Source organism: Sceloporus occidentalis, unplaced genomic scaffold, assembly GCF_023333645.1.
Source record: "Sceloporus occidentalis isolate IW3139 unplaced genomic scaffold, rSceOcc1.0.p SCAF_7, whole genome shotgun sequence".
In the NCBI taxonomy this organism is placed as follows: Eukaryota; Metazoa; Chordata; class Lepidosauria; order Squamata; family Phrynosomatidae; genus Sceloporus; species Sceloporus occidentalis.
Window position 1 is genome coordinate 9,544,069 of NW_028316987.1, and position 60,948 is coordinate 9,605,016.

At 41.3% G+C, this 60,948-nt stretch overlaps 2 protein-coding genes across 3 annotated transcripts in view; both read left to right on the top strand.

The window, feature by feature from the left end:
• LOC149309140 (keratin, type I cytoskeletal 19-like) overlaps positions 1-7,950 on the top strand; it is an 8,849-nt gene extending 899 nt beyond the window's left edge. The window contains exons 2-9 of the mRNA XM_089531176.1: positions 1,894-1,976; positions 2,369-2,525; positions 3,183-3,347; positions 5,129-5,254; positions 5,442-5,665; positions 5,735-5,739; positions 6,398-6,700; positions 7,876-7,950. Coding sequence (XP_089387302.1) covers positions 1,894-1,976; positions 2,369-2,525; positions 3,183-3,347; positions 5,129-5,254; positions 5,442-5,665; positions 5,735-5,739; positions 6,398-6,700; positions 7,876-7,901 — 1,089 coding nt within the window. The 3' untranslated portion in view covers positions 7,902-7,950. The remainder of the gene's footprint in view (positions 1-1,893; positions 1,977-2,368; positions 2,526-3,182; positions 3,348-5,128; positions 5,255-5,441; positions 5,666-5,734; positions 5,740-6,397; positions 6,701-7,875) is intronic.
• Positions 7,951-45,648: 37,698 nt separating this feature from the next.
• Positions 45,649-59,353, top strand: LOC149309141 (keratin, type I cytoskeletal 19-like). 2 transcript variants are annotated; one of them, XM_089531857.1, is made up of 8 exons: positions 45,654-46,252; positions 50,464-50,546; positions 51,306-51,462; positions 52,320-52,481; positions 53,028-53,153; positions 55,993-56,213; positions 57,289-57,317; positions 59,102-59,353. In XM_089531857.1, the coding sequence occupies exons 1-8, from the start codon at positions 45,743-45,745 to the stop codon at positions 59,128-59,130; spliced, it is 1,317 nt and encodes a 438-aa protein (XP_089387983.1). In that variant the 5' UTR covers positions 45,654-45,742; the 3' UTR covers positions 59,131-59,353. The 2 variants fall into 2 exon arrangements, with proteins under 2 accessions (XP_089387984.1, XP_089387983.1); XM_089531858.1 differs by lacking the exons at positions 57,289-57,317; positions 59,102-59,353 and having other exon boundaries at positions 45,649-46,252; positions 55,993-56,217.
• The last annotated feature ends 1,595 nt before the right edge of the window (positions 59,354-60,948 follow it).

Consider the following 60,948-nt stretch of genomic DNA (forward strand, 5'->3'; position numbering starts at 1 on the left):
ATGGAATAAATTTAAGGAGCAGGAAAAAAAGCTTATTTATTTATTTATTTATTTATTTATTTATTTATTTATTGAATGTATATTCTACATTTCCCCAAATAGGATTCAAAGTGGCTTATAGGCAATTTGTGGCCCAGTGGACTGCGACTCTCATTATCTTTCTTCAACATGCATGCTGGCAAGGAATGCTGGGAGCTGTACTCCAATAACCTCTGTAGGGTCACATCTGTCCTGACTTCTTAGAGAAGAATGATGTACTAAGAATATGTAAATCAACAGAATGTTTCAAAAATACATTTCAGGTGAAACTAGGAAGAAGAAGCATAAATTAATGTTCTGATTAAAAAAGTAGCAAAGAGACACCAGAGTGCCCAGAGCACAAAATAACCAGTAACTGCTCTGTGCAGAGTTTGAACAAGTTACCTTTTGGAGTACAACTTTCAGATTTCTGTGCTTATGTGGCCATGTTGGCTGAAGTGTTCTGGAAGTCGTAGTCTCTAAAAGTAACTTGTGCAAACTCTGGCCATGAGCATTTGATTTTGCAGTGCAGCTGGTTAAAATAAATAAATAAAGGAAACTATGGGTAGAGTTCTACCATTACTTAATAGAACCTGAGTGCCTTAATTTCATACAGTATCTCCTCCCTGATCTCCTTTCTTGTAAGTTGTAAATGTGAAGCAAAGAAGGCCTAGTTCTCTCAAAACAAGAACACTTTAGAAAACTAGCATATCATGGGGAAATGTGGAAAATCTTTCCCCCCGATGTCTAATTTTCTATGTGCAGAGACTAAGGAGCACTAGATCGTGTGAGCTTCTACCTAAAGTCCAAATGTATACTTTCAGATAGACCTCTTTGCTCTTTATGAAACCAACACCTATTTGTAAGAAACAGAGAACCTCTTGCTCTCCAGATCTTATTAGAATCCAGCACCTAGTGGTCTTAGCCAGTGTGGCCAGTGATCAAGGATGATGGGAGTTACAGCCCAACATTTTTGGAGAGCCATACATTTTCCCACCCATGCCATATGATTACAAGCAACTTCATCACAAAGATGCTATGATTCAATGCAGTAATAGCCTACCTTCTTTTCCAATAGAAAGATTCTGGCCACCGTCAGATAAGATAGGACTCTTGACTATTTTTGATATCTAAATGGACCTGCTTCACAATAAGGAAATATAACTCAACGGTTATTCAAAAGGATCTAGAAAATTGTTCTATTCTACTTCCAGTGATGAATGATAAAACCAAAATGTTGGGCTGGCTGATGGTATACAGTGATCATGGTGTCCTTCTTTCAGTGGTGTATGGCTCATGTCCATGTAGAAGTTGCAGGGGGAGGAGGAACCTATTGAAATCCAGGGAAATATCAGCTCAGCCAAGCCATGTATGCTTATAATTGAATCATGTTAAGTCAAGTTACTATTAATATTCACCCCAGTATTATTCCTTATAATAATAACTGTTGTACTCATCATCTCTATAGATCTGAGCCTCAGAAACCAATTTGAACATTGCTATTGCTATATTGTTACTATATTTTAAAGTGTGTGTGTCTGTCTATCTATGTATCCATCTATATCAAACAAGTACAGCAATAAAAAGACAAAGTGAAGTGAGATGAGTAGTGAAAGTGTGGTAGATCTGTGTTCATTCCTCAACTTTTTAATTCAGAGTGATGTCAAAACCAAAATACTTTCACTTAGACAAACCAATCTAAATATCTATAGAGGCCAATAACATGCTGTCTAGGGTTGATGGGAGACATAGCCTGGCACATTTGGAGGGTGACAGGTTTGGGAAAGGTGAACTAGTGTCTTGTTATGTTTTTATAACTTTTTCCAGGAACAAACATTTTGGCTAGACATAAATTCTTTTATTCATATATTCCAGCTTGTTAATGAAATTGATGATTACAACAAGTATCTTCTGAATATTGATAACACCAGGATGACTGCTGATGATTTTAAACTGAAGTAAGTTCAATTTGTTTTCATCCACTTTTTCTAAATCTAGCTCTTTGAGATTTTGCATGAGAAATATATACATGGCTTTTGAAAAGGCATTCAGCTTGGCTGACAATCATACAAACGATAGGAGAGAGAACAGTATATTCCAGTGCGGAGTGCTCCATAGCTGCAATCAACTGTCCATGCCCTCTTCCAAAAATATTTCATTCCATTCCTCTCCTTCAGTTTTCCATTGACTTATTCCCCCAACAGTCAGCTGGCCACCATTGTGTTGCCTCTGAACATGCTCAGTCTTGAATTGAGTTATTCAGAGGGTGTTGGCCTTTGCTCCCTAAAGCGTGCTTTACTTTTTGTACTCGTCAGTCATGGTTCTTTCTCTGCCATTTCCTTTGTATTAGGTTTCAAACTGAAGCTGGTCTCCGCCAGAATGTTGAGGCTGATATCAATGGGTTGCGCCCATTGTTAGATCAACTGACTCTCTCTAAGTCCGATCTGGAGGCTCAGTTTGAATCTCTGAAAGAGGAGTTGATCTGTCTCCAGAAGAACCACCAGGAGGTAAGTGCACTAGTCAACCATGAACAAAACAATAACAACCAAGCCTTCAGGTATAGCCACCAAGCTTTTCATTTAGGTTGAGTGTGAAATTCAAACTATGAATTAGATGATACCAGGTAAGGCCTCCACCTTCATTAAACATCAGTTCTACCAACCAAGCAACTTTCCTCTTTTTAAATAGGCTGCACCAGATCACTTGCCCCATGAAAAAGCATTAAGGGAATGAATAGCCTTCAAGCAGCATAGAGTCCCTGTTACTTCCAGTTAGACCCATAGCGTCAATGGGATTTGCATAAGAGTTGACTTGCCATTGAAAAATTCATTTTGTAGTTCTACTCTAATTGGGACTTCCAATCGGATTTTGGCCATCGAATTGTAATGTGTATCTACATTTCAGTTACAATACTTTTATTCCATTTTAACTGTTATGGCTCCATCCTGAAGAAGCCTGGATTGTTTGCTCTAGTTAGGTATTTAGAATTTCCTTTTATAGAGTTCTAGTGCTTTTTCTTTCAAGGTAATTGCCTTTTTTAACCCTGGAGAAGGATACTGTTTTCTATATCTCTTCCCTATCTGATATAATTAATAGAGAAACAAGCATTTAAATTTTTAAAAGAATCTTGTTTAGCATTTGTATTTCATTCTCCACCACTACAGACCCTGAGAGAACTGCGAAGTCAACGTGGTCCTGGTGATGTCAATGTTGAGGTGAATGCCGCTCCTGGCCAGGATCTGAAGCAACGTCTTGATCAGCTCAGGGCTGAATATGAAAACATCATTGATCAAAACTGCAGAGAAGTGCAAGCCTGGTATGAAAGTAAGGTAAGTGGTGTATATTTATATATCCCTTTCCCCTCAACAGCAATTAGAAATGCACCATAGGCGACTTCTTCCTTTGTCAACACTCTTGGGATATTTTGAGGGAGCCTTTTGCAAGGGCCTGAGCAACAGACTTATCCCAAGGAGAAAAGTAGGATAGAGTTGCATCTAGGTTGTCACCCAATGGCACTGATGTTTAGGCCTTGGAGAAGCAATCTTGGAAGACAGGGAAAATATGATGGAAGCCAGAGAGAAAGGACATGGGGTGATGGAATAATATGTAAGAAGAATAAGAGGACTATTTTAATATAAGAAGATAAGCCCAGTGAGAACAGTGAAGTGGTGCATCTGTTCCCAGCATTCAGTTGGCCAAATGCTCTAGGAAGCCCATAAACAGGAAATGAATGTTATATCTCTCTCCTGTCAATATCCATCACATCTAGTTTTGTCAGGCCAGGACTATCCTAGGCCCTGAGATTTCAATGCCAAAACCTGAGACCTAGGGAAGAGCCTTGGTAATGTCATTGAGCATGATCCATTAAGCATCAATCACAGTTGCAATTCAAATAAATAAGACCAATTGTAACAAGTGAGGAATATTTCTTTATTTATTACATTTGTTTGCTGCCTTTCTCCCAGAATGGACCCAAGCCAGCTCACAGATAGAAACATTTAAACAAGTGGGCAACCCTAAGAATCTATCATGAGATTTTCTGAATGTGACTCACCGAAAGTCACCCAGTGGATTTCTATGGTCAAGAGGAGAATCAAGCCCTGATCTCCAGAGCCATAGTCCAATGCTCAAACCACTACCCCATGCTGGCTCTCAATGAGAAATGCACACACACATTTTCAAGGTAGCACACTTTGCTGAGATTCCTTCTCCTCTTACCACAGACTAGAGGAGAATGACCTGAGATCTGGGAACCCTATGAGTTGCATCAGATCTTAGAAATGTTATGAGGGGTGGACTATAAACAGAATCCTGCAGGACAGAAAGTACTGTACATTAAGTTATCATAAACTGCTAAAGAAGAAGAAAAATATCACTGAAAAAAGAAAAAAAAGAAAGAAAGAAAATGAGACAAAGATAAAATTTGCATATGCTACTTGATATATATAGATGATAACAGAAAAATCATTTGTATAATTTATAGAGAAATATAGTACATCTCACCCTATTGGGTAAATTTGTGATCTGGTGAGCTACTCAAACCTGCTCACATGGCAACTCTGGATGGACAACTTTAAGACCCTTATTGCCCTTCCTTCTTAGATTTCTTGAGCCTTAAACATGAGTTAGATTGGACAGTCTTCAAACAGAGGTCAGGTTCAAAGAGTGGGTTGTCTTCTGTAGAGGACCACCCTAATGTATCCTAAACTATCATCTAGCAGCTTACAATTTTGTGAGAAAATTTAGTGAAAACACACAATTTGATGAGAGATTACAAAGGGCTATCCAGTCTGGTTCAAACTAACCTACTGAAAATGAATTTTCATTGGAAGGGTTTTTTGATTTGTTTTTGTTTTAAATCACAATTCATAAACAGGAAAAATAAACACATGAAGATCTGACTGCTCCCAGCCATCCATTGCTAAAGGCAATCGAAAACTTTTAAATAAGATTAGCTATATTCAGATGCAGAAAATTGGGATGCTACTATATGCATCTGGTTAGGACCATACTAAACTTGTAACTCTACTTTCTTTATGCTCACTAACTTGTCCTGTCCCCAAAAGGAAACTGCCCTGTAAATCACATATGCTTCATTCATGTCTTTTAGATGGAAGAGGTTCGTCAACAGGTCTGCTCAAGTGGTCTGGAGATAAGCTCAGGAAACCAGCAAGTTTCAGATTTGAGACGGGAATATCAGACGCTGGAGATTGAGCTGCAGTCTTCACTCAGCATGGTATGACATTGCACATTTTACAAAACAATAGGAAAGTCATCACTTCTAATAGTCCAGTTGGTTATGGCCAAATGTTTGCATTTCTCATCTTTCCCTAAAAATGACTTCTATTTTTGCCTTTCATCAAGGCATGTTAGCCCCTATTTCTAAAGTCCAACTCCCATGCGTATTTCTTTTCTGATCTCAGATCCAGTCTCTACAGACCAGTCTGGAAGACACAGAACGTCGATATAACATGCAGCTGCAACAGATTCAGAACATGATCGAGCCAGTAGAAGGAGAACTGGCCAGCCTCAGAATGGAGATTGAGGGCCAGAATCAAGAATATCAATTGCTCCTTGGTATCAAAACACGCCTGGAGCAAGAGATTGCCCAGTACCGCCGGCTGCTTGAGGAAGGACAGCAAGAAATGTATGTTGACTGTAGTAAAACTTAGACCCTTGAATCCACTATGGTGATATCTTCACTTCAAAGAACAAGTAGCAGTGTCTGTCCATGTTAGTTGGACATTTCTGGGAGCTATAGTGGGGAAAAAACTTTTCCCAAACTCTGCCCATTTACAGCAAATAAAGTAAGTGAGACTTGCTCTCTATCCATTGTGTTGCTGTAATATTGCCAGTAAAGGACCTCAATAAGCTTGCCTACATACATTTCTAGAATAAACTGGTTTGTTTCTGCTATGCATTTACTGACCATACTACAACTCTTATATTGAGGAGGAATATGGTCAATAGATGAGTGTGATGAGTGAAAATATGAGTGCCCTCATATTAAGTTCCTCCAGCCCAGGAGTGGGCAACTTGTGGCTCTTCAGATTTTGTAGGAATACAACTACCAGCATTGGTCATCACTGGCCATGCTAACTGATGGGAGTTGGAGCCCAACAACCTTTTGAAGGCCACAAGTTGCCCACTTCTACACTAGAAAAATACTGTAGAGTCCCCATATATTATATCTCTCCATAAACTTAGGCACATATCTATCTCATTCTAAATGGAAAGTATGGGTGTAGGTCAGCAGTTGATGTCTAACCTACAAGGCAGGTTCTATAATAATGTTCTTTTTCTAAGATGGAGTTTGCAAGGAGATTCATCATTTTGTGTTTCTTTTCCAGCTGTTCAGGAGGAGGAGGATATGGAGGAGGATACGGAGGTGGATATGGAGGTGGTCGAAGGGGTAGCATTGGAAGAATTGGTGGAGGAGGCATCAGTGGTGGAGGCATCAGCGGAGGCGGCATGAGTGGAGGAAGCATTGGAGGAGGTGGTGGTTCGTGCGGAATTGGCGGAGGAAGCATGAGCGGTGGTGGTATCAGTGGAGGAAGCATCGGAGGAGGTGGCGGTTCATGTGGGATCAGTGGAGGAAGCATCGGAGGAGGTGGAGGTTCATGTGGAATCAGTGGAGGAAGCATCGGTGGCAGTCATATTGGAGGAGGTGGAGGCTCTTCATGTAAGTCCTATTCCTTGTCAGTACAGTGCCAAAGAAAGAAATTCCAAGGGTACATACAAGGGCCATTTTGTCTGAGCTTTAACATGTCTCCTTAACATTTTCACAATACATTGGGGAAATTTAATATGTGATATTTCAAATGTTATGAAGTTTCTTTAATCTTAGGAGGAAAAAAATAATGAAAAAAAAACTTGCAGACATTGGCCAGGAACCAGTTGAGAGCTAATAGGTTCAACTAACCCCATGAGATTTCAAGGGAAAGAAACATCTAGATTGGTGGAGGGGGAGCAGAACTATGCTTGTGTGTCTTTCCTTATCCATGGATTCAAGCATACACAGCTTAAAAATATATTTTTTAAAAATATGTACATTCCAAACCTTGATTTTGCCATGTTATGTAAGGGACACTATTTTACTTCGCCATTGTATTTAAGGGAATTTGGTATCCATGGGGGAAGGGGGTTCTGGAACCAAACTCCAGTGGGTAACAATGACTCACTGTAATATATTAAGACCATTCAAAATACTTGCACAATTTTGTGGCACTTTTGATTTGCCCTAATAACAACCTGATGGGTTACAGTTTGAAGTATACTGATAGGCAGTAAAGTTTATTTTGGAGTTGTGAAATGTACCTTCAGCTCTAGCATGATCTTTTTCTTGGTGCCCTCTAAATGGGATGAATTCAAAACAAAAAACGATCTCATCAAGAAAACACTTGTAAGTGAGAGCAGGAATGATGGTGAAACCACATGTTGCATTATTGTTTTATAGACATTTCCCATTCTGTTATAATAAGAGGCAGACTTTAAACTTTGTGAACCTTCTCACTTCTAGGGTTCTAAGAATTAAATCCAGCAAATCAGTTGTAAAAGACAGCAATGCCTCATTGTTCTCACTCACACTCCTATGTCAGCGGGGCTATGAATCTGTTCCAGGATTTAGTCACAGCTTAGAGCAGATATCCTTACCCCCAAATAGACAGAGCACCTTGGATTTTATTTTTATTTAAAGCAAAATAGGTTTCAGTGCCTTAGATACCTTCTTTAAATTTTTGGTTGAAACCTGTTGTGGATTACCACTCCATTGACACAGAAGCCGCCAGGTGCTACTGTATTCCTGCTATCCCTAAAGTCTTATTAATTCCCTTCTTCTTTTCCCTTCTCTATCAACAGGTCTTGGAAGGAAATCCATTGAATAGCCAATTGCCTTACAATGACATTGCAATCTCAAACCCTCCAAGTCGTTTTGACAATAGAGGAAGAGCATGACTGCCAAAATTCTCTGCATGGACTCTCTAGACAGAGGGGATTGCTCCCTCTAGCTATTTGACTCTGCCTAGGCTGTCACTACATAAGTGTCCTTTGCAGCCAATTAACTTGTGAAGCCTACCATTTGTTTCTTCTTTATAGCTCCTTCTTGCAGGACTTGCTCTCACCTTTTTTTAAAAAATTAGGGGCTGGCTTTCAGCTTCTGATATTGCTGAGGATTGTCCAATAAAGTCTATTGCTGCTTGATGCAAACAGAAAATCCGAGTGTCCTGTGTTATTTTTGACAAGCAAGCATTCAAGGTGTGCACAAAGAGTTACAGCTGTGGAGAAGGGAAATACCGTATATTTGTTTTAATAAGAATTTGACAAAATTTATCAATCTTTCTATTTAGGATGGAATCAAGTTGAGAATTTTGAAAATTTAAATGGAGGGGAATCTAAAACTGATAGACTTGTCTGTTTAGGCCCAAGGCCTTGACTGCTTAATTCTTATAAGTCTGCATTTGAATCTTTGTATAATCAACCTTTTAAAAAGAGTTGCATGGCATAGAGGAACAACATGGCCTTCTCCATGCTGTGAATACCTGCACCTTTTGAAACTGGGTGATGCAAATGTGGGAAAATATTGCTTACCCATTCTATTCTGAAAAACAGTTGTAGTAACCTTAGGCCTGATTCATTCAGGATTCATCAAAAGATTCTCAAATAGATGATATGTAAAAGAAAAGTGCAGTCAAGAAGTCAGACGAAGACTAGGGTTGGGAAGGGCTGCTATGAAAGGACTGGATAAAATCATTAAACGTAAAGACATAACTCTGAACAGTAAAGTGAGGATCATCCAAGACAGTGTATTTCCCCTCACTATGTATGGCCTTGCAAGCTAGACAGGAAAAAAAAAAGCTGATAGTAAGAATATAAATTCATTTTAAATGTTCTGCTGGAGAAGAGTACTGAGAATACTAAGGAAAGCCAAGAAGACAAACAAATAGGTTCTAAAACATATCAAGCCTGAACTCTCCCTGGAAGCCAAGATGATTAAACATATGGTCCTGAAGGGGAGGCTCCCCTTTGATCGTTGGATCAGAGTCATGGCAAGCACACACTGTGGCCTGATCCAGCTATTTGCCGCCCCAAAAAGAAGTGGGAGAAAGCCATTCCTTTTTGAGCCAGCAAAAAACTGGCCTTTCCGTCATTGCCATAGTTTTGTGGCGCTCCTGAAGCATGCGGCATATAAACACCACCCTGCTGGAGCACTGCAAATTTGCCTGCAGTGGGGTTGGGGGGGGAGGCTTCACGGCAGCGTCCTGCCAACTTGGGGGCATGCATCTTCTAAATGACATTCACTCAAGCTGCCAGGAAGCTATCACAAAGGGGCCATCTGTTTCGCCCCTGGGGCTTTCATATTTTGGAAATAGCATTAGAAAAGACAATGAAGCTAGGAAGGGTGGAAGCAAGCATAAAATGCAGATTGAACCAATGATGTTACTGACTGAATTACAACTGGCTATCCATTCTTTCATGGGGATGGAATAATCAATTGTACTACAAAGAACAATCTGAAGGGAAAATGTGGGGATTTACTCTGGATTTGAACAGAAAATCCAGATATTCACTTGTGTGTCTGGGCAGTGCTCCATACTGATATTGGTGTTAGGCTGGGGGCAAGAGGAGTTTTTGGTAGGTGGGACTAGTTGAGTCTGGTGTGTGTCACCATGTTTTCTACAGTACATACTACAGTGTATGTCCAGCCATGAGCTCAGTGGTGAGGGGTTAGATTGGGGGAACCCTCCCTCTTCTCTCTCCCCCCCGCCAAATACCCAGGTGTTGTGTTTTTATTTATTGCTTTCCCTCCCTCCCCCTCCTCCTATGGTTCTTCCTTCTGCCCATCATTCACTAATTCACTTGTGTAGAGATCTGCAAAGTCTCTGTATGTGGGGTGGGGGGGAGCGATTTCTGCATGAGACAATGAGTGAATTATTGGGGAAGAGGATTGGAGGAGGAAGATGAGTAAAAGCAGTAAACATGAAAGCGACACTCGGTTGGGTAGGAAAAGGGAGAGGTGCCCCAATCTAACCTCTCACTGCTGATCTCATGGTTGGACATTTTCATACATAAAAGATGAATAAAATATCTGTATAAAATATACATCTGAAATTCCCCTACACATTCACTGGGGCAGCAAAGGGGAAAAGGAGATTGGGATGGGAAAGCATAGAATCAGAATGGATCCAATAGATTGATAGGGAAACCATGAGGGCTATTGGTTCATAGGTTGATGCATGCTGAGAAGAGAAAAAGAAGTGAGTTTGCCAGGGGAAACAATTGGCTAGTTGTGCCGGTGTCACTTCAAAATGTTTTGTGTGTGTGGATTTAAGGGAGTCTCTGCAGGGTGCCTACAGACCAGAAAAATGACAGATGAGGCTGATTTTTTCCTTCAGTGTAGATGTACCCTCAAACAGAGAGGATCACTCCTCAGCTTAATTGTATTGAAACAAAGGCCCTGTACAGGTTGGGGGTGGAGTCGTGGCGTAGAGTCCATATGACACACACCCCAGCTCCACCCACAGAGTGGTGTGATGCTGTGCACAGCACCGCACAGTGTGCGGTGTCACGGCACCCTTCTAGTGCTGCATCTACACAATGCAGTGCCAAAGGAGCGCAGTAAAGCTGTGCCGCCACAGCTATCACACTCTTTCCAGGGTGCAAAAAAGGAGTCGCCTTTTGCGGCTCCTTTTCATGTCCTGGAAAGGCCAGATCAGGGCTGTGGCATGTGGTTGCCAAGGCCCCAATCTGACTGTAAAAGGGGAAGTTGGAGGCCGCCCTTAGGCGCTGCCTGCACAGTCCCAAAGTATTGTTTTATAAAAGATGCATATGAGCAAGAGCTCATTGAACTGGAGTACTACCAAAAAGAAAACATGATTGCAGATGTCCTTATTAAACTATTGTCCAGTACCAAGTACCAAGTTCTATAAAAGAAAATGAATATTGTGGATTTGTGCACACATTGTTGAGAAGGGGTGTTCGAAATGTCTGATATTTTTAGGGATCACTCCACCTCTTCTGTCTTTCACTGCCTCAAAAGTAAAACTAACTTAGGCCTTTTCCTATTCTAGCTTTTCTTAGCCCACCACCCCTAAAGAGCTTTCCTGTCTCTAAAAGAAGCTCCTATAATAAACATTTAGTTTATTTCCTACAGCCATTGATGCCAATGCTCCTTAATCACAGTAGCTAGCATGCTCTCACTATTGCGTCTAACTATTTTTTAAATTTATTAAACTATTTCCTTATTTTGTTTCCTGTCAGATTTTACACTGTTTAAACAACAAGGAAACTGTAGACAAAATCAGTTCTCATGTATGGTCTCATCTCTCCATAAGGTATTTTTTTACTAATACAAACTGTACACTAACAGGGTTTAAAAATGTAAAAAGGGAAGGACTTTGGTCATTCCATTACAGGTAATGACTGGTGAAAAATAAGGAAGACGAGTCTTTTTAAAACCATATCTGCACATCCTGGAAGGACCTGTTACATAATCACATATAAATGGTGCCTAATCCCAATAAGGTTATTATGTATTTCAAATTCTTTCCTCAATGTTGGGGAGATTGCAGATTAACAAGAACCTATTTGCATACATAGTGGGATTGCCTAGTAGCTCCTGTCTTCTGAGAAGAAGTTTCTCATGGCAGAGGTGAAACTACAGATACAACTCGCACCAGACTTTGGCATTAGTTGGTATTTTTTTGTGAAATGGTCCATTGTTCCTTAAAGTTCTAATAATGTTTTTACTATTTGCTGCTAGACAAGTTAAGCTTGTTACTAGAAGAGATTTAAATAGATATAGAGTTACTAGAAGAGATTTAAATATACATAGACGCAGACTCTTTTGCAGAATTGGGGTCCCCCTTTATTTGTCGCATGATTCAAAACACAGACTCAAAATGACAGATTTGAGAGTTTATCACATGGCTTAAAAACCTGACTTATTCCTGCCACGTTGAAGTCTTTTTTGGGATAAAGTCAGGTATTATCACACACAAAATGCCACCAATGCCACCAACAGGCTGAATCCTGGCTAACTTCTACTAGAAGCCACACTCAGCCAGCCGCTTTTCAAAACTGGGAAGCTCCCTGCTTTGCAAATTGGCCAGCTGTGTGCAGCTTCTCACTGGAAGTTAGCTGAGATTCAGCCAGGTGGCAGCATCAGTGGCATTTTGCATGTGATAATACCTGACTTTATCCCAAAAGAGACCAGTGTGGCAGAGATAGGTTGGGTTTTTAAGCCATGCGATAAACTCCTCTGACTATTCATATGGGACAGTTCCTACATGTGGTGCTAGACAATGACTCCCCTGACTAGGGTTATCAGAGTGAAATCTGGAGAGGACCCCTGTAGCTTTAATAATTGCTTATTATCTGGTTGTGTGACAGGCAATAACTGCTTAAACTCCTTCTTCTACAAACCCATTAAATGTACAAGGGCTGTATCCAGTGTTCACTCTGGCAATACTACCACTTGCACTTATAATTCAGGCATTATTTATTTATCTTCTTCGTATGTTATATGAATTTTTAATTCACACTGTAAAATATATTAAAATCAATAAAATGAGGGCGATGGTGGTATATCTTTATCATCTCTCACCCTTCCAGGGCTTCTGATGCAATGCACAACAGATAAAACTAATAACAAATATATGGTATGTTTCCAAGGAGAGAATGTATTTCTATCCTTTCCAGCCTTTTTGCATAAGACTGAAAGCAGAACCTGAATGCAGAATTCTCAGCCAAGTCTTCTAGCACCTCCCCAAACTATAAATCCCAGGATTCTGTAGGATAATCCTGTGGAATCCTGGTGAAGTGGCCATTGATTCCCCTCATTGGATGCATAGACAATATTTGTGAGGAGGTGGTAGGGCATGGATGGCCAATTGGGGCAATGTAATGAAGATGGCATCTGCAGGATAAATTGTTGTGGCAGCATATATTATACCTTGCAATTAGAAGCAAATTTAGCTAGACTGAGAACTAGAACTGAGCTTCAGGACATTAGGATATCCAGAATTTTTCAGCTTGGATAGAAAACTGTGGAGAATAGTTCCCATTTTAAGGTTCGAAGCTTCAAAGGATGGTTTCTGGAAAACTGCTTCTGAAGAAGTAAATTAACACACCTCCAAGGAACCTCATTCTGCTCAGTGACCAGGTGAGATTGGGATTGTGTTCCCTCCCCATTAGCACTTTCCTCCAGATCTGTTCTTCAAAGCACTGCTAACTCCATGTAAAGCAATGGAGAAATCCATCTGTTGCTTTTCAGACCACATGCTTTGATGACCTTGAGGCAAAATGGCTGCACAGGAAATAGGGTTTTGCTCCCATCTTTTGATCTGGAACAACTCTTCAAAACTGGCCCATAGCTAAAGTAACTAACAAACAGCTTGGATGTTCAGCCTATGGAACTATTTTGAAGGGCTGCTCCAAGAAACTGAAAGATAGAGACTTTTGTATTGTTCTTCTAGTCTACCCACCCACTTCTCCAGAAGAAAGTTCGCTGAAGTCTTTCTACAGCAGCCTTCCATATTCAGGCATCCTCCTGATGCTTCTGGTTACACTTCCCATCACTCAAGAATGTGTGGCTAGCAGCTAGAAATAATGAGAAATATAGTCCAGAAAGCAGGATTCCAAATTTTGGAAAGATGGCCTATGGAGTCACTTAGAAGACCTTATTTGGGAATACTGGGATTCAACAATCTGTTTCCCAGTGATGACCCTTTGGGAGACTGATTTTGCTCACTGTTCCCCAATTTTACTGGCGGCATCTTTCAAAACTGCTTCCTAGGCAAGGCAAGAGAGAAGTTTCTTTCTTGGTTTGCCATAGGGCAGATGTGAGGGATTAGAACAGGACAAAAATCTATTTGTTGTGGGAGTTCTGCTCTTTAGTTCACACTATTAATTCCAAATCTAGTTAACAAATTATTTCAGAATCAATTATATGCAAGTCTGAGCAAGCTTGATTTTCTTGTTTTACAAGAGTTACATATAACCATTCCATATGTAACCCTAGGATTCTCACAGGGATGGATTTCTTTGAATGTGCCAATCCCTTCATCCCCAATACATTTGAAAAGTGTGCATGGAAAAATGTTCACATTTCAAATTCATACAAGACTCTGCTTAAACATACCAAAGTCAATAGGGGGAGCAATAGGTAGAATGTTTCTTCCTGACGTTTCGCCAGCATCCGTGCATCCTCTGAAGATGCCAGCCACAGATGCTGGTGAAACATCAGGAAGAAACTTTTCTGGAACATGACCACATAGCCCGAAAAACCCACAAAAAACTATGCATCTATTTCTCCTTTGGGGGCTTGACCACTGTCTTAGAGGTTTTTAAAATCTAGCTATGCATGGATATGAGAGCCAGTGTGGCGTAGTGGTTTGAACATTGAACTAAGACATTGGAAGACCCGAGTTTAAATCCCTACCCAGACATGGAAACTCACTGGAAGACCTTGGGTGAGTTACACTTTCTCAGCCTCAGAGAAAGGCAACGGCAAACCTCCCATGAAAAAATCTTGCCAAGTGATAACCTTGTGATATATTCATGTGATAAATTCACCTTAAGATCACCATATGTTGGAATCAGCGTGAAAGGCACACAGCAATAAATGGTTGAAGATATCTGGGGAGGAGGAAGAGATGTAGCGCTATGTAAACAGAACCTGTTGTTTTGCCTGCAGAAAGTCTCAGATTTAATCCTTGACAGCAACAAGTTAGGGTTGAGGTGAGATGCTCCCACCCACCTTGTTCCCAAACTTCAGTTGGCAAATGTTTTTGGCCTAGAGTTCCCATCATCTTTGGCTACCATAGTTTGGGAACTACCTATTGGCTGACTCATTACAAAGCAAATTTCCCATGTGTGTGCATATATGTGTGTTAAAACAACAACGCAAGAGTGACATCTACAGGAAATGACTGAGAAAGCCTTCTCCACAAGTGCAGTGGCATCTTACAAGGAAGGCAAGTACAAAACCTCTTTTCCTCGTGTGACAGCATTCCATGACAATTTATGGCTGCACATAAAAGGGTTCGCCAGCAGGTGCTGCACTGTACTCTATCTTGCCACAAATACTAGAGACTCTTGAAGCTTTTCCCCTGCACTGAAAGATACAGTGACTAGACAGCATCCTGTTAATGATAAATGCAAGTGTAAATTCACCTTATACCTCTGTTTCTGTCTCTGTCTCTCCCTGTCTCTTGTTATTGCAAAGGTTGGTATTCTCTTCCACCCTCTGCAATGACCAAGCCCACTTAGGACATGGTTTTGCTGCCATATCACTCCTGAATGACCATTTTGTGGCTGGTGAAGGGCACAAGGGGGGGTAGAAGAGGTATCTGGCTACGCCCCACAGCCAGACACAGACTGATAATTCTGGGGCTGTACACGCCACCCATTTTAGTGCCAGATCAGGGCTGTGGCAACCACACGCTGTGGCCCTGCTATCACCTTCCTGTGCTGCGGAAAAGGCACCATAGCTGCGGCGCCGCAGTTTTTTGGCACTCTTTTGACACTGCATCATCTAAACACAGAGCCAGAGGAGCGCTGTGACGTTGCCCACTGTGTCATGCAGCACACGGTGTCACGCCAGCCTGGGGACAGAGTTGGGCATGCATCGTGTGGACTCCATGCCTTGACTCTGCCCCCAGGCTGGCCAAAGATGTCCGTCTGTACACCCTCATAATCTGCAGAGATCACAGTAGATTTCTCCAGTTAATGTCATTACTTTGCTTCTCTCTATGGGGTAGCAAATACTTCTTTGATCCTCCCTCAGCAATTCACCAGCCACAGAATGACCATTTAGGAATGCTATTCAGCAAAGACATGAGTGCAAGGGGTGGCAATGGGTGAGCTGTAGCGGAGTTCCTCTCGTACAACTCTTACACTATGCTGGGCAATGTACTGCCTCAGCCTTACTGCCTAACTCCTGGTTTGACCAGCTGCGGATTTTCACTTTATACTTTAGATTCGGGCAAAACAGTAACAAGTCTGCATAAAGTTCCATGGAACATAAGATGTTTGTCTTCTAATTGAGCATTAGCTTTGGATCAGCTTTGGATAAAGCCAAAGAAAGAGGGGTCATTTCTGGACACATCAATTAGGCCTCAAGAAGTGGAGGGATGGGGAACTGTCCCCCAATGTTTGTACAGTTGCCCACTTCCACTCTATAGCACTGGTGCAATTTGGAGTGGTGTATACACACAGGGTAACCAGATGTCCTCCTTTTCCAAGACACAGCCAACATTTTAACCTTGGGTTAGCCTTGGGTCCCAAGCCACCTTGGGTCCCATTTTGGGAGAAAGGAGGGATGTAAATAAAAGGAGACCTGGTGGCACAATGGTTAAATGCCAGTTCTGCAGCCACAAAGTTAATCCCAGGCAGTGTTAGTTTGATCCCAGGCAGGGCTCCAAGGTCCATTCAGCCTTTTGTAGGTTGGTAAATGAGTGCCCACTTTGTTGGGGGCAATTGGCTTACAGATTGTAAGCCGCTTAGAGAGTGATAGTTCACTGATAAGTGGTACAGAAATGTACTTGCTATTGTTATTGCTTGCTATATAAATCCCCTAAATAAATACAAATAAAATAAATTAACCTTCTGTCTGGGATGAAAGCCAGAAGGCCCTTCATTTGAGCATGAAGTCCATTGAGTAACATTACGTTCAGATGTTGCTATGGCTGCATCTGTACTGCAGAAATAATGCAATCTGACACCCCTTTAACTGTCATGGCTCAGTATTATGGAATTCTGGGATTGGCAGTTTTGTGAGCTCTTTAGTCTTGTCTGTGAGAGACCTCTGGTGCCACCACAAATTATAGGTCCCAGGATTCCACAGCAGTTAAAGTGATATCCAGCTTCATTATTTTGGCTGTGCAAATGCAGCCTAAGATATTTTTGTGGGGAGGACATAGGGGCTCCGCTCTACTGTTATGCCTTTGATTCTGTCTCCCAGAGCAACAGGCTATATCTGAAACTCATAGGTATGTTTGTTTTTCCTTAAATCTGGGAATTAAGAACTTAATCTTCTGTCACAGAAGTATGCTGAGAGGAGTAGATGAAGCCATTCATGTGGAATGTGATCATTCATCACCCAGTGGGTATGGGGCAGGCACAAGATGAAAAAATGAACCCTAGCAATTCAGCTGAAGCCCAACCAAAGGTGAAACAAAGTTCAGTCCATGGATATGCTGCCCTTCCTTCTCAACATGAAGCTATGTGGGCACACTGCCACTGGAGGAGTTTCAGAAAGAGGAGGCCAGAACCAGCAAGCCTTCAGTATGGTTAATCCTGCTTTATAAAGACTCCTCTGACATGCCCAAAGTGATAGGTAGCCACATGAACCCATTACGAGGCAGAAATCTATCCAGAAACAATAAGTGAGTGGTTCTGGAATTTAAAAGAAGACTTTATAAAAAGCATTTATGTCACAAATTCATGAACAACGTAAATATCCCCAAAAGTTACAAATCCCAGAATCCCATAGCTTTGAGTCATGGTAGTTAAAGAGGTGCAAACTGCTTTATCTTTGCAGTGTAGACACAGCCTGAGTTAGCTGAATTCTAAACCAAGTTGGCCTGTTTGGGTCAATGCAGATTGAGTCAGAAGCAGTTTGGTCTCAGTCAACACAAATCTGTTGAGACAAACTGGATGATCCAACTTAATATTACAAAACATTATCAAATCATGAAAATATTAAGATAGGCAAGGGAAGAGGATGGGGGGTGAGAGTGGATTTTGCTCATTGAAAGTTCTAGTTTCCCATGTGTTGCAAAAAACTCTGCAGCACAGTCCAAAATGTTATGGTTTTTTTTTCCTAAGTTAAATTTTAAAGCATTTAACAAAGAAATTCCTGCACCTATCTCCCTGCCAGACCTGGTCCCCTCTGAGGGGGCTAAGACATTTCCAAATTTCATACACATATGTGGATTTTTTAAAAAAAAAAAAAAAGTCTTGTGTTTTCCAGCGCAATTCAATGATTTGGATTTACAAAGCTTTAATCAGATTTTGATCTTAATAGACTTGAAAATCCATATGGAGGCAAATCTGAATACAGTAATTGAATTGGACTCTGAACCAAATTAAAGGTCTCTTGAACAGCCTGGTTTTGAAAGTTTGTTCACTTTGAGCTTCTGCTAGAGGACAAATACCTTTTCCCACAAACTGATTGTAGCTTATAAGATGGTGTAACATTGAATGATGGATGCATTTTTTCTTCTTCATTTGACTGTTGTGTCTTTTTGATTCTGTTCTAAATTTATTTTTAATATTTTAATTGCATTTAAAACATAATCACTAGCCTTTTTCCTGGGTGTCATTTTTGGACAGATGATATCCACAGAATAAACTAACTGTATGGTTTATTTTTCAAGGCCAAACTAGATGTGAGATGAAGGACAGGAGCAGCCCTTGCATTTATTTCAACTGAAATCTGGCTGTTCACCCAAACATTTGGAACAGAGGCTGCTGCCACATTGAAGAATTAATGCAGTTTGGCACCTCTTTAACTATCATAGCTCCATTCCATGGGATTGTAGCTTGTTATGGCACTAAGAGAGAAGACTACTCAATATCTCACAAAGCTACAAATCTTGCAACTCTATAGCATTGAAGCGTGGTAGTTAAAATGGTGTCAAACCGCATTATTTCTGCAGTGTAGATGCAGCTAATGAGATCATGGCTTGCTTTCTGATTAATAACAAGAACAATAACAGAAATGTTCATTTATAACACCCTTTTTATCAAAGGATGGAACATGAGACATCTATAATAAAAATGAATGATAGCAGTGTTTCACCATATGATTTGGACTTCAGCTCCCATAATTCCTGACTATTGGCCAAGTTGGCTGGGGGTTCTAGGATGTGAAGTCCAAAACAAATGGACAAGCAAAGGTTGGGAACAAGTGATCTATAGGATTATGGGTTTTATTTTCTTTCAGTTAAATTCTATTTCTTTTCTTTTTTCTTTTTTTATTGTTTAAAATTGTTTCCTTTCTCCTCCTACTGAGCCTCACCCCACTCATCTCACCTCTCCAGCATTTTAAAGAAATACAGGCAAATGCCACAGCTTGTTTCTGTCCAAAAGCAGATGTTTGAGGAGCAGTAGTAGCACAGCCCCTTAAGGTGTCACCTGATACGGTCTGCATCCCCAGCACCCCTTTGTGATGCCACTGCCTGCAGCTCTCCTGTTAATGATGCACCCAGGGATAAACCAAGATTTCTATTCTTGTAATGTGTGAAGGGCCTGATTTCACCTGCACCCCCTCTGAATAAGGCATTGTTCTCAAAGGTCATTCAAATAGACTTCTTTCCTTAATACATTATTTATTAACATGTGTCACTTTTGGCATTTCAAATAAATTTGTGCGGTATCATGTTCTTTTATTTCTGATTTTCACTCATGGGGTAGGTAGCTAAAATAGCACCACCCACAGTCTGTAGGCTCAGTAGAATCTCAGAGTTTGAGGAAGTAGATAAAATCAAGTAGAAGGAAAATCACAGAAGGGGGGATTCCAAAGCAGGGAAACAAAGACTGGGCATGCTTGGTGTTTGCAGAATGCTGACTGCTAGGTAGGAGGGAAGAGGAAAACCAAGTAAAAGGCACAGTGTAAGTATGTACAATTGGCCCTCCTTATCCATGGATTTTTTATCCACGGATTCAATCATCCACAGCTTGAAAATATTCAAAAAGAAGTATAAATTCCAAATAGTAAAGCTTGATTTTCCATTTTACATAAGTGACACCCTTTTGCTATTATATTTAATGGGATTTTGAGCATCCACGGATTTTCTTATCCATGGGGGATCATGGAACCAAACCCCAGTAGGTAACAAGGGCCCACTGTATAATGGAGCATAATACAGAGGAAGGCAAGGCTGGCCGACTGTTGCCCTAAATAGGAACACCCTGCAACTTTTTGTTACAGTTTGCATAGTTTTCTTGATGCCTAAACGCAGGTTATGGAACTCCCTGCTGAGGAAGGCTAGGCTGGCCTGCCTCTTTGTTGCCTCTCCACCATCAGGGAAAGACCTTTTATTCAGTGTGGATATGAGCAATAACAGTTGGTTCTCCATTTGTGGATTTGACTTTTGCAGATGTGATCATTTGCAGATCTGATTTGTAAATTCTCTTCATGAATCTCTGGGTCCTCCAGAACAACTCTGCTGGAAGCTGGCTGTAGAGTTGTGCTGCATAATTTAGCGATTACTAGATAAAGCACTTCTCTAGGCATTTGTAGGTCCTCCAGTGTGATTCCGTGATCAACCTCTGGCTGATGTTGACCATAATGTTGTCCTGGAGGACCTAGAGATTCCTAGAGAAGTGTTCTCTCGTGTAAAAAAAAAGAAATTGAGTTTTTATTTGCAGGTTTTCACTTACACAAGGGCCTGTGTCCCTAAACCCACTGTAATCTGGGTCCCTGATGTATTGGCTTTTAAGTGAATATATCTTAAATCAAATTTTTAGCAATTCTTATGTTTTAATGGAATGATTCTGTGTTTTAATAGTATTTTTTTTTATTTGAAAGTTTTAATTAGCCTTCTTGAGTGCCAGTTCTGGGAGAAATGGAGGATATGAATGAAATAAATAGGTATTTTAAAACTCTATTCTGGTTTTGCAGAGAGCCAGTGTGATGTAGTGGTTTGAGTGTTAGAATATGAAGATTATCTCACCGTCAATTCAAAAACAGATTTTATCACACTGTCCCATAGCCTGGCAGTATACAACCCATTCTTGAAAAACTGCGAGAATCCTGAAGAGTCATGGATTGAATATGGGTCGCATAATGCCCAGCTACAGGGCAGTGTGATAAAATACCTCTTTGACTGTTAAATCGTGCATCTATCCCACAGGCAAATTGGCAGTGCGATAATCTCCTATGACTCTAGATATCAGAGCTCGATTCCCCATCGGCTATGAAACTCATGACCTTGGGCAAGTCACACTCTCTCAGCCTCAGGGGAAGGCAATGGCAAATGTTCTCTGAAGAAATCTTGCCAAGAAAACCCTGTGATAGGGTCGCCATAAGGTGCAAATTACTTGAAGGCACCCAACATCATCAACAAATTCTGGTTTTAAAGATCCTGTAGTACTGGCATCAATGGGCATTTGGAAAAAAGCAGGAGGATTAAACAAAGCGATTTACAAAAGTAATCTATTACAAAATCTGAGAAATCTAGACAAATGTTTGAAATCATTAATATGGACCATTTAACTGGTGCTGGAGAATTCTACAGAAATAAGAGAGCATTTTGCAGGTAACACTACCTGAAAGAGGGAATGTGATGAATATTTGGCACATGAACAGCATGGCATAGAAATTAATTTAGAGCATGTTATTGGAAAGACAAAGTGAAAAGGCAAAAATAGCAGACCACCCTTTGGCAAGTCAGCACAAGGAATTTGTAATAACACATCATCTTCCAGGCACAAATGAACACATGCTGGGTGTGGATCTTAATGTTGGCACGGTCTACCTTATATTAAATGGGCCTAAATAGACTAGGACTCACCTTTGCTACTAATTTGATTAGATGTTGCACTGCTGCTAAAACCTAATGGTAACTTTTAGTTCCTTGAAATTACTGATAAAGTTCAGCAATTTAGAGGTTTGGGTCTGTTTCTCACATTTTTTTCTTTAAAAACAACAAAGAAGGCCATCTCTAAGCATTTATGTAGCATATTTTCTTCAGTACCAAACTCACTCCCAGGGAAATACCTCCAGGGTTGGATCTGCACTGCAGAAGTAATCCAGTTTGACACCACTTTAACAGTCATGGCTCAATGCTGTGGAATTCTGGGAATTGTAGTTTGTTGTGGCACCAGAACTCTCTGACAGAGAAGGCTAAATGTCTCACAAAACTACAATTCCCATGGCAGTTAAAGTGGTGTCAAACTGGATTATTTCTGCAGTGTGGATGCAGCCCATGTCTTTGGACTTTCTCTGTGACAGATAAATATGGTGCAGTTGCAGGTGGGGATGGATGGATGTGTTCTATGTTGGAACACAATGCTGATGTGCAAGTGGCTGATTAAATATTCCATAGAAGATTGCTGCCCAAGTGGCCTATGTGCAAGTGGCTGATTAAATAGTGCATGGAAGAGTACTGCACAATCAAGGTGACTGTCTGTGCATACACTGGAAAGGGATGTTCTGGCAAGGAGATCAAATCACTTTTGTCTGAGGTATTCACACCAATCACCTGATCATTTACTGCAACTCCTGACCATTTTCCTCCTGGGAAACCATTTAGCAAGAAGCTAATACATTCATTCCTTGGTTTCTGCCCCCAAGACAAGGTTTTGAATATAAATATCAGTGCTAAAATCGCAGTTCTCTGGTCTAGTTTACAAACAGACAGGGATGCTGTTGGTTTGACTAGACTAGACTCCTCAATACACCTGCCATTCAACTTGCTGTGGCAGCTATTGAGCTTTTTCCATTCCAGACTACCATCGATTTAAACCACAGTTGGTAACATATCACCGTTAGCAATGCCTCAAGCTATTCTTCTCTCCCACACTGGCTTCCTTAGGTCTTGTATGTGTGTGAGTGTGTGTGTGCTCTGTGTGTGTGTGTTTATTATCCTCATAATAAAAATACAAAAACCTGTTTGGATTTGCCTCTGGAGTTCTGTGTGATGTGGACCTGGTATAAAATTGAGTTGCTTTCCCAGGCTGCCTGTTGCCCCAGCTGTACTACAACTGTTGAGCTAATATTAAATCCCCATAAAACATATTAATTTGTTTCCCCAGGATCCCAGCATTTTGGGTAATAGTGGGGCGTGAGGCAATGTGAGATCAGCATGGGACTAAACAATTAAGCTCTTTGTGCATCTTCTCCCATTCCTTCAAGATAAGATGGTTCAGGCCAGATGGTAATTTCTCAATGCAGCATGAAATTTGCTTTGTCACGTCTTTCTTTCTTTCAATAGGACCAAGTGGAGAGGGCTAAATAATGGGATGGAGATTACCAGACTCTCTCAGGGCTCCTTCACACTAAACAACTATAGCACTATAATTCCCAGGAACCCACAAATTGTTGCCATAGCAGTTAAATTCAAATCTATAATTGTGTGATGTGGAAGAGCCCTCAGGTCCAATGCTTTAATTTTTCTGGCTCACCAGCTAAGGAGTTGGTTGAATCCCACAATTATTTCTAAAGGCTCACAAATCAGGAATTGATACTCAAGGGCACATAAGGATGGCTGCCTTTAGGAAACATATTTTGTCTGAGACATTGCACTGTGCACAGCTCCTGACATAACCTGTCATCAGAAAATCGTGTCTTCCAAGGCTCCTGGAGTCACATCAATCCACAGGTTCACAAGGTTCTCATAAAAAATGTGCTTTTCCCTTCACTGACACCAAGTGCCAAAATGAATGTACACGTGCGTCTGAAAGACACAAAATTTGAGAGAGAAATTCTGGGATTAGAATTTTAAAAAGACATACTTTAATAATCTGGCCTCAGAAGGAGTGAAAGGCCAGACAGCTCCATCAGGCCTGGCCTAAAGTAAGAAGAAGAGTCCATCTGCCATGGTCCAGGCCTTGGAGGGAGAGAAGAACCACTGGACTTATTCTTCTTCCCACCGCCATTCCCTTTTCCTTTTGTGTTATGTCTTTTTTTAGATTGTAAACCTGAGTGTAGGGTAATGTCTAATTAACTGTCTGTAAGCCACTCTGAGAGCCTTTCTGGCTGAAAAGTGGGGTATAAATACAGTAAATAAATAAATAAAAATCTTCCCATTGGGATGTAATTCTTTGCTAATGTCATTCTTGAGGGAAGAAATCAGTAATTTTAGAAGCATTTTTCTTGCTGCCAGAAAGTCTTTGGAAACTACACAATTTTCAAAGATTATTCACAGTTAGTAATTTATTCTATGTGAAATTTGTAGGGTTGTTTGGGGGGTGGGATAGGTGGCACAGAAGTCATCTGGCACAAAAGAAGATATCCTTCACACAAATGGATGTCCACACTGCAGAAATAATCCAGTTTGATACCACATTAACTGCCATGGCTCAATGTTATGGAATTCTGGCAACTGTAGTTTTGTGAGACATAGGGTTGCCATAGCTGAGGTCCTCCAAACCGGGACAAATGTAGGACAAGGTTTGAAAATGTAGGGCTTTTTTTTAAATTTCCTGGCTAGGAAATTAAAAAAAAGGTCCTACATTTTTAAACCTTGTCCTCCTCCTCCCAGCTTCGGAGGAAGCCTAGGCCTGCTCCCAGGCTGGGAAGGGGTGCGGGGGCCGCTTGGCATCGCGGCGATTGCCGTGGTGCCAAGCGGCCTCCTCCTCCTCCTCCCCGGCCTTGCGGAGGCCTTGGAGGACCCCGCGATTGCAGAGCCGCCTCCAAGGCCTTGCTGTGGCCTGGGAGGGAGCGTCTGTGCGGCCGGAACTCCGACCGCGGAGAGCGCTCCCAGGCCTCATCGAGGCCTTGGAGGACCCCGCGGCGCACGCGGGGGTGGAAGTGGCCGCGGGTGGTGCCATCCCGGTCTTGGCGCCAAACTGGACCGGGACCGGGACGGCACCGCCCAAAGCAGGATTGCCCCGCCTACAGGCAAGATATGGCATCCCTAGTGAGACATATAACCTTTCCTGTCAGAGACCTCTGGTGCTACAGCAAACTACAATTCTCAGAATTCTATAGCATTGGGCCAGGGCCAAATTATTTCTGCAGTGCGGATGCAGACCCAAAATTACTGGAAATTACTGTATCCTGTGCCAAAAAAATAAAATAGTGCCCATTTTGCACCAAGTCAATATCAAACTGTGAAGATTCTGGTCAGACCAGAATTCTCCTCATCAGGGTTTTCTGATCCATGAGAAACATGTTTTTCAAACATTTTTTGAATATGTTTGGATAATCTTGCTACCCCTGATCTTACTTAATAAGAAGCTACAGGAATTGAGCAAGAAGCTTCTTGGTAGTTTATGTTGTTGATACTGTTGATTTCTTCCTATTACCATGAGCTTTACCTATTACCGTGATGATGATGCATTTTCCCCTTAAATGCTTCTTATATGCCTCAATGAGGCCACTGAAGGCCTAAGTCCTATAGCTGTAGACTGGGCATAGTATAGTTGCCAAAAGAGAAACTGTTGTGAACCTGAAGCTGCCAACTGATACATCAAGTTATGATAAGGGAGTAACTCAACAGAGGTACAGATTCTGTAGGCTGTCTCCTCCAGGCTGTATTTGCTGACATTGACAGTCTAGCTTTGGCTGCAAATTGATTCAGAGTTGATCAATATCTGACACCAGCCACATGCAAAGCAGTCAGTGGATTCCTTGCAGCATGAGAAAGGCTTGGAATCTATTTGGCAGCAGTACCCCTCTCCAGAAAGCTTGTTTCAACCTGACACTGTAGGACAGGATGATTCCCTTGTTTTCAAAACTGGCATCTAGTAAGATCAAGTCTCAGCACATCCCTTTTAGGATTTTAATATCAGATTTGAGGTTCTTTGAATATTGGCGGGTTTCAGTTTTCCCTTCTTTTGCCAGCTCCTGGTATTTTCTCATACATCTTTCTCATCACACTATTAAAGCAACCTATTTGTTCCATTAGTGCTAAACAAATGCTTTGCTCTTTTATTTAATGCCTTTAAGAAGGTGCCACACCTTTTTAAAAATGAAAATTTCAAAGTTAAAAACAAAGAGAACAAAATATAAAAACATTGCAGAAAATATGCACATCACAGAGGCACATTTAAGTACTATTTACCAGGGTCTTTGTTGTCTGTGATTCACAGGTACTCCAATGGATTAAACTCAAAGTTTTAAATTCCCCATTCAGTTTAGATGTGCATTAGGTTTGTGGCAGTGGAATGTAATTCAATGAAATGCAGTTTATGGAAGAGGGAAGAATTTTGTATGTGAAGGATGATGATGTAAAGTGGCTATGCATGGGTTCGTGATTTGAGTGTTGGACTATGACTGGAGACCAGGATTCAAATCCCCACTCATCCATGGGTTACCTTGGACAATTCACACACTCTCAGCCTTGGAGGAAGGCAAAGGCAAACCTCATCTGAACAAATCTTTCCAAGAAAATCCCGTGATAGGATTGCCTTGGAGGTCACCATAAATCGGAAACCACTTGAAGGCACACAATGACAACAATTAGTTAAGAGAGGGATTTGCTCTGAATCTGAGTTGAAATGCCCCCAAATACATTTTACCTTTTTAAAAAAGAAATATATAAGATTCAAATATTACCCAGCCACCCAGCCACCCACCCATTCTCACAGAAACAGAAGGTCACTTGGAGGAATTTTCTCTGACTATTCCTTGCCATTTGCTGGAGGCAGCTGCCATTTCCGCCCACAGTGCTGTAGGTTGAAAAGAGTATTGCTATAGTTCTGTCCTTGTAATACCAGCAGTAAAAAATAGTAACAACAAGAAATAAAAAGAAGCAAGGTGTACGTTTGCTGCCAGTGAGCCCCACCCCTGATAAACTGTTGGAAAATTTCTCCTCTCCATGAAAAATAATGTAGTAATATGGCTCTTCTCTCTCCCCCACCTCCTGCAACTGCCCATAATTTCTCTTCCCACAAATTGGATTGAAAATTTCATGAAGTCAGTTTCTGTACAGCTTTACTTTAGACTATCATGGGCATGCAGGTAGAGGATAGGGTGGGAAGTGAGATTTATCTGAAGAGAATTTTGTCATGGTGTAAGAAGAGAGAAGTTTAAGGATTACAGCAGGGATAGGGAACCTTTAGCTCATGATGTGGCCCCCGGTGCCTCCTTTATGCAGGCTTCTTTTTTGTGCTGTTATCACTCATCAGTGATAGGAGATAAGAGATAAGAGGTTGTTTGAAGCCTCTGTGAAGAAGTTGCTTGGAATTGAGATGTGCTTTGCAGTCCAAGAAGCTTATCATTGAATATATGTGCATGGAATTGTGCAGTGGTTTATATGCTTGGAGGACAAATGTCCCAATCTGTAACAGATACATCTACTGCTGCTGACTTTGAAGGTTATCACATGGGGGCACAACCGTCCCCCGATGTGTTCTAACAAGCACGAGCGCGGGTGCGCACGGAGCGTGATGGGAACCCGATGGGAACCAGAACACTAGTTTACCGCACGGTGGAATGCTGCCACTGCCGCCGGCGTTCCCATCGGGTTCCCGATGTATTCCAGGAGGCACCATTTCTGGGAATGCTTTTGAAACTGTTCCCAGAAATGGCGCCTCCTGGAACACATCAGGAACCCGATGGGAACACCGGTGGCAGCGTCGGCATTCCACCGTGCGGTAAACTAGCGTCCTGGTTCCCATTGGGTTCCCATCACGCTCCGTGCGCGCCCGCACCCGTGCTCGTTAGAACACATCGGGGGACGGTTTTGCCCCCATGCGATAACCTTATATGTTTTGAACCTGTCCTCCTTAAGATGCAAACAGACTGATTAAAAAGCCAAGGAACTCTCTGATTTTGTTCCTGTTTTATTTTGGAGATCCATGCACTTTTGTTAAATGCCAGAATATTTTCTGCCTACTCCCAATATAACCAGAGACTTTTTATACCAGCTCATCATGTTGGTTTATTTTAATCAAACATAGTATTGAGGGGGAAAGGAATAAAATCTTGGACTTTTCAGTCTGGATACACCCCTTAGGGGCTGTACATACAGCCCTGAAGGGGCAGCTTGCAGCTGCCCCTTCTTCAGCTGGATCAGGCCCGCGGCAACCTCTCACCACAGCCGTGATCCAAAGGGCACCATAGCCATGGCAGCATGACTGTATGGCACTCCTTCAGCGCTGCGTCATCTGGACACATCGCTGGAGGTGTGTCATGATACTGCATACCATCTGGAGTGGCGCATGGCATCAGGGCACCTGGGGGGCAGAGTCGAGCATGCGTCATCAAGATGCTGTGCCCTGACTCTGTCCCCAGGCCAGCCTTTCTCAGAATCTTTTTTTTTCAAGCCAGTCTGGCTAGCCCCTAAGTCTACTTTCTGTTGAGATGACTCCCTTAGTCCCTTGCTAAAATGGAATTTAAACCCTGGCCTGAAAGAGGACTATAGGAAAGGATTAAATCAATGCAGCTGTGAGGAACAGGTGAACCCAAAGCAGTGGCATCACTAGGAAGGTGGGTAGAGTACAGACCCCACCAGGTGGCACCCAAGTTGAGGGGTAACAGTTGGGCCTTCCTCCCCATTTGGAGCAGAAAAACACGCGCCATTCCCAACTGCTCCATCACTGGACTTTCTCCCGGGGGAGAAAATCTGGTGATAGAGGACCAGGAGGGGTGATGTACCCTTTGTAGCTGCTCTGTTGCTGGACTACTTCCCTCGAGGGGAAGTCCAGTGATGAAAGACAGGAAGGGGGAACGGACACCCATCCCTGCTGCTCTGTTACAGTGCTTTCTCCCTGGGGAAAAAGCTGGGAAACAAAGCAGCGGGAAGGGTGAACACGTGCCCATCCCGGTTATTTTGTCACTGGATATCCTCCCTAGTAGCAACGAAGCAGCAGGAGGGGCAAACGTGCTCCTTTTGCCCCCTCCCACTACCTCAATTGCCCAGGCAGGGCAATGCAGCGGCTGGAGAGCAAGAGGAGTCAACGGAGTCTGTCACTACCTGGCAAGCCTTCCAGGGTATGGCTGGACAGCAAGCGACTGGGTGACTGGGGGGCAGGCTTCCAAGTTAGCTGATCCACCCTGCCTATTGGTCAAACTGGAAAAGCAGGCTAGAAATAAACTTTATTATTATTATTATTATTATTATTATTATTATTACTGGTGGTCCTCTCTATCAGGTGAAACCATAGCTAGTGATGTTATTGACCTCGAGGGTAGACTTTTGCATTGGGCTGTGGAACAAACTCTCCCATGACCGGAAAGAAGGTAGAAAGAATATTATATTATATTATATTATATTATATTATATTATATTATATTATATTTATTTATTTCCCACCTTTCTCCTGTATAGGGACTCAAGGCAGCTAACAAAATTTAAAACAGTACAACTTAGAAACAATACAAAGCCTCAAAATGTAAATACAAAATTTTAAAAGACAAGGAAACAATTTTAAAAGTGAAAAACATTACACGTTAACATTTAAAATATATGAAACACTCTATACAAAACTCTATTCATTGCATGCTATTTGAAGTCCAGCCCATGTCAGTTTGAGAAAGCCCAGCAGCATAAGAATGTTTTTATCTGCCGTCGAAAGGAGAGCAGGAATGGGGCCAACTTGGAAGGGTGTTTCAGAGCATGGGAGCAGCCATTAAAAAGGCGTTCTCTCTTGTTCCCACTAAACGTGCCCGAAAGAGTGGTGAGGCTGAGAGAAGAGCCTCTCTTGATGATCTCAGTGCTCTAGTGGGCTCATAAAGGGAGACACTTTCCTTCAAATAGCCTGGGCCCAAGCCATATAGGGCTTTATAGGTCAAAACCAGCACTCTGAATTGCGCCCGGAAATGGCCTGGCACCCAATGGAGCTGTTGTAACAAGGGAGTTGTGTGCTCCTTATAGCCAGCTCCAGTTAACAACCTGGCTGCAGCTCTTTGGGCCAACTGACGTTTCTGAGCACTTCTCAAAGGCAGCCCCCAAATAGAGCACATTGCAGTAATCCAAATGGGATGTAACCAAGGCATGTACTTCTGTGGCCAGATCTGACATCTCCAGTTAGAATGTTAGAAAACAGGTTTGTGCAAGTTCTCTTTTCAAAATAAATATTGGGAACAAATATTGGGTTAGCTTAGGGTAAAGAAGTGGACGTATGATTACTGTTTACAAAGTGAAAACAAGTGATGTGAATTATATTTGTATTACTAGATCAGGTACACAAACCTGGCTAGCTTGTAATGCTTGCCTGAGGAGTGCCATTTCCTCTCCGCCTACCCAAATTTTTAACTTCAGACCCTAATGCTTACAGAGATTCTTTATGTAGATTGGATTCAGACTACCTGGAAGAATGTATCTTCCTATATGAGCCTGCCCAAGCTATAAGATCTTTGATAGAGGGCTTTCTCTTGGTCTCACCACTATCACGGGCACATTTAGTGAGGACATAGGAGAGTGCCTTCTCAGTGGCTGCTCCCTGGTTGTGGAATTCCTTCCCACAGGAGATTCAGATAACCACTTCTCTGTTTGCTTGCTTTCTGTATACAGACAAGGACCTTTTTATGTAGACAGGACCCTCCACTTATGGAAACTCACTGGATGATGTTGGGCAAATCACATTCTCTCAGTCTCAGAGAAAAGAAATGGCAAAACCCCTCTGAGCAAATCTTGTCAAGAAAATTCTGTGACAGGATCGATATAAATTGGAAATGATTTGAAGGCATACAACAACAGCACTGGTTCACTTTTATCTTTTTTTAATTATGTCTTAAATATGATTTAAACTATTTTAACTTTGTGTTTTAAGTAGAATTGTCTGTTTAACATTAAAAAAAAACCCTTTTGTATGGCGCAGTACAGACCGCCGAAAAAACGCAAAAAGTGGGTTCTTTTAAAGCCGCAAGGGTGGCATAACAAGTGCGCCACTAGTGCACTCTTTACATAAGTACCGCACGGCACTTACATAACAATGGCGGCACCCATGTATAGAGGGCGCCACCATTATTACACCACCGCCACGTACTAGTGTTGCGGGGCATGTGGTTGCTCTACCCCTGCGCAACCCTAGTACGTGGCCAGGCTGGCGCAAAGCTTTTTAAAGATGTACTTTGCTTTTATTGGTTGTAAGCCACCTTGGTCCCTATGCTGGGAGAAAGGTGGGAAATTAAATGAGTAAGGAAATAAATATTGGCCACTAGTTTAGCCAAACAGGCACCTGAGTCTCAAATCAATATGGAACTTGCCACAGGTAATGGTGAATGCTCCACCCAATGGTCTCTGGCAAGTGGCCACAATCCTTATCCAGGAATGGTGCTAGCTTGAAAATACTACTTGTAGAACTACAAATCCTAGAATCCCTCAAGCATCATGCCCGTGGCTTTGACCAATCCTGCCTCATTCCACATACAGAAGTTGACTGGACTGGCTGTTGAATCTTACTTTGAGATTTGTGGTGAACCAATATTGTCCAACTGCAACTATATATACCAGACTAGAAGGCACAGCCAAAGCTAATAAAAGCTACATTGTTGGATCCAAACTCCCAGAATCCCCTAGAAAGTGTAGGCTGATATTTTACATCACAATCTACACTTCATACACTTTACAAATTAGCAATGCTGCAGGGATACAAGAAAACATGGTTAGTGAATTGAAAAGATGTTTATCCAGACACCAGCACAATTGTTCTGATGTACATCAGATGCTTCTGATGTATATCTTCAAGAGCCTCATGCCTTCTGATGTGCATCTGACACTTGTGATGCACATCAGGGACTTCTGATGCACATAAACACTCCTGATGTACATTGGGCAATTCTCACGCTCACTGAGCATTCCTCGTGTGCATTTGGGACTTCTGGTATGAATTGGAATTAAACTTCTGATGTACATTGTGTACTTCTATTGTTCTCTGTTACTCCCTAGCCAGTGTCTGGATACACGTCAAGAGTGCCCTCAAAGTGTATCAGTGGTCATTGCACATGAGATATAATTCATTGCATTGGTTACCATTGCACAACCAACACCCATACACTGTAACATTATGACAATCCCTAGGGGAATATGGACTTGCAAAAGTACTCAGTTCTATTTCCCACATATGTACACCCACTTATCAACTCCTATGCCTTACTCCGTTCATGTTTTCGTGGCTCAGAAAAAGTAAGTTAATGTTTATGAAGTTTTGACACAGAGTAAAGCACACAGCACACACAGCTGTGTTGGCATATGCTTTGGTGCTATCATTTCCCTTTCCACCAACATCTCTTACCTGAGATAGCTGCCTCACTCTGCCTGTTGATATGGTCATCCTGGCATTCAGATGTTTATTATAATGTGTATCCAAATGGTGATTCTTATCTGTTCTATAATACATAAACAGGAGATTCTTCATCTGCACTATGTTCCAAGATGCTCTAAATCCCACTTGCATATTATCCCACTATGGGCAAAGACTTGGTTTACAATACACATTATTTGGAGTGAAGTGGTTGCCATCACCACACCTGCATAGCTGTTCCCACTCCTTCTGTAATGCCTACATTTTTTACCCATAGGGCAAAGGCAGATTCCATGGCTTCATACCACAGTGACAACATACCCAGGTGTTGCCTGTGTGTGGTACATGTTGATGTAAACTTACCTGCTGCCCATTTCAGCAAGTAATGAGTGATGAACATCAAAACAAACACCAATGGAAAATAGAGATAATTGTTAGGTAAAAGGTGTTTGAATGGTGTCATTAAAATGCTATAGTGTTGTGGAGAGAAATAAAGATCAATTCAAAAGAGGTTCTAGAGAGATTGTACTGGGGGTTTCGTTGTTATTACCTCTTAGGGATACTAAGTCTGATTTGACAGAAATGAGTCCTTTTTCAGTCAAGGCGATGTTTGCATGTATTTATTCATATGTTTATTCAGTCCTGATTCTGCAGCTGCAGGTACTTTTTAAAAATCAGCATGAAAATGTGTGTTGAAATCTGTATTTTTAAAACACATTTTCCCTCAAAACATAGACTTCTAAACACATTTCCTTTTAAAATTCTCTTTCTAAATGGACCTCAATCAGTTCTTTGAGATAAGAATTGCACTGCAGCAGAAGCTAGTGGCTAAGTAGGTTTTATCTAAAAACGAGTACAGAAGATGCAGATCAGTAGTTGTTATGCTGTCCTTTGCAAAATCAAAATTCTTAATAGGATCAGTATATCTTAAGCAAGAGCTAGTGTGGTGTAGTAGTTTGTCTCTGGAGACCAGGGTTCAAATCCCTGCTCAACCGTGGAATCCTACATGAAGTCCCATTCTCTCATCCTTAGAGGAAGGCAAAGGGAAACATCCTCTGAACAAATCTTGCCAAGAAAACCACTTTGAAAGTGTCACCATAAGTCAGAAACAACTTGAATGCACATAACACCCACCCACACAAAGTTTAAGCAGCAAGGGCCTGAAGCCAACAGCTAGAAAGCAGTCTACATGGTACATACAACCTGCCACAGTGTATTTGCAGCTAGATTTTCCTGACCTAGTGTCGTCCAGATGTGCTGGAGTATAACTTCCATCCTTTCCAAGATGCATACTGATTGGGGATGTGGGGAGGTGTAGTCCAAACACCTCAGGAGGGCACAAGATTGGGGAAAGATATCTTCAACTCTGTGGGTCATTATGACTCACAGCTGTATCATGCTCTGATCTAAGATGGCTCCCATCAGCAAGGCCAACAATTTAATTTTTGTCTTCTTTTTAAAAAAGAGCAATAAGAATAAACATCCTTCAAGTATGTTCCATATTGCAGGCTGTGGTTAAAAAGTGGGTTCAAGGTCTGAAAAGTCTGGGGATTATTGACCTAATCTAACTGAGAATCTCTCCTCCTAGATCCCCTCCTTCTAGATGAACAACCACCCATCTTGCATAAGGCTCCCTTTTCCCAACTTGTGTGCCTTATGTGTTGGGACCTGTCCCTTAAGACGCCCATGCATTCTTGTCTATCTATTTGTTGGCACCTCCAAACAGGTATCCGGTGCAAACTCACACCATAGGGATTTGCAGGTGTATGATTAATTTTGGGATATGCTGAGATAAGCATCGGAGCACCCCCAAGGACTGTCATCAGCCAATTCAAGGTTTGCCAAACTTTGAATTGCCTTGGCAAGCGCTTTCAGAGAACAGCTCTTTCTCTCTTGCCTTCTAGCCAGCTTAGCAGGAGACAGAGAGGCCTGATGGCATAAGACAACATGTAATTTCCCATCTGACAGTCTACAAACATAATGAGATTGGTTTTGCAAAGCTATTATTGCGGGCAGCGTTATAAAATGGGGTTGGGGGAGGAGAAGGGGATTAAGAATAAGAATTTATAATCATAATTAAATAATAACCACTCTTCTTCTTTCATAAATATATTTTTAAAAATTCCCCTAACACAGTACTTCTCAAATAGTGGGGCGGGCCCCCCAGGGGGGGCGCGAGGTTCCATAAAGGGGGGGCGCGAAATGTGTTATGCAGAGGTGTACTTATAACAATTTTATAGACAAATGATACTATTTACAGTCACGTGGGGGGCGCAAAATGTTTTCTTCTTCCTAGGGGGGGCATGACAGAAAATAATTGAGAAGCACTGCCCTAACATCAGAGATCACTTGGGAGTGGAAATCAGCTGCTTTCCAATCAACACGGAAACAGACTCCCATTGGTAACAGTGGATGCTGTTCAGTAAGTGGGACCTGGGGACGTCCATAGTCCCTAAACTAGGAGATACATAGGGTTCCTGAATACATAACAGTCACAAATGTGTAACTGTATGTTGGTGGTGATGGCTGTGTGCCTTCAAGTCATTTCCAATTTATGAAACTCTAAGGGGTTTCATGGGGTGTTTTTGGCACGTTTCTTCAGAGAGGGATTACCATTGCCACCCTCTGATGCTAAGAGACTGTGACTTGTCCAAGATCACCCAGATTCCATGGCAGAGTGGGGTGTCAAATCCTAGTCTCCAAAGTCATAATGTAGTACTGAAACCACTACACTACACTAGCTCTCACACATTTGTAAATGCCATCGAGAATTCCATCCAACATTTTTTATGGCAATTTGAATGTTGCCAGAGAAAAGAAAAATAAATGGACAATTTAATACATCATGTAACAAAACTGTGCAGATATGTGGAACCTTCATCCTTATTGTGGATAAGGCATGCTGTTGGTCACATAACCCTTAGATCTTTGAACAAAGTGCAGCACCAAAACCTCCATACAATATCTAGCTTGTAGCTACTAGTTGTAGCTTTCTATCTCAATAATAATGCCAAAGTACCCTTATTTTAGCCTTTGTTGAAAAACCTTTGGAAGAGTGACTCGTTGGACAGGTTTTTCTTGCTTCCAAATAGCCTGGATGTCAGGCTATTAGGGAGCAAGAGCAATATCACTATGGGGCAAGGAATGCTATTGTGTGTCACTCACACACTGAATTGTTTATATTACTGACTGGTGCCTGTTGGGTGCACACACTGCCTGCCTTGGAGTGACAAAGAAGGAAACTTACCTATAACTGCACCAAGGCTGGCCACACCCTGGAAAATCCATACAATGAACCCTTCAGCTCTTGATCACTACATGCAAAAATGATCCAAAAATCTGAAGTTCTCAAGGCAAATTCAGTTGTCTCCCCTAGCTTGCCTAAGCACTTGGTGTAATGTTGTAGTACACCACTGGCCATCATCTACAGGCCGTTTTGGCCTTCCTGCCTTTTGTAAAATGAAAAGCTTAAGCTTTCAAAACTGCAATTGTCTTGATATGTAAATATTTTTAGGGGCCTTGAAACTGTATTTACTTTTTAAAAGTAACTTTGCAGGTTCGGCGCAAGAGCCTACCAGGTTAGAATAGCTTGGGCATTTGGAAGGTGGATAGCATCTAAATTTAAATTAGACCTGAGAGAGACAAGAATGAAAGGAGAATATGTGGTGAGGATAGGGTGGTGTGGTGGGGGAAACGGTTTAATATCTGCTGCAGAAATAATGTAGTTTGATGCCATTTTAACTGTCATGGCTGTATGCTATGGAATTCTGGGATTTACAGTTTTGTTATACTGTAGTTAGCATTCTCTGTCAGAGAGCTTTGGTGTCACAGCAAACTACATATCCCAGGATTAGGAGGAATAGCTAATACTCCAGAGGACAGGATCAAAATTCAAGATGACCTGAATAGACTAGAAAGCTGGGCCAAATCTAACAAAATGAAATTCAACACGGATAAATGTAAAGTACTGCACTTAGGGCAGAAAAATGAAACGCACAGATATACGATGGGAGACACCTGGCTGAATGAGACTACATGTGAAAGGGATCTCGAAGTCCAAGTAGACCACAAGTTGAACATGAGTCAACAGTGTGATGCAGCAGCTAAAAAGGCCAATGCAATTTTAGGCTGCATCAATAAAAGTATAGTGTCTAGATCAAGAGAAGTAATAGTGTCACTATATTCTGCTTTGGTCACGCCCCACCTGGAGTATTGTGTCCAGTTCTGGAAATCACAATTCAAAAAGGACATTGAGAAACTGGAACGTGTCCAAAGGAGGGTGACTAAAATGGTGAAGGATCTGGAAACCATGCCCTATGAGGAACGACTTAGGGAGCTGGGGATGTTTAGCCTGGAGAAAAGAAGGTTAAGAGGTAATATGATAGCCCTGTTTAAATATTTGAAAGGAAGTCATATTGAGGAGGGAGCAAGCTTGTTTTCTGCTGCTCCAGAGAACAGGACCCAGAACAATGGATGCAAGCTGTAGGAAAAGAGATTCCACCTCAACATTAGGAAGAACTTCCTGACAGTAAGGGCTGTTCAACAGTGGAACACACTCCCTTGGAGTGTAGTGGAGTCTCCTTCTTTGGAGGTCTTTAAACAGAGGCTGGATGGCCATCTGTCAGGTATGCTTTGATTGGGATTTCCTGTATGGCAGGACTGGATGGCCCTTGTGGTCTCTTCCAACTCTACGATTCTATGATTCTATGAGCCATGGCAATTAAAGAGGTGTCAAACTACATTATTTCTGCAGCACAGATTAGACTAAGATCGTGGTTTACAGCTAGGCAGGGTCAGCTAGGCAAGGAGTCCAAGCCCTGGCAGGGACAGTCCAGATCAATCCTCTTTTGTCCAACTTCTCCAGCTGCTTTTAAAATGCTCCTGTTTCTCTTTCCTGTTTCCACCTTTCCCTTTGATCTCAGCTTACTCAGTTGCTGAAAACTGAGTTCTAAGTGCCCAGTTTATACTCAATTAGCTCCGTAGGGGGAGAGGAGAGTGCAAATCAGACAAAAGCAAAGTGCTACAGCCCTCCTAATTTGTGTGTTCTTCCACACTAATAACTTTTGCACTTTTGACCACACTCTGATGTTGCTTGGCGACATGTGTCCTGGTTTTCATATTTGAAATGTTGGATGGTATGGGAGTCAATTTATCAGAGTACAATTTAATTATGCAATACAGTAATATTCCAGGTGTCAAAGCATTTCACAAGCCATCCCAGATGTCATTAAATCAGCAGAGATTAGTCCATTGTCAAAGAGAAATGAGATATATGAAGGAAGGACAGGAGAAGGAGAGGTTTAAAGGCTATGGAGAAGAGTGTGCAGCCCTTGGTAAATTTTGTGCAGGGCCCGATGTGCCACTAGCCAAAAGAGAGTAGTGACAGAAAAGGTCTTTGTAGATATGGTAAGATGGGAAGTCCATTGAATTCCTGCATTAATTGGGCAAATCTTTGCCTGATGGCATCTAGTATTTATGTATGAACCTCAAGACTTCAGAATAAACAGAACCACCCCAGATTGCACCAATTAAAATTACTGTGCTCACATGAAAGACAGAAATGATAAACAGTTGTGAACCAGTCTAGCAAGTGGAAAAGCTTTTCTTAAATTATTTCAGAGGTGGGCAAAAAGAACAGGACCTATCAGCCCCAAATTATCTCTGAGAGTGGTGTGCAATAGATTGGCAAGGATTTTTTTTTTATTACTCTCAGCTGTTTGACAATAGCAGCAGTAAAATTATTACTTTTTCAGCCTACATTATACTGCTGACAAAGAGTAAACAGCAATGGATTATTCTGTAGATGGACTGCACGCTCCATTTGGATTTTCTCTTCCAAAGTTCAAAACCAATTCTTTGGCTCACAGTTCTTTGATTCCAAGAAGATGTCTTTTGCACCAGTCTCCTGCTGGTTATTCTTTGATTTCTAACTTGCTGTTTTTAAAAGTAATTCTGAAAGACTGAGGTCTCCCCCAGTTCCCCAATCTACCGATTAGATTATAGCCTCATTTTCTTTATCATCTCAGTTCTGCTTCTACATTTTTTGGGTAGTGGGGAGGGAAGCAACCTGGAAAGATGTTAAATGTAAGTAATGTACATTTCTGGAAAGATGGCAGCACCAGCTGCTTTGGGTGCTCATCATTTTAAAAAAAGTTTCTTCTATTTGCACTTGTCTAATCAGTCAGTGTCTGATGTCTAAAGCAACTGCTTGCTAAAAGTCACTCTGGAATGTGTTAGATACTGTGGAATGTGTGGGCAAATGATAAGGGGAGAAATGATAAAAAATATTTAAAATGTCTCCCTAAGAATAGACAGCCAAATATCACTGTCAAGCATGCAATCTTCGTTAGCAATACTTGTATTATTTTGAAAAGTAAGCCAAAGGTATTCTTCTTTTATCTTCCTATCCCAGAAAGTCTGCCTTCTCATCCCTTTTATAGTCTCCATCTTTGTCTCAGCTTTTCACTACATCCAAACATCTACATCCTGGGCACACTGCAGCCATCTTGTTTTGGAGTGTGTCCTGATGACTGTCTGTGATACCAGTTCTCCTAGCCTATTTCTGCAATGCCTCTCATATTCCCATAATGAGATATGACAGAAAACTATTACGCAAAAAGTAATAGGACAATTTTGTGTTATCACATCTCAAATGTCTGTAAGAGGATGTACAAAGGGAGTGATCTCCTGAAACCCATGCAATCAGAAAGAAATAAAGAAGTCTCTTAGCAGGGATTCTGGATAGTTTTCAGCATGTCTCTCTTCCTCCATTGACATCCAAATCACTGAAATCATGAACAGCCTAATTTTGGGGATATAATAACCAATAAGGTTTGGAAGGAGGCAATTTCAAACCCCCTTTTCCTTTCTTTTCTCCAAATATAGACATACTGCCCAAAATTGAAGAAATGTTATTTTTATTTTTATTTTTTTTAAAAAAGTGAAAACACATATTTTGCAATAACTTGAAGAAGGTCTTACGGATTTTTTTAAATAAAAAAATACAATAAAAATAAATAAATCAACTGAAATACATCAAGACCTGAATGATTCCCAGAAGACATAGGTCTTAATTTGGCATCTAAATGCTACTAATGAAGATGCCATGTATTTTTTTCTTAGGAGAGTGTTCTACAGATAGTGGTCAATGGTGGTGTCCATCAAGCCATTTGTCTTCTATTTCATGTTCAGAAAGATACAGAGAGCATGGCAGATGTTATGGTGCAGGGAGAGCAGTGGCATCCCCATCTCTAGTGTCACCTGGTGTGGAAGGGGATGCTTGGAGGGCTCAGGCAGCCAAAAGGCCATACTCAGCCCTCTCCTTTGCCACTGTGGCAGAGGTATCCTTGCAAGGAAGTTTCTACTGCTGTAGTGAAACCAGAAGGGACGCAGCAGGAGGAAGGCCCAGCTGTGTGTCACCCTTCTTCTGGGGTTTCACCTGATGCGGGGCACACCACCCACACCCCCAGGGATGCCACCAGGGGGAAATGCAACAAGATGCAACACTTCTACAGCAACCTCAGGTAATGGGAGCTCTTAAGCCACTGCTGATCAGTGACCCACTAATCTCCAGCTGAGTCAGGTGTTCTGCACTACATGAACTATAAGAGTGAGTGCAGTCTCTGTGACTAATACAAGATATCCAAGCTATCAAGTGCTTAGTATATGGCAGACCACTGGCTTAGTCATGCAAGAGCTTCCTTTTGTAATGAGATTTGATGCTGGTCTGGATGGTCTCCAGGATTTCCTTCCAACCCTGCAATTTCATGATTGTGACAAAGAAAGGGTGCACTGATTAAAGATGATCAAACCTGCTGAACATGCCTGGTGTGGCCAATTTGTTATTAGGCATAAGTCAAAATCTGAATAGGCTTCCTCTGTACCACCACCCTCTTCCATTGCAAACCACCATGCAAACTGCTGATTCAGTCTGTGAAAATGTGAGCTCTTTTGGAAGGGGTTATAGCTAAGGCCAGGCTGAGACAACCTCACACTGAAGTCAGACAGGCAAATGAGCCTCTGGAATCATCTTTAGGTTGCAAAATCCCCCTTCTCAGCCTAATGGAGGAGCATGAAGCAGTGGCAATCAGTGACTCCCATCTCACTGGGAATGGTGGATCCTCTCTGGGGTTTAAAGGAGCAAACTGAGCTACTGAATCTATTTGGGGGAATAGGATTCAGGACCTTGGATAGTTCCTTTAAAGTTGACACTATGACCTGGAGTGAATTCATTGTCTCGCTGACATGGATTTCAACTATGTAAAGCTGTAAACTTTTCCTGTGCTTAGTTTGTATACTTGTGGACTCATATACCATATATTACAAAGTACCACAAGCCTCCAGGGGCCACATTTGAAGGAAACCAAAATAATGGATAGAACTTTTTTTTGCACTCCCAGAATTCTCTCTGTTCAGAGAATTGGGGTGTGGATATGGCACTGTTCTAATTAAATAGTTTCAGGTCCCAAGGAGCTTTGGTATCTGAGAAATGTTTACCAATAATAGGTAGGAACTGAAATTTAGGATTTTTGAAAGTAATACAAGGTATTGGAGCCAAAGCCATTTGGGTGGAAATCTGGGTAATTTCCTCCAAAGAAGCATAAGTTTGTCCTTTTCATTTCTAGGACCTCCTTAAAATCCCATTTATTCTGAGCTATTTAATTAGGATGCTGTGCCACACTTTGAAACATTTTATATTGCTGCTAGGTTCAGACCTCTGGTTTTAAATTGCTCTTGTCTCTTGTTAAGCTGATGAGATAAATTGCTCTTGTTAAAGTACTTTTGTTAAGATACTTAAATTACTAAGCCACTTAAATTTATAAGTGGAGTTCTGGCTTTGTTGTAACTGCTATTTTAATTTTGATTACATTTTCTTTGGCCCACATTGCATCATTTCCATATAAGCTGCCTGGAGAAGGTGATGATCTAAAGCTAGAAATGTTTGGTCCGCTAGGTTTTTGGACCTCAGCTCCTAGAAGCTCCCGTCACCATGGGATTCTTGGAATTGTAGTCCAAAACAATTGGAGAACCAATAGTTTTTCCACTTCTTGGATAACTTAGAAACCCTTAAAAGAAGTAAAAATGATAGGAAAGATACTCTGTGTGTGGTATATGTGCCTTCAAGTCACTTATTGACTTATAGCGACCCCTTGAATTTCATAGGGTTTTCTTAGGCAAGGAATAAGAAGCCGTTTTGCTAGTTTTTGCTCTGAAACTTACAGCACCTGGTATTTGTTGGCTGTCTCCCATCCAAGCATTAACCAGAGCTGACCCTGCATAGTTTCCAAGATCAGATGGAATCTGGTTCTGTATTTAGGCTAGCTAAAGGAACTCTGCCACTGAGGTATTTCAGTGAGTGAGGCCAGTAGCAATACCAGAACGAGGAAAAGGTGTTGTCCAAAATATAGATTTTCTAAACTCATATTTCTAGATTAGACTATAGGTATCACTCAGTGAAATTCTTCAGTGGTTGAATACCTTAATTGCTATCCTTATATCCTTATATCTTTTATGAATATTGAGGCCAGTGTCATTCTCACTGAGGGATCCTGGATTTTGTAGTTTTAAAGAAGGAACTTTTTCAAGATTTGAGCAATACTGTGCACTTTGTTTAACAGAGGTTTCCCAAAGGGGCCTTCACTAACCTAGCAATTTGGCATTACTTTATTGAGATGGCAGGCAGTGCACCATTGATCTTTCATAACCAAGGGCCATAAAGATTTGAAAATGTAGTTATTTCATTATTTCATTCTTGCAGGCAAGAAAGAATTATTTTTAGAGTCCCCCCCTCTATTAATAAGGATTACAAGAGCCCCCCCCCCCCCTGCATTTTCAATCATTTCCCATACTTTGGAACTTTTTTTTCCAGAAAAAGTTATTTGTGAGTGAAGTTGTTTGTGTGTGTGTGTATGTGTGTGTAAACCCAACATTTTGAGCAAAAAACAATGTATTGTGCACAAAACACACTTCTTTCCTTTGCAAAAATGGGGGGGGGGCAATGTAAAAACAAGGTTTGAGACAAACTTCCCCCCAAAAAAACAATTCTGAAATGAGCAGTATGTGATGAAGTGTCTCAGTGCCTTCAGACAATCTTTTTTGTTGAGGAGGAGAAAAAGTTTGGTCAGGGATGAACATGTTAGTGCATCACATTTGACTCATCCAGAAGTACAAGGCAACCTAGAGATGCATGACTGATCAGCCATTATTGTGGTCACTAATGCGTCACCACAAAATGAGGAGATATATCAAAAGAGAGGGAGGGAGAGGGAGGGAGGGAGGGATAAGATAATACAGATATCCATAAAATATGTGTATATACTAGTGTATTGAATTGATGCACAATGAGAAATATTTGCTACCTATCCATAGAAATGCAAGCCATTTTACCAGAATGTGCAAATCAATGATCTGACCTGTGTATCAGCTCAGAACATGGGGAAATTACCTGTTTACACTACAACTTTCAGAAACCTTCCACAGCACAGCCGCTGGGATTTGTAGTCCAAAAAGTAACTTCTATGCTCTATCACCATCCTTGAATAATAGACTGAAGTACAACTTCCAGGCCTCCATTCTTCTTCCTTATCATACTTAACCCTTAGACCAAGTTCAGATTGGTCAGCCCTGGAATCGATGATGCATTCAAACCAAGAAGCAGGCTCTGAAAGCCTCTGAAAGAGACAACTGTCCATTGTTAAAGCAGGATACATGGCCTCACCAGCAACTTCTGTGTGCTTGTGCTGTTGAGAGGAGGAATTTAATTGTGTCCATGCATAACCTGCTCAACAAACAGCACAGCATTGGTATGACAGAGGGTTGCACAGGAAATGGGGAAGTGCCATGTTCTCATCGAAGAGTTACAAATGTCCTGTGCCACAAACTGAGAAAAACTGGTCTCTAAAATTTTATTTAAAAAAAAAATGGGAATAAAAGGCTTTCTTATCTGGTGGAATGTACTTTCTTTATCTGCCCAGTGGCTATTTTCAAGCATCATGTGGGAATGGAGCAACTATTCCTGATTTTACAAGAAAAGAGGAAGTGTACCCAGATTCCTTTCCCAGCCAAGTAGAGTAATACTCATCCTGAACATCATGATAAGCAAGAGGCTTTTTATAGTGTGCAAATCCACCTTCACACATGGATATTGCCAGATGAAAAAAGACATCCATAGTACACCCAACCCTTTAACTCACAGCTGGCCAGGAGGTATACTATGACACCAAAACAAAGATGGAGAATATGCTGCTGGCCAGGTTTCATTGTACTGCAGCTCTCATCAGCCACTGCCTGACCACCCAATGGTAAGGGATTATGAAAGTCGTAGTTCAACAGCACCTGTAGTTGTAGTCCAACATGCCTTGGTCAAAAATTAAGAATGGTTCACAGCATCCGTGGTTAAGGTTCAGTGAGAATTTCAGTTCAGTTCATTGTCTAAAGACATATATTAAGCAAAAGTCTCAGATTCCTTGACATCTGCAAAGACCTTGAGATTTTAATATGCAAATACGAGAAATAATTTGTCTAAATCCAAGGTGCTGAGTGTTTAGCTCTTAAAAGATTGGCTTTGAATCTCTGTGGATTCAGCCATATTAATGCTGAGTTATGGTTGCTACTCTTTGTTTTCCTGAAAGGTTCTTCATCTTTAACACCTATATCACAGGCAAGTGTAAGCTAGTCTTTCCATTCTGGGAATAATTGCCACAACAACAACAACAACAACAACAACAACAACAACAACAACAACATTTACAGTCGTTCCGGACCCTCCCCGGCCCCATACACACACTATGTAAGGAAAATATTGAGTATGCTTGAGCCCCATTGAAAACAATGGAGCTTGTGCACGCGGCATGGTGCACATGCCACGAGTATGCATGCCATTGCTGCTTCCATCACACGGCTTCAGCATAAGCTGAAAGCCATGTATGGTGCACCTGCATATGGCACAAGCACGCTGTATTTATAACACCCTTTTCACCAAAGGCCAGAACATCAGACAAACACTATAATATACTGAAATAGTAAAATAATATTATTCTAAAAACAAATGTCAACAGAGTACCTCATAACTACAGTGGGCTCTTCTTATCCCTGGTTTGCCATCCGTGAATTTCAGCTTCCATGCAAAGCAAGGCCCAATGTTTGTAATGAAAGAATGTGCATGCGGCTTGAGGTCCCACATTTTTGTTGTTGTTGTTGTTGTTGTTGTTGTTGTTGTTGGGGTCTGGAACAAATCCTCTGCTGATACAATGTACCTTATCGCTTGGCTTATTAACTTGGCTTACTTCTCCCGGTATAAATTTCAATTCAGGCAGCATTCTGATCTTATTAGAAGATTTTTCCAGTTGAATCTGCTGCCAAAATATAGCCTGGGTTCATCCCCACTTCCAGGAGTACTCCAACAGCCATTTTCTAAAGCCGGAAAACTCTTGGATCTAAAAAGAGCCATGTGGAGCGCTCCTGGAAGCGAGGATGTACTTGGGCTGTATTCAGATGGCACATTGAGCAGCAAAAACCTTCTGATAGCATGAGGATGCTTCCCAAACTGAAATTTAAACCGAGAGAGATAAGCCAAATTAATAAACCAAACAATAAGCCATAAAGGAACGACTGTATTGAACTTGGCTGGTGCAAATGGGGGAGAATTTCGTTCCAGTGCATTTTTGCAGAATTTACAAAAAAATGTGAATTTATTCCTACTCAAGAGAGGAAGAACTTCAATATCTGGGGGAAATAAATGTTTAAAAACCTATATGTATGAGGAAATGGTAAAACTGTTGATGAGCACTGTCTGTGACCAAGCCCTACACATGAACAACAGCGGAATGGGCATATCAAGTTAATACAGTGCACATTCCATGACTCAGTTATTTATCATCTCACCACTAATACTTAGCACATTACAAATCACAGGCCTTGAGTTCCAGTCCAAAAAAGAAAGAAAGAAAGTTAGAAAGGAAAAGGTAACTTTTCTAAGCTCTGTTGGCTTTGTATCAAATTGCAGTTGATAGGAAGCAGGCCTGCATATTTGAACCCATGTCAAAATGTGCTACAAAGATTCCAACACTTTCAAAATAGAAAACAGGCCCTTTAAGGGAAAAAAATACTAGAAGTTATCTTTTTCCAAGGCTAAAATACCAGGAGACATCGAGAACACTATCTAAAGCAGATTTTCTTTTACTTTATAAGGTACTCCTTTCTGTTAGAGACATAAGAGTTGAAAGATTCAGAGTCTACTCAGATCACTTTTAATAAGAAGATGATTGTTATCCAGCCTGCTTCTCACTAAGAGCCTTTTAGCAACCCTGTAGGTCTCAGTTTCATTGTAGCATGTTGCCAACTGTGTCTGGTGATGGTCTGCTCTGAGTCTTTTCCTTTCCCTACCTAGTTGCACAAAGGAGCCTCTGTGTGTTTGTGTGTGCATGCATGTGTGTGTCAGGAGGACAGGTGTGTGTGCTCAAGGGTTTAGTTGCAGCTTAAGTAAACTATTACTTTTCTTCTTCCAGGAGAAAGGCACCTACCATGAATCACACCTTTGTTCTAAAAGGAGGGGAGAAAGCAAGATAAGACAAAGTGGGGAGGGGAGGGTATAGGAGGGAGAATGAAGTTTCTTTGAAAATAAATGCTAAAAGAAACACATCCCACTTCGTGCCAACTGACCAATGAGGAGGATCAATGTGTTGGCAAAGGGTTGAGGGTTGGTCCATTCCAGAGGTCTCACATATCACCTAGCTGGAGGGATAACTCCCACAGTGGCTGCAATAAAAGGAGACAGTGAGAGGAGAAGGGCTCATATTTTGGCCAGAGCACAGACAGTGTAACTTTCTTGCCAGGGTTTCACACAGCCTCCACACACACTCCAACCATGACCACTTACAGCTACAGGCAATCTTCCACTTCTGTTGGAGGTGGGCTTGGTGGCCAATCCTCCTTCCGAGCTCCAAGCATCCATGGTGGATCTGGGGGCCGAGGCGTTTCTGTCTCATCTGCTAGATATGTCACCTCTGGGGCTGGAGGTGGTCTGGGCAGTGGATATGGAGGAGGACTGAGTGGAGGTAGCTTTGGTGGCGGCTTTGGCAGTGGCTTTGGTGGTGGCTTTGGCAGTGGCTTTGGAGGAGGCTATGGAGGAGGCTTTGGTGGTGGGTTTGGTAGCAGTGCAAATGCCAATGATGGCCTCCTTTCTGGCAATGAAAAGATAACTATGCAGAATCTGAATGACCGTTTGGCAAGCTACCTGGACAAGGTGCGTGCCCTGGAGGAGGCCAACACAGATCTAGAAGTGAAAATCCGAGACTGGTACCAGAAGCAGGGCCCTGCTAGCCCAGCCCGTGACTACAGCCAATATTACAAGACCATTGAGGACCTCAAAGACAAGGTAGGACTTCAGGCTTGCAAGGTGCATCTCAAGGGGAAATTTAGCATCCCTCCATGTGTAACGCAATCTATTAAAATTATAAAATATGTGGTGGGGCAGGGCGTTCCCTGCTGAAAGGGAAGGCTGCCATTGTGCAGCATGGATCTGGGTAACCAATGATTATGGCTGCCCAACAATCTCAGTCATGTTTCTAGAACTGGAAAAGTTACTTTTCTGGACCACAATACCCACAATCCTCTAGCTGGTCAGCCAGTGACCATGCTTGGGGTATTCTGGGCATCAAAGTCCAAAAAATAACTTTACACATTTTTGAAGTGTCACAAGTATGAAAGAGCCATGCAGTTGTGTTCATTTATGTCATGGAAAGAGCTGGGAAGTTGCATAGCATAGAGAGAACAAATAGTAAAAGCCAATGTAGTGCCACATAATGGCAGTTTGGCCATTTCCTCCTTCCTATTAATGCTTCTATACATTCAGTGGTTGCATACATTCACCTCCTGAATCTTTTTTCTCACAGACAAATTGAGGAATGTGAAATATATCATCTCCTCACAGCTTGTCAGGCATTAGAAACTCAAAACCTTTGTTAGATATAGACAAAATGGCAACCTTAGTGTGGCCCAGCAGCGTTTTTATCAGGTTATCATAGGAAATCTCTACCTCTCAGTAGTATCAACTGTAAAATAGGAATAGGGGCAGTCATTATGGACTTTAGGCAAAAAGCCTGTACTGTGAGATACCTTATGTTCTAGTAGGGTTGTTCTTAGTGCTGACATATTTAAGAGGACATAATAGCAGACCAATTTGCAAGAATGACAATAAAAACAAACAAGGTAGAATTTGTGCAGTAGATTTCATATTAAAGATGGTGTATAAAAGGAAACATGGCTGAGGGTACACGCCCATACTCAAAATGTGATTTTCATTTTTAAAAAACAGCATGCATAAATACTGAGGCTGCATTTCTGTCGACTAGGACATGATACAAAGAATTCATTGCGTAACTGTATTCAACTGCCTCAATTAGTAATACCTTTTTTCTCCCTCCTCATCTCTGAAGGAAATAAATTTGCTAACTGCCTTTAATGTAGCTAGCCTTGTTTGGTTTGCAATAAGGCCCTTATCTGAAATAGAGTGGGAAGGTCTCACTTTTGCAAACAGTTTTTGCATGGCTGAGAATTCATCTGGCTTCCCATTCTGGGGAATTCAATGCAACTTGCACATCCAGAATGTAGTCTATTCCATTTATTATATTGCAAGAAGAACCAATTGAACACCTTTTATGCCCTTCACTGTTTTGTTTTCTGGTACCAAGACTGTAACAAATGATGTCTTGTTTTATTTTTATAGCTACCCTCTTGTCACCAGATTTTATTTACAATGGATTGCATTTTCTAATTCTGCAGCTATGTGCAATAAACCATCCCACCCCGCATTCAGCTCATTGATCCTTGGTAGCCCCTAATAGAGAGACCCTGTGTGGCATAGTGGTCTGAGTGTTGGAATATGACTCTGGAGACCAGGATCCAAATCCCTACTAGGCCACAAAAACCCACTGGGTGATGTTGGGCAACTCAGATGTTCTCAGCCTCTGGGGAAGGCAATGGCAAGCTTCTTTTGAAGAAACTTGCCAAGAAAACCCTGCAATAGGTTCACCTTAGGGATGCCATAAGTCAGAAATAACTTGAAGGCCTACAACACACAGCCCCAGATATAATTTTGTTGAATAATCCTCAAACATCAAGCTGAAGATGCTCACAGTTACTGAATTACTGATCCTCTGAGATGATAACTGAATTACACTGTTATGGAGCAACTGATGTATTAGAAGAATGAAGTTTTATTTTTAGGGCTTGCAAAGAAAAGCTGTACAGCAGCTGGTACATATTTCATGAAGCTAGATTTATTTATTTTTTAAAATGATTAATCTGAATGTGCATTTAGAAGTCTTAAATTTATTAGATTTATGGACAAACCTACTCAAATGTCTCAGAACAGTAATAATGGGTTGGGTCTTAATTAAGTTAAATTCAGTTCTTGTTAAAATCAGTGGGGGAAAACTGTCCTCAAAATAATCCTATGAGGTAGATTAGACTGAGAGATAATAACCATAAACTGAGGTCATGCATTAAGCTTCATGGCCAAGCAGGAATCCAGAACCAGCTCCACCTAGTCTTAGTCCAATGCTCTGACATCTAAATCACACTGAATCACCTATACCTCATTTATTTCAATGGGAACTAAAATAATTTAACCAAGGCTGCAATCTTATATCAACATATCTGGATGTAAGCCTTGGTGATATTTACTTCTGAGTAGACATGTTTAGGATTGTGCTGTTTGAATACAGTTTAGTCATATCTCCAGTAGCGGTACTGCAGTCAATAGGATTTAAATTAATATTGACCAAATCAAGTTTGAGCCTGGTTTAAAGATAAAGAACCATGAGAAAGGAAAGAAGGTGTCTTTGAAACTGTTAGCAGACTGAGAAGCCAGGGACACAGGTCACCTGTTCACAAGCTTCTCTAAACAGAGATGTCTAAATTTTTAAATGTACATATAGAACATGACACAGATTTAAACTAATTAATGCCCTCTTTTGTACTCTTTTATTGCTGGTACATTTTTCCTCTTTGGTAATACATACCTAATAGGATATTTCCATATCCACTCTGGATTTTTTTAAAGCCTAAACTCTGTCAGGAGGATAGTCTCCACTCACTCAGTATCTTGGGTTATAACCTATGGATCATCCAAGTCACAGGGCACAGACAGGTTACTTTTCTGGCTATGATGGTTGGGGATTTTTGAAGCTGTTGTCCATTCTGGAGTTCTTGTTTTACACGTTTACATTAGGATCTCAATATAGGCCTCCCAGTCTTTATTCCCACACAAGCTCTTTGGGAATCTGTGGTGTATCTAGCTATTATCTAAAGAGGAAAAAGAAGACAAGAAAATAATGGCTGTTGACAAAACTAAGCACACTATAATCTTTACTCTCTGTGTACACCCAAGGTTTATTTTGCCAAAGCAGTGGAGTCATCAGTACACAATACTGGTTTGTTTAGAGAGGAAGCACACCCATCCCAAAAGCACACACAGAACTGCAGAAAAGCAAACAGTTATTGTAAGGAAATTTGTACCAGCCTCCTCTAAGTTCATGACTATCACCACCCAAGCAGGGATTCTCAGTTATGACTTTGAAAACCCCAAGGTTGTTGGACGGGGCCTGAAAAAAACCACCAGATTAAAGCAGGGTCAGGAGGGAATTTAATATGCCAGATGCAGAACTAAGCTAGTCACTTATGCATCACCCACAAAATGGAATTGCTTCCTCTCAAAAAAGAGCACAGTTAACAGCAATGGCAGCTGACGGATTACATATTAGTGGCACGGTGAATCTACTTCAGGTTTTAATGCAAATTTTAAAGGAGCTATCCAAGATCCTTAGTGCTTACATAACTCCTTGAAAAGTTCAGAATAAAATCCAAAGTGCATGAAAGTCATAACTGCTAGACAGCTCTTCAAATAGATAATGCTGTCAAACAGAGCCCAGGCCTCTGACTGCCTTTCAAATACAAGACTGTTCTGTATGAAATCACTCACATGACCATCCTATGTAAGATTGGGTCAAAACCTGGTAGGTTATTGGTGAGGTCTAGTAAAATACGATACAGTAGGAATAAATCTAGGCAGAATCCATATATTACATGAACTTCATACATCAGCACCTGATGGAACACAGTTTCTTTCTTTCTTTCTTTCTTTCTTTCTTTCTTTTGGAACACAGTTTCATTGGCTGGATGAAAATAAGTTTACTAGTTCTTAACCTAATATACATTGATTCCATGGTTGGATAACTTGTCTCATTCCAAATGTTGATGGGTGGCAAGCCCTAGCCATCAAAGCTAATAGTAACAGATATTACAGTTGAAAAAAAATCTGGAGGGCTACAGGTGGCCAATCCTTATTCTATAGATTTGCATGAAGACATGGCCTATTTTATTTCATTGTGATGAGCAATACTGCTGCACAAGGGTTGAACATCCAGAAGACCATGCCACTCTAACAATGTGTCACAAGCTACTGCCTTTCTAGAGAGGTCACCACATGCAGGCAAAGAGTTCAGTGGCCACCACGCTAGTTCAAGAGAAAAGTTGCAGCATGCGTCAAAGCAAATGACCTGACATGTATGACTTCTTCTTTTGCAGATTTGTAATGCAACCCTTGACAACAACAAAATTGTCCTGCAGATTGACAATGCCAGGCTGGCTGCTGATGACTTCAAAACAAAGTGAGTAAATGCCCCATGGGCAGTGAACTGCGAGTGAAGGATATGTATTAGGAACTGTTTTCATATAGGCAAAGACAATGATCACTGACAACTGTTTACAGAAACACTCCTCATTTTAGCTGGAATTTTCAAGGAGTTTTCCAGATGCTGAATCTATTTGGGGTATAGTGTTCAGTCTTTGGGGTAGCTTTTAAAAAAATATTCTGTCTAAAATCCAGAAAAGACTCATTGCCCCATTAGAAGCTAGTTGCTGCCATTTATAGTGATAGAAAATAGATAATTAACAACAACAACAACAACAACAACAACAACACAAAAACAAAACCTAAGCACAGTATAAGAATCTATACAAGTGTCTTTAGTATATCACGGCTACATGCTAAGATATAAGCAACCATGTGAACAAGCATAATGCCAGACTTCTAAATCCAGACGTATTTTACTGGACAGTCTAACAACACTGTGAGTCTTTCTACATTTGGAAATAAATCAACATCTGTTCCACAAGCATAGGTAACATGTCTACTTTCAGACGCTATTGTAATTCTTATTATCCCTCACCACTGGTCGTGCTAGCTAGGGTTGATGGAAGTTACAGTCTGGAGGGACACAAGTTGACCAGCCTTGCTGTTAAGACTCAGAGCTGTGGGGGATTTTAAAATGCCCACACTGGTAATGCCAGAACTTGTGGGAATGAAGCTAACTTTCTGTTGTAAAAGATTAAGCCAGCCTGTAATAAGCTGATGTTGTTTTTTAAAGGTTTGAGTCTGAGCAGGCCATGCGCATGAGTGTTGAGGCTGACATCAATGGCCTTCGCCGTGTCCTGGATGAGCTGACCTTGGCTAGAACTGATCTGGAGCTGCAGATTGAAAGCCTGAAGGAGGAGCTGGCCTACCTTAAGAAGAATCATGAGGAGGTAAAGAAAGATAGTGTAGGGTGGACTGAATCCCAGCTTTGCCATATGTAGCCATTTCAGTGGTTCTGTTCTTAGATCCACAGTAATTCATAGGACCTAAGACACAATTTTCTGATGTTCCATTGATTTCATTGGTTATGCTCACCTGGAGTAGTAGATGATTAAAGGTTTGTATGCTTAAAACTGAGAGCCAAATTCAATTAGTAGTCTCAACTACAGTAAACCCATTGCTGGGTAATAAGTGGAGTAAATCCAAGAATTCACCAGATCAACTCTAGCTGGCACTAAGAACTGGATTTTGCTCTCTGTATTTTTAAACTTGCCAGAAGCCAAAGATACTCCAAAGGAATTCATTAGTTTCAGGTTGCCAGATGGTAGGATGCATGTGGAGGACCATTTCTTATGTAGGGTTAGCTTGGTACAGAGTAATCTATAAGATCCTCCATAAAATATCTAACTTGGATTCATTCCTTTCTTAGAATTTCCTTGTACTTGTTAAAGGGTAGCCTAACTGATGAAACCCTGTATCTCAACAAACCAAATATGACCTGGAAAAGGATTCTTATCTTTCTTCATCACATGCCCATCTCTACCACTTTCCCTCATACCCATTGGCTGTCATTCTTCAACTACCTCACCAGCCAGTCTCGTCAGATTGGCTTGGGGTTAGGGGGAGCCAAGATCCTCTGATTTATTTGTTCATTTATTTATTTTGCAGAAGGCCTCAGATCATTTTGGGGTTCATCCCAGGGAAGCTTTGAATAGTTCACCTTTCTCTAGCTAAATGATGCATGCTGTAGATTGTTGTTTGACAAACAGGTCCTCAACTCATGACTATGCTTTTAACTGATTTGTAGGAAATGGGTGCTCTGTCTGGGCAGCTGACTGGCCATGTGAGTGTTGAAGTTGATTCTGCTCCAGGCATCGATCTCACCAAGATCTTGGCTGATATGAGAGACCAGTATGAACTGTTGGCTGACAAGAACAGGAGGGATGCTGAATCTTGGTTTACCACTAAGGTAAGATGGAGAAAGAATGGGAAACAAAAGAAAGGTGGGAAATGTAGAAATAAACAACCAATGCAGTAGAAAAAAATCTGGGATTCTTCCACTGGCTATGCATACCTTCCAACTGTCTTGATTTGGCCAGGACAGTCCCAATTAATCCTCTGTTGTCCCACTTTTTCAGCTGTCTCTAAAATGCCCCTGTTTATCTCTCTGCTTCCCACTTTGACCCTTTGTCCTCAATATATTTCAATTGCTACAAATTGATTTCCATGTGCAAAAGTAGTATGACTCAATTATCACAGCAGGAGAGGTGAATAGGGGGCAGAATCTTGCTGTTCCCTGTAGACTCAGGAGAAAGCAATCTGCTTCAGCCTTTCTTATCTTGTCTATTCTTCCCTATTGATAAATTTTACCATTTCGCCCACACTTTGATGCTGCTTGGACATGCCTATTCCAGTTTTGATCTGTGTAATGTTGGAGGGCATGCGCATATCACTGGCAAAATTTTAGCTCCTTTTCGCAATCTCTTCCCTTTCCTTGCATTTTAAAAAAATACAGACTGAAGAACTGCACCGAGAAGTTGCTGTCAACACCGAACAACTTCAGACCAGCAAGACTGAAATCACAGACTTGAGGCGTACCCTCCAAGGCTTGGAGATTGAGCTGCAATCTCAACTCAGCATGGTAATATAGTTCTCCCTTGGTATCCGTAGACTTGCCATCCATGGAGTCAACCATCTATGGACAGCAAGCTCATAGTGAGGAGGAGGAGGATGAGGAAGCAGGGGAGGAGGAGGAAGTGGCAGCAGCAGAGGAGGAGGAGGAGGAGAAAGCAGTGGAGGAAGAGAAAAGAAGAGGCAGTGGAGGAGGAAGAGCCAGGAAGAAAAGGCAGAGGAGGAAGAGGTGGAGGAGTAGGAGGAAGCAGTAGTGGTGGCAGCAGAGGAAGCAGCAATGGTGAAAGAGGCAGAGCCCCGCTGCCCACCGCCGCTGCCTACTCCTCTCCTAGAGGGAGGAAGGGAGGGAAGAAGTTGAAGTTTCATTACCTCCACTTTCATTGGGGACAATTTAAACTCGGGCATCCACAGATTTTGGTATCTGCGGGAGGATCCAGAATGGGCCAACTGTACATGGATTAGTGGTGGTCTTTTTTCCAGTGTTTGTGTTCAGACATACCATCTATACTTGACTATTAGGAGATTATCACATGCTTTTTGCTCCCAAGCTGGGCATGGGCTGAAACCGTTTAAAAACGCATGTTATCATATGCCTCCATACCCAGTTCAGAGGCATTGCATACCTGATCCGGACTTCTTTGTGAAGTCTTGGAGAAGTCTGAATTAGGTATACGATGCCTCTGAGCTGGGCATGGAGGGATGTGATAACATCTGTTTTTAAACGGTTTAATCCTGTGCCCAGCCCATGCCCAGCTTGGGAGAAAAAGGTGTGCTATAATCTCCTAAATCAACCATCTGTATAAGTTGAGAACAGGTTTGAGGACCAAAATTACGAATTTTTACATGACCCATCGATATGTTGAGGGTAAAACCTAGGGGCATCTAACAAAGGATGAAAAGGATGAAGCAAAGGAAAATGATGCCAAAACTTACAAAGTTTCAGTAGGCATAACTGTTTGGGCTCACCCTAAAGTCTTGAGCGGGAACTATGCAATATGTGAGGGAGGTGACCAGGCACGGAGGGGAATAAGAAAATGTACATATGACAAAAAGGATGAAAAGGCCAAACAAAGAAAATAGCACCTGTGTTAGCAGTTCCTTATAGCATTTAACTTTAATGTTATAACTTTGCTTGATTTTAACCCAGAAAAATCTGACAAACATACACAAATGTTTTTTTTTTTTCTTATTCTTATTCAAATCACTCAAAGTGCAATTCCTCTTGGCACTTCTTTAATGGGAAGTGCCAGAGAGTTGCTACCAGTGCCATTTTCCCCAAAAGGCCAGAGGCAGTGCCACAGTGGACAGAGTAGAGGGAGTTGGGGCTTCTTTTTAGTGCTTCCGGGACAGACTAAGCTCATGCCTTTCATCACTCTACTCAGAGGAGGGGATGGTTCTTTTTTCATAAAGAGTTAAAGTACAGTATTTACACTGGCCAATTCATAAATTGGTCCAGATTTTTTGGGTTAATGTTTTGACTAAAATTTCTAGTATATATAGTACAGTCAGACTTCACTATCCACAGAGTTCTTATCAGTGGATTTCAACATCCATGGATGGCAAGCCCCATTGTCCCAAATGGCAGCATATGCATGAGGCCACACTAGTGGCCACATGCACATTGTGCCACTATTAGAGACAAAGGCACTTGTGATCACACATTTTTTCATATCCATGAGGGGGTCCAGAATGGATACCCCATGGATACAAAGGTCCAACTGTACCTTAAATTATAAATGAATTTGCCCTTTGGTGTCTGAATATTAAATAACTAATATGTCTAGGGCCTAGTGTTTGAAGTTTAAAATGCTGATATTGGTTTGCATATGTTTCTCACTTGTTTCAGTATAAATACAAGCTTCTTCTCAGTCTGTCTGCTGCTGCTAATGTTAGGGCAATTAACCGCTTTGGAGTACAAAGTCTGTATTTATTTACACTAATAACCAACCCTTTCCTGAAGGCTTGGAGTCAGCAATGGCACAAAGAAACATATGGGAAAACATAGGATTCAGGTGCAGCAATAATTATCTGGCAGACATTAAAACACCGTATTACAAAATTAGTTTTGCTCACCAAATTTCAAGCCATTTGTTAAGGTCCTAACGCAGCTTCTGGAAGAGTGGGCTATGGGCATAACTTTGAAATACTACCTTTTGGATTACATCTTTCCAAAACACATAGGGGATTCTGGGTGCTGTGATCCCTAATAGTAATGTTACCAGCAAAGATTAGGGTTTTGACAATTCTTCAGGTGACAAGATAGACTTTCCACAATTCACTACTTATTATCCAAAAATAATGACCCATAGCCTCTGTAACTTTATGTATATTTAGTTATGTAGCTGAGGCACTAAGAAGCTCTGTTAGTGATTTGCAAAAAATTTTTATTTTCATTTTATTTCTATGCCACCTTGCTCCCAGAAAGGGACCCAGTGCATAGTAGGGTACTGGCAAGAGTGTCACATTGCACATTGGTACTCTCAAGCAGGTGACCTGATGCACAACGGGACCAATATGCATCAGTTTTGTTGTGCTTCAGTCCTGTTGTGCACCAGTCACTTTGCTGACTCCCCACCCCACCCCAATGTAGTAACATAACAACTCTTTACTGTCATTATGGAATTGCCTGAATGTAATTTCTGCAGACATAAGCCCACTTAAGAAGATATAAGTCTTCAACAGGATTCTGGCCATTGTAAAAAAAAAAAAGTCAATTTGACTCTATATTTATGTTTCCAAACCACTGCCCAGTTTTCAGCTGTACTTCTGACATTTCTTCAGAACTGGCACTTGTACTTTAGCAATGAACATGGAACAAGCTTTCTCAGTAGTGTGCCTTCTCTTCTCAGAAAGCTGCTCTGGAAGGCTCCTTGGCAGACACAGAGAACCGCTACAGTGCTCAGTTGTGCCAGATCCAGGGTGTGATCAGCGACATTGAAGCACAGCTGGTGGAGGTCCGCTCAGACATGGAACGTCAGAACAGTGATTATAAAATGTTGATGGACATCAAGAGCCGACTGGAGCAAGAGATTCAAACCTACCGCCAGCTTCTGGAAGGACAAGACCTCCAGTAAGTGAATGTACAGGTGTCTAGAATGGCTAGTTATCCATGGTCCCCCAAAAGAGGAAATACATCACTGGAAAAAAGGACAGAAGAAGATCCAGATTTGCCTAAAATTTTCATGTGCTAATTTTTATGCATACATGCACATTCCTAAATCATTGCTGTAATTCATATAGAAATTTTTTAAAAAACAGCTCATCATAGTGGGGAAGTGTGTGATGAAGGAATCTAGCTGCATACCCATTTGAACTAAGTCCAGAAAGTTGCAGTTTGGATCCACAGAGGAGGATGGGCCCTTCTTTCTCCCCATGGACTGTTTTTCATATCACCTACCAGACTGCTTTTCACAATGGAAAGGTTACAATGACTGATCTCATTCATGTATGTGTGCATGTGCCTTCAAATCACCTGTCACTTATGACAACCACATGAATTTCATATGGTTTTCTTATGCAAGGAATACTCAGAGTTGGTTTTGCCACTTCCTTACTCTGAAACAGAAGGGGCCAAAAAGCAGCTTGGTGGGGTGGGAAGGAGCAAAGGAAATGTTAAGCAGCCCATGATTTTTAAAGCCAGTTGACAGCAATTCATAACTGATTTTGTTTTAAAAGATCTTTGGAAAAATCATTACTTGACTGGGAGTCATATATAGTTTGCTGCTGAAACAAAGGCAAAACACTGGTTTTGAACTCAGTAAGGTGATCACCTTTTCTTCAGATTTGGAGAGTTTTAACCTTCAAATTGTTAATTTTTTTAAAAAAACTGAAAGTTGTTTGGTACTTCTGATGCTGGCAGGGGAAAACAGGTTAGAAAAAGCCATTGTTTCCTTCTTGTTGTTGCACTGTGAAATGCTGCTTTCATGGGACATAGTTACAGCACAGTGATTCAACTTTAACTGCTGTGGTTCCATCCTATAGAATTTGGGGATTTTTCATTTAGGGATGGTTATTTAAGATTTTCAACTAGAGAGCTGCAAAACTACAAACCCTAGGATCCCATGAGAAGTTGCTTTGTTGCTTGGATTTCTTTTTTGAATCTGAATCTGACACTATTTTTTTTCTCTTTTGTCTCTGTTCTGCAGCTTCTCAGGGGCTGACTCTGGAACGAATGGTAAGGCCTAATGGTTTTATTTTGGAATTAGATTTTCAGCCCCAGAAATTTCTGCAGTTGGATCTCATATTGTCCCAAAGAAGAACATTGAAACATTTACATAGACCAAAATGCATTGGATTTCCCCCAACACACACACAAACACACACACAAATGCCATTGAGAAATTGGATGTACATCTCCCTTTTTTCTCTATACATTCCATTGGGTGCTCTCTAGTAGTTGCCTCTCCTTTGTAAGGATACACAACACAGCCATTGTGCTAAATCTAATCAAGTTCAGATCGGAGCAATGACTCGGTGAGAGACTCTGGTTCGCCACATGAAAATCTGAAAAAAGAAAGAAAGGTGAGATTCAAATGTACCAAATTAATAATTTGACACCAGGGGCAATTCAAAATATTTGACTGACTGAGGCAAAGACAGTGCAGCTTTCCTGGATCATATATAGAACCTGATGAGACTGGCACTTGAATCTTATTTTAACAGGGTAATGGGAGAATATTGCCCTTTATACTTGATGGTAGCAGAACATGGGGATTATCACATGGAGACTTGCCATGGTTAAAATGCTGACAAAGTGCAAAGATGTGATATCTGGTTGTGCTTCTGAAGGGTCACTGAAGCGTCCCCTCGCCTCTCCTGTCAGCAAAGCATTCGCGGAACAGCCATTTCTTCATAACAAAACTTCCCGTTATTGAAGATTTCTTCAATGCTGCTCTGCAAATGCTTTGCTGATGGGAGGGGAGAGGGGACACTTCAGCGACGCTTCAGAAGTGCAACAAGCTATCATACTTCTGCGCTTCTGGAGTGTTTTGTTGGCAATTTGAGCACAGCAAGCCTCAGGTGTGATAATCTCCATAGTATTCTGCAAAACGTTGCATTTTACACAAAATACAAAGTTATTGTGAAAAAAAGTATTTGTGAAATCTTTGCAAAATCTCCCCAAAATGTAAATGATGACCAAAAATTATACTAAAACACTCAACATTACACTATAACCCAGCAGGGAGAAAACTTTTAAAACTTTGAAATGAAAATTTACAGTATTAGAGCTGTATTGTCAATGAGATGTGTTGTGCTGAACTGAGTGAGTATGCTGATATCTAATAACAGGAATGGAAAGAATAACATATGGAATTAGAAGAAGGTGACAGAGGAGCTACAAAAGATCCAGAGAGATTTGTGTTTGGGACAGAGCTTGTAAAAATTACCTGTTTGTACTACAATTTGATAATCTTTCAGCCAGTATGTCTAATGACTTTTCTGAATTCTGGTCTCGGACCAGATGTTGTTGCTGTTGTGCACTTTCAAGTGATTTCCCACTTGAAGACAAATTTATCACAGGGTTTTCTTGGAAAGTTTGTTCAGAGGAGGTTTCCCTTACTATCCTCTGAGGCTGGGAAAGTGTGACTTATCCCAGGTCACCCAGTGGATTTTCATGGCTGGGGAGGGATTGAACCCTGGTCTCCAGAGACAAAAATCCAACATTCGAACCACTACACCACACTGATTCTCTCAACATCTCAGATAACTCCATTAAAATAGCATCTAAACCCCATAGTAAACATGTAAGTGACCAGCTACCACTTATCTTGCCTAAAGGAAGTCAAAGAAATCTCAGGAGAAGTAAGCAATTCTTGAGAGAGTTCTGGTTGTTTTCCTAATTATAAGTAATTGTCAAGAAACAGAAAAACTCAACCCTTTGCTTGACATGGAAGAAGCAAGGCTGAGCAGGAGCAGAGGAATAACATGGGTCTTATTTCTCCCCCTTTTTTATTGCAGACAAAGTGGGAGATGGCAAGAAGCACTAAAGAGCATGCCTTCTTCAAGCAGAAATGCCTGTAACAGACCCAGGATTTGAAATGGACCATTGCTGTAACCCACAGATGAAAATAAAGCACAGCTTGCAATCACTTCCTTAAACTCGGTGGCTGAATAGCATATGATGACTTACCTCTTTGACTTAGCTGTTCTTGCTTTTCCATTTCAATGTGGTGTTTCTGCTTCCTAATAAAACTCTCTTTGTTTCCTGTGCATCTAAACAGAGTCTGGTTATTGCCAAGATAAATTTAGTGCATCTGATAAACAATACTAATTATAAGGAACATCTCCAAAGTGCATTTTGCCTGCATTAGGTCAAAGCTGAGCAGCAGGTGGGACTCCATCAGCATCTTGCCTCTGTATCTGGCCCTTTGTGAAATGAGGTTGCCAATTGGATGTCACATTATGAAAATCCACACAATTCTTTAACCCAGATTAATTCATCTGGAATAGTGGCCACAAGCCTGGCTCCATTCTAGCAATCATGATATAGATGGAAATCCTCACACTATGTTGAAAAAAAGCTTTGGAAACATCTAAGGCCTTTTTCAGCACTCTTCCTAGAGTGAATTAATACAGTCAGATGACCATGGATGGTTGTTATTTTATCAGAGCTTGGGAAAGGACTCCCAGAATCCCCAAACTAGTTTGACCCATGAAAGCTGTAGTCCAAACAAGTACCTTTTTCAAGCTCAGAATATTCTCTGAATATGAATATGCTGAATATGAATATGTTGGAACACTCCTTGCCTTTATTGCCATGCAAACCAGAGAGAAGTCATGTTAGTGCTACAGTTTAAGTGAATCAGAAGTGCATGCTTAGAGGTATTTCATCTCCTCCTTCTTTAAAATCCGGATTGAAAAAAAAAATAGCCTCGGGGTTGAGATGTTTGATTTAATGTACAAGAGTGTAAGACCTGATGTAAAACATGCCATTATAAGGATAAAGTAATTGCATGGCCATTGAAAGGGTACACTACTGAATCCAGGGTCAAAAGCTGCTAGCTGCACCACCAGGATTGCTCAGGAGACCAGCAGTGGATGGAGAAAGGGTGGTCCCTTCCCTGTGGAGGGAAGGGATATGGGGAAGAAGAATGCAGTGACTTGGGACTCCAAACATGATGCATATTTATAAATTTAGCAATTTGTATTCCAGTATTGAATCAGATCATGATTGGAAGAGGAATTCAATGGCTGTCACATGACCAACCAGTCTTGGCGGGTGTGTGTGTGTGTGGAGTACATGCTATACTTCCTGGTGACTGCCAAGATAGAATCAAGGACATATCAAGTGGGTGGCCCCATTCATGTACTGAAACCAAGATATGATCCAGAGTGGTCTACACAGCCCAGTGATGTCATTACTTCATGCCTAAATTGGCCTCTACGCAGTGAACAACTTTGCTACATCTGTACTATATAAATCAGTGCCCTCTTGCTCAGGCAGCTATGATGGGTTCAAAGAAGGAAGATGCTTCCAGACATAGACCAAGAGCACTCACCTGATCTACCTGTTTAGGCAAGACATGGAGGCTTATATTGAATTGTTAGTTCCAATTAGAGTAGACCTGTTCGAAGAATAAAACTCACAGAAGTATTAATTTACAAGAAGTTGGTGTGCAAGCAGTCACCAGAAACTAATAAAGGTTTTAATTGTATCTGTCATTAATTACAGAATGGTGTGGTTTGTCATATCCCCATTGGACTATTGTGAGTTCAAATGGCCACCTTGCCTTGGATACATGCCCTGCCCTTGTATTCTTTGTCCTCATCCTTAAACTCTATGTCTGCTGTTCCCCATGCATTAG

Coding starts and splice junctions, on each gene's coding strand:
- LOC149309141 (XM_089531857.1), top strand. CDS start 45,743: ATGACCACTTACAGCTACAGGCAATCTTCCACTTCTGTTGGAGGTGGG. Junction 50,547..51,305: donor GCTGATGACTTCAAAACAAA/GTGAGTAAATGC, acceptor TGTTTTTTAAAG/GTTTGAGTCTGAGCAGGCCA. Junction 52,482..53,027: donor AATCTTGGTTTACCACTAAG/GTAAGATGGAGA, acceptor AAAAAAATACAG/ACTGAAGAACTGCACCGAGA.